We start from the raw sequence: 72089 nt of genomic DNA, 5'->3' as shown, positions 1-72089 counted from the left end.
CAAGAGATATTTGAGAGCAGTTATTCATCACTCACCTCTCCATTTCAGCTGCAGATGGATGAAACTTTATCCTTTCATAAAACATTTAGAAATAATCAGTTTTTCATTACATCCAAGGACAAGAATAAACGTCAGTTAATTTTGGCTCTATTTCCGTTTGATCAGCCATGGGTTGTTTCCGAACTCCACCGAGCCATTCCTGGATTTATCCCACCGTGATCCTCTGCTTATTTGGATTTTTCTCCATGATGAGACCCTCAGAACCCTTCCTTATCCCTTATTTATCTGGACCAGATAAAAACCTGACCAGCGCAGAGGTAAGTTAATATACATATGCATCTTGATGTGGTTTAATTTTACAGGACTTGATCAAGGACATGGAGTCAGGGTTTCGTTCAACTTGAAATAAGATTAACACACTGACTTCAATAAATCCCATTTTCATGGTATTTGTTATTTGATAGAACTGTTCAAACTACTCTTTCCTCCTCACACTTGCAAAAATGGGAAACCAAAACACACTACATGTGAAATAAATATTTTAACTTTTATAGAGTTCTACCATTAGTCTTACTACATGGGAACCTTTCAGGTCTCCACTGATTCTATTATACTAATCCTAAAATAAAATCACTTCCAGGCACAGGATTGAGTCCTAATAAATTTTCAGGCTGCTGAGGTATAAGCAGAATCTGATAAAGAATTGTAGCATTCTTTAGAACACTTACTCAGTTTTGAAAAACTGTATACCAGCAGGTGAGATGTTAGCAGCTTTATCTCTCAGCTTTATCTTCCCCAGAAGGCCAAATTCTCTTACTTAGAAGATCTACTGCTTTTTTAGACCAAATGCAACAAGAAAATGCACTGACCCAGCTGGAGAATTACCCTGGGCTGGTTTTATAATCTCCAGCCAGAGCTATGAAAACACTGCAGGGGGAAGCTTTACCTGGAAGGCTAATTGATGCTGGTTTATTTGGTGATGAGGTGGTAAGGACAGAAAAGCAAGCTTGTGCTGTGCTGTAACATCACTTAGCGAAACTCTGTTTCAAAGTTTCCCAGATGGAAGCATGTCATGATTAAGACAAAGGACACATATTAGGTCCAGAATCAGCCAATGAACCTACTGGGATCTGCTTCTGCCAACGCTATGGACTGCTTAATGTCCCCATCCTCAAAAGTGCAGCTCAGTAGCACTAGCCTTTCAAATCACTAACTTCCCCTCATCGTTGACCTTTGGACCCGCTGGAGGCTTCTGGAGAAAGCAGAGGGGCACAGACCCATCATGCCCCAAAGACCAACAACTTCTTCAGTCCTTTCTTTTTATGAATGAACATTGAAGTCTCATGCATTTCTGACTAAATCCATTGGATGACCCATATTAAACTGAGGCCAGAATTGAATAAGCAATATTGAATAAGATTGAGAGCCCAGCAGATCTGGCCAGGAAGGAAATTAAATGCATTACTTGTTCCCACTCCATAATTCTGCGAGGTAATTTACTCTTTGCTATCCTCATGTATGTGTTCATCCAGACTTTGGAAGTGCTGATATTTTTGACATAGTGATGGATCAGATAACGATAAATGTTTCTGGATTTGTCTAATGTTAATCTTTGAACAAGAAGGGAATGGTATTTTTTAAGAGCCTTAAAAACCCGGAAGTGTCTGTTGAATAATTTTTAACTAATTGACTCAAATGTACATAATATCTAAACTTAATATAGTTCAGATTGCGCATTAAGCCAATATAATCTACTGGGATGCACTTAAGTATATAAATTGGTTTTGTTGGGGGCAAGGGGCCTCTCTTCACCTAGTGGTTTCCTTGAAAATCAGTTTTCTATTGTGCTTTTCCACAATATGAAGAATATTCTATCCAATTGGATGCAGAATTCGATATTGGGAAACCCACACATACCTTAGTAATGTACGTATCAGAGAAAGGTAACCCTCTCACTTCCTGGTGCTTCGTGGTCACACGATCCATTTTTCAACTTTGCAGATCACAAATGAGATTTTTCCTGTGTGGACATACTCTTATCTGGTGCTGCTGCTCCCCGTGTTTATCCTCACCGATTATGTCCTCTACAAGCCGGTCATCATCTTACAAGGGATTAGCTTCATCATTACCTGGCTGCTGCTCTTGTTTGGCCAAGGAGTGAAGACCATGCAAGTTGTGGAGTTCTTCTATGGGATGGTCACCGCCACCGAGGTGGCCTACTATGCCTACATTTACAGCGTGGTCAGCCCAGAGCACTATCAGAAAGTGAGCGGTTACTGCAGGAGCATCACGCTGGTGGCCTACACGGCGGCCTCAGTGCTGGCCCAGCTCTTGGTATCTCTGGCCAGTCTATCCTACTTCTACCTCAACGTCATATCCTTGGTGTCTGTCTCCATAGCCTTCCTTTTCTCACTTTTTCTACCAATGCCCCAGAAAAGCATGTTTTTTCACGCAAAACCCAGCAAAGAAGTAGAGAAGCCATCGTACACGAATGCGGCATTGGATGAACCTCATGAGGGTGAAGCAGCAGGCTGCGGAGAGGAGAAACCCACTTCAGTAATACCTACCATGTCGAGGAACCTGGATGATGGCTGGTTGAGCAGCCCGAGGCCCAAAAATGTAGCTTTGAGAGTTTTTGTGCAGTGGTTCCAAGATTTGAAAGAGTGCTACTCCTCAAAGCGTCTTTTTTACTGGTCCCTGTGGTGGGCTTTTTCCACAGCAGGTTTTAACCAGATTTTGAACTATGTTCAACTCCTTTGGGATTACAAGGCACCATCCCAGAGTTCTTCTGTCTATAATGGGGCAGTAGAAGCTATCGCAACCTTTGGAGGTAAGTAAACATTGATTTATCTTCCTTGAAGGGCTACCCCCATCAAGATTGTTTCTCCAGTTGCTAAAGTTCTTCTGGTTATGTTCAGAAGACATATTAATGTTTTTCTGGAATGGAAGGCACTGGGGAAAAAAAAAAAAACAGGACCATGACACTTCTATTTAATGTATTATAGTTACAACAGGTAACTCAAGAGCTCATCCAAATTCTAGCCAAATTCCTAAGATTCCATTTCATCATGAGAAAAAGTGTTAATAATCTCCCCTGTTCTACCAGAATTGTTTTTAATATCAAAAGGAAAATACACATCTTGTATATCAGTAAAGAGTTTTTGTTATTTTAGAAAATGAACTATTAAGGCTTCCAGGTTATCCCTGGAAGAGTTTTTGTTAATAAAGGCTTAGCTGGAGCCCACCATTAGCAATTCTAGGCTGTACACCAAAAATTTTCACAAGCGGCTTTCTTATGAGATTTAAATGAGGGAAGATATGTGACAGTCAGGATTCTAATATGAGAGGGAAATCTGCCTTTGAAGTTTACTCTACAATAAATATTTATATCCTGGTAAGTAGAAACTTAAATTCAACTGAGACTTTGAAGATATTTTCTAGGAAGTTGGAAATTTCCACACCCTCATTTACAAAAATTTCAGAAAACTCATGTGATATCCGTTTTATTATTGTCTTCCTTTTGGGAGGCTTCACTTTAACTCCTAAAAACCAAGACTGTGCTGGAATTGGTTCATTGAAATTATTTCTCCTACATTCCAAATTCTGGGGGAAAAAATAGTTTTATTTCCTTTGTTGTAATGGTTCTTTCCTAGATCACATGTGGAAAAGTTAATTAATCAAATGTCAGTAATTTGAAACATAAATGTCTTTCATTTTGTTAAAGAGAACTATAATTAGTAACTCTAATTACTGGCAATTATTCAATCTCTTAAACTCTGTAAATCAATATAAGTCTGTTCATCAAAAGTCTCAAGTAAATTAGGCCAGATCTTGAAGACATTAAGATGGAGACTAGAGATAAGATTAAGATTAAGAAAGATTAATAATGAAGACTAAAACTTACCACCTAATGCAATACATTTGTTACCCATCATTGACGTTACCCATCAAAAGAACATATGATAAAAAAACATTAAAGAAAGGCAAATTTGGACAAGCCAGGTGTACTCCCAGAGCAATTGTTTCTTCCTTTTCTATCTCTGCCCTTAACATGTTGTATTAAGTGATTGAGTTTATGTATCATTTGTCCCCACTCTGCTGTGGTTAGGAACCTTTGTGGCCTCTCTCCATTGTACAGTGCTTGGCATGTATTTGATGCTATTTGAAAGTGTGAGGACTAAATGATTGAAAGAATAGGAAGTAAAAGGAGAAGCCAAAGGAAAACCTGGTTGAGAAATGATAAATCCACATTTAAGTGGATCACACTATTTTCACAAATTGTGAAAGCAATATATTCATCTTTTAGAATTTCTTCAGTTTCTAAGAGAGCATGTTGATACTTCCCATGCACCAAGTCAATATGTTTCATCTTCCTTAATGTTTCTTTTTCAGGGGCTGTGGCTGCCTTTGCAGTGGGTTATGTGAAAGTCAACTGGGACCTTCTGGGAGAGTTGGCTCTGGCCATCTTCTCAGTTGTCAATGCAGGCTCTCTCTTTCTCATGCATTACACAGCCAACATCTGGGCATGCTATGCTGGCTATTTGATATTCAAGTCCAGCTATATGCTTCTTATAACCATAGCAGTGTAGGTATTACCAACCGTTTCTTTCTACTCCTAAAACTAAACTATATTCTCTTTTCTGTTTTCCTGTAGTGTCTTTGAGAACTTCAGAAAGATTTTAATCAATTGCAATATTAAATGTTGACTACTTCATACTAAATTAGACAAAATTAAGCCATCTTTTCACTTAACTCTTTGCCCTCTGAATTTTACTAAGATTAGTCATCAAGGAAAGAAAGTTCTGTAGGTTCATAAATCAAAAGTAATGGTATGTTGTCAGGTTGTGATTTTTTATCTCAAGCAATCTGCCATAACAAAGGGTGGTTCAATCTGGTTTTGAGTGATTAGATTTCATCCTTAATTTCATTTAATTGCTTGAGTAATTCTGGGCATATGCTTTTGTGTGAAACAAAATATTCTCAACAAGTTATAAAAAGTAGGATACTGAAAAATATAGATGCGAAGGTTACAAGAAACTGGAAATCCCAGAGACCATTTTCTAAAAGCAGTTAAAACAGGGGCTGGCCTGGTGGCATAGTGGTTAAGTTCACGTGCTCCACTTCAGTGGCCTGGGATTCACGAATTTGGATCCGGGGCCTGGACCAGTGCACCGCTTATCAAGCTGTGCTGTGGCGGCGTCCCATATAAAGTGCAGGAAGATGGGCACAGATGTTAGCCCAGGGCCAATCTTCCTCAGCAAAACAAAAAAAAGAGGATTGGCAACAGATGTTAGCTCAGGGCTAATCTTCCTCCCAAAAAAAAGAAAAAACAGTTAAAACATTTGGTTCCAAATATAAGTGCATAGAAATCTGACTATAGGAAATGGCTTTGATATTAACCAAAAGAGGTAAGAAACATTTAAATTTCAAATCACGTGAAAGAAGTAGAGACAAAATTTTGACAAGTTTTGTTTTTTAATATGTGAAAAATGTTTGATAAGCAGTTGACAAAACACAGAACTATAAGCACCCTGGGCAAAGATCATGAAACAAAGGAGAGAGAAAACTTTTGACAAGTTTAATTTTTTTCCACGGAAATGTGTCAGTTTAATGAATCAAACTCATGTATCTTGAGTTTCTTTTTTAATGTTAGGATTTTGTTAAAGTAGGATGACATGATTTCTTTTCATTTTAACATTATTCAGAACCAAAAGCCTTTTACCTCAATTGCAAAGAACAACTCTAAATAACACAATTGCCAGTTATTCATAAATGTTTTGTGATAAGATTTCAAACTGTATAATTATTAAAAATAAATTAATTACAAATTCACTCAACTGTACAACCAGCCATAGTCTAGATCTTCCAAAGAATAATTCACCTACCAAATTTTGAAACTGTCAATGCAGATAATTGACAGTAAAATGAATAACTGCAAAAAATTCCTCGGATTGGGTATTTCTTGCATTTTCATAAAAATTCCCTGCAAAATCGTATCTAAAGTCAGATAGCATCTAATATTCTCAAGATATGAGAATTTAGAACATTTAGGTTTAATTTCTAGAAGCATTAAATTGCATAGGGGGAATTTTGCCATATTTCCTTTAACTATGTTTTAATTCAACCTTTAACTATATTTTTTAACTTGCTTTCTTTGCTCTTCCTAAAGGAGATTTAGACAAAAGGTGCTATTAACAAGACACTGCTTTCTCTTTTGTTTCTATCTTTTAAAGATAAGAATCCCATGTATGTTCTTGTTCAAAAACTTATTCGATGTTTAACGGTAGATTTCAGATCGCGGTTAATCTGAGCGTGGAACGCTATGCTCTGGTGTTTGGCATCAACACCTTCATCGCCCTGGTGATTCAGACCATTATAACTGTGATCGTAGTGGATCAGAGAGGGCTCAACCTGCCAATCAGCATTCAGGTGAGCTACGGTACTTCCGTTTTCCTCTCATGTAGTTGGTGGGAATATAGTAGGTAATATTACTCAAAGGTTTTTTTCAACCTTACCACTGCCAACATTCAAATTTCTTGAATTCTATAGCTATGCAAATTTTAAAATAAGCAATTCCTTAATTATTATAACACGCCAAGTATTTTTTGAGTAATAATCACAATAGGTCAGCATTTACCTTTGGCTCCTAAAATGGCATTGGGTAACACTGGTCGTTGTGTCCCCCATATGTCTCCTCTTCCTCCCACCATCCAGTTCCAAGGTTTACAGAGAGTCAACTGCAGAACTCAGTTCCCTCTTCCCTACTGCACTTAAAATTAGTCCAGTTTCACATTTTACATATGGATCTGAAAAAAGGGGAGATAGGACAGGTAGGAAGTAACCTCAATGTCTAAAATTAATTCTTGGAGACATTACATATAGCATTGCACCACCCTCAAATCACAGACACATAGATCAGTGGGATTCGGTGTTTTTTCACTATTGGTGACCTTAGCTAGGATCTGAACCCAAGCAACCCTGGCTTCAGAGCCCACACTTTCAGGTACTGCATTGCTTACATTTTCATACCTGGTTCTTCTAAGATGGGAGAAGAAAGTATTGTGCAAATCTAAATCACCCATATTAAGATCCTGGGTCTCAGTTACCCCATAATCCAAGCAAATCAACAGCATCACTATGTGTTACCAATGCCATACACAGACAGATTTTATATGTGTCTAATTAATTGTATTTATATTTCTCCAGTTTTTAGTTTATGGGAGTTATTTTGCAGTCATTGCTGGAATTTTCCTAATGAGAAGCATATACATTATCTATGCGGCCGAATGCCAAAAGAAGATGCAGAGCTCTGCTACAAGTCAGAATCCATATGTACCACACCCAGAGGAACCAGGGGATGTCATCATGGGAACAAAGCTCTAATCTTATGTCAACCGTTACAGCCTCTGAGTGAGGGCTCTGCTGGTCACAAAGCCACTAAGTGCCATAAATTGACATGCCTCACAAGTGTGGTTTCCAATGATCCTTTTCAAAACCAAAACAAAATGTCAGCTTTATACCAGATATCTATGTGCCCAGCTGAACTGGATGCAGTCAACAGGGCCCATCGTCTTGATGAAACAACCTATGTTGGGGACCCCAGTGAACAACAATGACTGGAAAATTCTGGTTCTGATCACTTGCAAAGACATGCAAATGGCATGGAAAGAAAACAGGAGAAAGCTCCAGCCATCCTAGAGTTGATGTTTCCCGTTTGTGAGCAGAAACACTAACTGGACTGACCCTATTGCTTGGCTTAGATATTTGTTTTATCTTACCAAAACAGCCAACGCATGGGGCATTTTTGTCATGTGCGCCATTTTTCTTCTTCTTCCATTAAGTATATTTCTGTATCACTTATGGTTCTCTGAGAGAATTACAAGCTTTGGTCCCATTTCTAAGGACTCCTCTTCAATCCTGATAACGTAGCATCAACTATTATTTGATAATATTGCCATTTAATTGTTTCATGATTATTTTTTATTTTGTGCTCAGCTGAGCTGTGTTGTTGAAACTCTACCTCAGGGATAGCTTCAGACACTCCTGTGTGTCCACAGAATGACATTCATGTCAATTCCCAGTGGCCCTACTAGAGTTAATGAGCTTTCTCTCTACCATGACCCCAGGGAGGTGTTTTAATGCTGTGTCAGTGTGGTGTCTGTCTAAAACAGAAAAACTGAAACAGAAATTTCCAGGGGTTTCTAGAAGTATTTGTAAATAAGAAAACACTGATGGGGGCACCCCTAATTTTTAAATGGCAGAGATTGCTAAATAAAATAATGAGTGTAAAAATATTAAAGAGCCTTTCTAATTTTTTGATGAATTGTGCTGAAAATTGTCTGCACTTGTCTGTCCTTTGAAACTTCAATAGAGGGTGCATTGAGCAGTCTGCCACTGGGAATAAAGAATGCTGATTCAAGATTTGTATTTAAAATATATTTTTCTCCAAATCCCAAAATTCAGTCACTGGACTGAAAATAAAATTCAGCCCAAAAGCCAACACACTCACTTAGCGGAGAAAACTAATAACATTCCTACACACATCAAAAGCAAGGAAAGGAGGACCAGTATTATCCTTCTTACTTAACTTGCTGTACTGAAGGCATTAACCAACACAATTAGACAAGCAAAAAAAATTAGAAGTCAGAAATTGGAAAGGAGGAGGCAAAATTATCACTATTCCTGAGGCTGGAAGCCTATACCCAAGAGACTCAACTAAAAACCAAGTTAGTCTTATAGGAAGTAAATATATCAAAACCAACAGCTTTCATGTTATAACTATTTAGAAGATACATGGGTGTAAAATACCCCGTTTCTAGTAGCACAAAAATAATATGATTTCTAAGATTACATTTAATTACTTAATAATAAATGTGTAAGACATATATGAATACACCTGAAAACACTTTTAAAGATGGAAGCTATTTTAAGTGCAAAAATGAGATTAAATTATTTGCAGAAAATAAAATCCTACTCTAAACTTTTGATTTCAATAACATAGGAGTGTGAAAAAACAGTCCAATGGGACAGAAGAGAAAGTTCTGAATTAGTCCCTATTTCAGAGGGGATTTAGGACTATGATAAAGATAGCATCTCATACGAGACGAAAAAAAATGGAATATTTAATAAGATTGGAACAATTTTTTTCCAAAGGAAAAATTAAGTTGGACTCAAGAGTGCTAGAATAACTCCATCAATATGTAATGTATATGAATCAATATGCAAATATAAAATATGAAACTACAAAAATACCAAAAGAAAACATGTAAGAATTATTTTATAACCACAAACCTTTTTAAAGAAACATAAAACCTAGAAATTGTGAAAAAATGAATTGATAGCATAAAACTAAACTATACATGGAATAAAAAACACTATAAGTTGGGCCGGCCCCATGGTCTAGTAGTTAAGTTCGGCATGCTCTGCTTCAGCAACCCAGGTTCGGTTCCCAGGCGCGGATCCACACCACTCATGAGCGGCAATGCTGTAGCGGCAGCTCACATACAACATAGAGGAAGATTGGCACAGATGTTAGCTCAGGGTGAATCTTCCTCAAGCAAAAAATAAAAAACCACTATAAGCAAAACCAAAAGACAAATGATAATCTGGGGAAAATATTGCAACTCATCAAAGCTACTTTCCCAAATTTATAAAGAACCAATACAAATTGATAAGGAAAAGATCAATAACCTGATAGAAAAATGGGCAAAGGATGTGAACAGAGAATTCAGAGAAAGGGAAATACAAATGGCTCAGACATGTAAAAACTGCTTAAATTAACTCATAAGAGAAATGTATATTAAAACTACAATGAGATACCATTGTTCATCTAGAAAATAATCCAAAAGTGTGACAGTACACTTTGTTCTCTGGGAATGAGTCAACAGGCAGTCTCAAGGATTGTTGATGGGAGTGTAAATTAGTTTCATTGCTACCAAGGAAAATTCTACATTCTCAAAATTACAAATGTATAGATCTTTCCAGCTATAGATTTCTCTGATGGCAATATACACTACTGTTATCTTTGCCTGCTGGGAACTGACTTGTATAAAAAGTTTTTCATTACAGTACTGTTTCTAAGAACAAAAGGTTGGAAACTATTCAAATGTCATTAAGTGAGGATAGGGAAAATGTATTATGGTACATCAATATATTCACTTGTGATAGTATTAGCTAGATAAAAAAATGAGGAAAATCTTTACATAGCAATAAAGGGCTCTAAAATTTAAGTGGAGAAAAGTCAATTGCCAAAATAATAATGAATGTGATACCTCATTATTTGTGTAAAAGTAAGAAGAAAAATATCTGTATTGGTTTATATACACATACAACTTTTCTGGAAGGACAAACAAAACTAATAACAGTGATCACCTGCTGTGGGGTAATGGGAAATGGGAGGGAGATGGCATCTTTCCCTGGCTTTTGAAGTTTGCACTCTGTAAATTACCCTCCCCAAATTAAAATGCTAATTTTAAAAAATTGTTTAACCTCTTGGGAAATAAATTAGCACTGAAGAATAAAGAGCTGGCGTTTTTTAATTTTTTTATATGTAACCATTCTGATGTTTTTACATTTTTTGCAATGTACGTGCATAAGTAAATGTGCATTTATAATTAAAAGGAACAAACAGAAGAAAAAAATAATTTTTAAATAAAAAATTTTATTTGGTATCTTATTAAAGAGAAAGATCATTATTTTTTTTTATTGATGTTTTAATAGTTTTTAACATTGTAAAATTTTGGGTTGTACATTTTTGTTTGTCCATCACCATATATATGACTCCCTTCACCCCTTGTGCCCACCCCCCAGCCCCCACCCCCATTGCCCCTGGTAACCACAATACAGTTTTCTCTGTCCATGTGTTGGCTTATATTCCACATATGAGTGAGATCATACAGTGTTTATCTTTCTCCTTCTGGCTTACTTCACTTAACACAATACCCTCCAGGCCCATCCATGTTGTTGCAAATGGGATGATTTTGTCCTTTTTTATGGCTGAGTAGTATTCCATTGTATATATATACCACATTTTCTTAATCTAGTTGTCATTAAAACATAGGTTTGCTTTATAAGGTGTAGAGTTCTGTGACTGGTAAGAACAACTTATGGAGAAATATCTTAAATGTTTTGTTTTGTACGTAGAATGACTCAGAAATGACAACAAAAACAGAATTCATAGACAAATAACAGAACTAAGGGAATAGAAATGGCAAGACAATAACCATTTCCGAGAAGAAATGAAAAGGTTCTGGTTCTAGCTTGTCTGGACTTGCCCTTTGCCAATAGTTAGGCCTTGACTTAGGTGAAATATTCAGATCTGGTTGGAGGGGGTTGTCGCTGAAGAGGCACGTGATGCACTTCTGACAAGGAAGCAGGGCCACAGGCCCTTCAGGAAGAGGCGCACACGGTAGTGGGTGCTGAAATATCTGAGGGAATTGCCCATCTCGCGAGATGGAAAAATGACAGGCAGCTGGGAGGCGCGGGCCCTGGAGGCCTGGCGGTGGCGTCGCTCTCACGGCACGCCTATCATTCAACTTGTTCTAGAAGGTAGAAACCTCTTGCGTGCACCCTGCTGCCCTAGCAAAATAAAAGCAGAATCACTTAGGGTTTTATGAGGAAATTTAGGCCACAGCTTTGTGGTGACTGGAAACAATAGCAACAGCAATAGAAAGGTAAGAGCAGTAGAAACCGTGTGCACACAGACACAGAGAGGGACAAGTACCAAGTCGGAAGGCTGCGTGAAGACCCGTCAAATAGAACACTCAGAGTCTTGATCCCTTTGGCTGGGCTCAGAGAAGTGACTGGTCTTCAAGTGTTGGACTGGGTTTACATCTTTGTAACGGCCATTTCCTGTTTGTTTGAAATTTTTATCAAATTAAAAGGTTTGAGACTATTAGGTTGAAAGAGAGGAGCGCAGAGTTCCAAAAGCAGAGATACTGTCCAAAAAAGGAAGTCCTAGGACACCCAGGTGACACGAAGCAGGAAGGTCTGGGAGAAGGAGCAGGCAGGATGGATGGAGGAAAGTCTCATTAATGAAGAGAACAAGTCTCAGCGTTTCTCACCCTAGAGGAGAGGCTGGGCCGCCTGCCTACTGGCAGCATTGCTTCTTGGAGCAGCCCTTCTGCTGGCAGCAGCCCTGCCCACAGCCACACGACTTGCAGCCACAGGAGCGGCGGCAACAGCAGACCACGGGGACACTGCAGCAGCCCCCACAGCAGCCGTAGCAGCAGGGGCAGCAGCTGGTGCAGCAGCCGAGCCGGTAGCTTCTACAGGTGGTGCGGCTGCCACAGCCACCACCACAGCCACCACCACCACAGCCACCACCACAGCCACCACCACAGCCACCACCACAGCCACCACCACAGACACCACAGCCACCACCACAGCCACCACCACAGCCACCACCACAGTCACCACCACAGCCACCACCACAGCCTCCACCACAGACACCACAGCCACCACCACAGCCACCACCACAGCCTCCACCACAGCCACCACAGCCTCCACCACAGCCACTGCAGCCACCACCTCAGCCACCACCACAGCCACCACAGCCACCACAGCCACCACCACAGCCTCCACCACAGCCACCACAGCCACCACCACAGCCTCCACCACAGCCACCACAGCCTCCACCACAGCCACTGCAGCCACCACCTCAGCCACCACCACAGCCACCACAGCCACCACCACAGCCTCCACCACAGACACCACAGCCACCACCACAGCCACCACCACAGCCTCCACCACAGACACCGCAGCCTCCACCACAGCCACCACAGCCACCACAGCCACCACAGCCACCACAGCCACCACCACAGCCTCCACCACAGACACCACAGCCACCACCACCACAGACACCACCACAACCACCACCACAACCTCCACCACAGCCACCACAGCCACCACCACAACCACCACCACAGCCTCCACCACAGCCTCCACCACAGACAACACAGCCCCCACCACAGCCACCACCACAGCCACTGCAGCCACCACCACAGCCACCACCACAGTCACCACCACAGCCACCACCACAGCCTCCACCACAGACACCACAGCCACCACCACAGCCACCACCACAGTCACCACCACAGCCACCACCACAGCCTCCACCACAGACACCACAGCCACCACCACAGCCACCACCACAGCCTCCACCACAGACACCACAGCCACCACCACAGCCACCACAGCCACCACAGCCACCACCACAACCACCACCACAGCCTCCACCACAGCCACCACGACAGCCACCACGACAGCCTCCACCACAGACACCACAGCCACCACCACAGCCTCCACCACAGCCACCACCACAACCACTGCAGCCACCACCACAGCCTCCACCACAGCCTCCACCACAGGCACCACAGCCACCACCACAGCCTCCACCACAGCCACCACCACAGCCACCACAGCCACCACAGGCACCACCAGAGCCTCCACCACAGCCACCGCAGCCACCACCACAGCCACTGCAGCCACCACCTCAGCCCCCACCACAGCCACCACCACAGCCACCACCGCAGCCACCACCACAGCCCCCACCACAGCCACCACCGCAGCCCCCACAGCTTCCACAGGCACAGCACCCCATGCTGTCAGTAGAGAGGACTCAGGTGGAGTGAGGAAGGAGACTCAGGAGGTGAGGAAGGTCTGATGCCGCCTCCTGCTGGTGGAGGCCCTTAAATGCCATCTTGAGGAGGATGGTGATGGAGTGACCCAGGACACATGACAAGTGGCTTCTTCTTTGTTATTATTTATTCCAGTATCCAGAAAAGAATTTAGAGTTCTTTCTCGTTTATATCCTTACTGGAAACATTTAGCTTAACAAAAGAGCTAAATTTTAGAGGGAAATTTTGTAAAATTTTAAAAATTCCATTTACATGTTAAGAACAGGCCTCATAGTCTTAAAAAACTCAGAAGATGTGACATACAAGAAAGGAGTATATGATTGCCTCTGGCTCAGTAGAATACGAGGAGAAGAAAAGAAATAAAAATAGAGATAGAAGGAATAAGTTGACATATACCTTATCCTCTTCCTGGGTTGGCCTGTTCAACTTGAGAGAGTGACCCCCAGATCCCATATGAGGTGGAAGAGACCCAGAATGTCTCCTTGCACTGTGGAGGTACAGAGAGGAGAGCTGATGGTGCTGGCCGTTGAGGTTGCCAAGGGTCCCTGTGGCAAGAGTAAAATGATCCAGGAATTAAGGATGTCAGGGTAGACAGCCAGGACTAGGATCAAACGGGAGACACAGCCCATCTTCCAGGCTATTGGAAGCACCAGAGAGAGCCAAGTTGGGGATGTGGCATCAAAGAAAGACCACTGAGTCTTGACTGGGGCCAGAGGACAAGTTCTACCCCTATGTGGGCCACTTAAGTTTACTCCATTCTCATAACCACAGATTATACTTAAATCTCCTTGTTGTCTTATACATCTACGCCATGGATGGGCAGGTTGACAGTGTTAAGGATCAACAAAATAGAATGACAGAAATTGTGAAAATAACTTGTGTAATTGAAATATGTTATATCATATCCCAACTAGGTTTTCCTTTAAGTCACCATCTCTCTGGTATCTCCCACTACAGTCCTAAAACTTAAAGACTTAATTCATATTACAGGGAAGTCTCCAGAAAAAGTGCTAGATGTTTGATTAGTTTCCAAAGATGGGTAAGACTATCTATGCCCTCAATATATCAAATGAAGAAGAAAAAATACTTCTCTACAGAGGGGTACTATAAGAACACTTGTCTGTCACAGAGAGAGCCTTTTATCTTTTTAGTAATACATAAATGAGTAATGTTTCTTATAATCAATGACATCTTAAGTTGAATGAAATATCGAAATTTTAAATGTTTAATATGTTTAAAGAAATAAAAGAAAGTAATGTAAATATAACAAAGGAACACAAGGCTATCAATAATTCCAAACAAATCTGCAAAGGAACCAAATTTCTAGAAATTCTAGAAGGAAAAAATGAACTAATTGAATTTAAAAACTCAATATAAAGATTAAACAGATTATTAGACACAGTTGAAGAGAAAATCAGTGACAGAAAACACAGCTTAATAAATTACTCAGGGGGCCGGCCTGGTAGCACAAGCAGTTAAGTGCGTGGGCTCCACTGCGGCAGCCCGGGGTTTGCCGGAGCGGATCCCGGGCACGCATGGATGCACCACTTGTTAAGCCATGCTGTGGCAGCGTTCCACATAAAGTAGAGGAAGATGGGCACAGATGTTAGCCCAGGGCCAGTCTTCCTCAGCAAAAAAAGAGGAGGATTGGCATCAGATGTAAGCTCATGGCTGGTCTTCCTCACAAATAAATAAATAAATAAATAAGTAAATAAATTACTCAGAGTTCAGCACAAAGAGGCATAGAGATTGAAAATATGAAAGATGAGAAGACATAGACGAAAGAAAGATTTATCACAGTGGTTCCCAAGCAGAGCTGTTATTGCGCATCTTAGGGGGGTTTTGGAAATGTATGAAGGCCATTTCATCACAATGACACAGTGTCTGGGAGCCAGGAATGTAAAATGTCCCATAATGCAAGGAAGAGTCCCACACAATAAAGAATTTTCCCGTCCAAATTTACAATAGTGCTTCTGTTGAGAAACATTAACTTAACAAATGTCTAATTGAAGTTGAAGAAGATAATACAGAGAATATAGAAGACAAAATATTCAAAACTAATGGTTGGTAATTTTCCATGGTGATATGACACCAATCCTCAAATTCAGGTATCTCAACAAATACCAGTTGGATAAAATCAAAGAAGTTCAAACTACACACATTGTAGTGAAACTGAAGAAAACAAAAGAAAAATAAAATCTAAAAATAGCCAGAAAAAAGGGAAAATTACCTACAAAGAAATGATCATCAAACCAAAGGCAGATGTTGCAACACAATGGAAGTCAGAAGACAATAGAATATAAATGTCAACCTAGAATTGTATCCAAAAGAGACTCTCTTTCAAGAGTCTTGGGAAAATGAAAATATTTTCAGACAAAAAAAATGATGGAGTGTTTACCACTAACAGATCCTGTCTAAAGGAACTTCCATGATAGGATGTGCTTCAGGAAGAAGGAAATGATCTCAGAAGGAAGGTTGAGATGCTGAGGAAGGAGCTGAGCAAAGCAAAAGGTAACCACATGGGTAATCTAAACAGTCAACGACCATATAAAACAACAATAATAATTTCTCATCCATGGGGTAAAAAAAATAGCCCTAAAACACTGACAACCACAGTATTTAAGTTGGACAATGATCTGAGTTAAAGCATTCTAAAATCTTTGAATTATTTGGGAGAAGAATAAGCACATCGTCTGACTTCAGACTTTGATAGTTAAGAATATTTGTTGTAATTACTCAAATGTCACCTAAAAGAATAGAAACATAATTCTTAACTTCTAGACTAGGAGAGAGATAAAAAAAAAAGAGAATGAGAAAAACAATAACAGCAACCACCAATATTATGTCTGAAAGAAGGCAAAAAGAAAGTATTATATAAGAAAAGCAAGAAAATAAAAGTAAAAATGTTAAGTATGAATGCAAATACATCAATATTTATAGTAAATGAAGTGGACGTTCTTTTCAAGTACACATAAAACATTTACAGAGATTGATTTTGTTCAGGACACAAAACGAGTCTTGAAATTTTTCAAAATTTCAGTATCATATAGGCTATATATTATGAGCACAATGCAATTAAATTAGAAATAAATAACCAAAAAAAATTATCAAATCCACATTTTTAGAAATTTGGAAACATTTATAAATAACTCATTGATTAAAAGATAAAATTTAGAATATTCAAGGATAATAAAATTGATATGTAAGACAATTTGTGTGATGTAACTATAGCAGTACTCAGAGGAAAATTTATAGATCCAAAATGTGTATACTGGATAAGAAGAAAGGCTAATTATTGTTAAACTACTTATTCAACGTAATAAGTTAGAAAAAATTAATAATCCAAGTAAAATAGGAAAGAAACAATAAGGCTAACAATAGAAATTACTGAAATAGAAAACAAACATACAGTGAAAAGAATCATCTAAACCAAAAGAAGATTCTTCAAAAATATTAATAAAATTTATAATCCTCTAGAACTATTGATCACAAAAAAAGAGGAAAAAAGGGCATCGCACCCCCTCCACACATTGCACTATGAGCTTTTAGAGATACATAACTCCAGATGCAGCAGAGATTAAAGGATGAGAATATTCTGAACTAATTTACACCAATAAATTTGAAAATAGACGAAATGGACATAGGGAAATATAACTTACTAAAACTGACCTAAAGAAAGAAAAAGTATGAATGAATGTTCATTAGCTATTAAAGAAATCAAATTAGAAGTTTAAAATCTTCCCACCAAAAAAAAAAAAAGAGAAAAAACAGACTCAGACACTTTGACAGGCAAATTCTACCAAACAACCAAGAAACACCTAATTTGAATCTTTCACAAAGTCTACCAGATAGATAGTAGCTAAGAAAGAAAGAACAGTCCTCAACTCTTTCCATGAGTCTGTTATAATTTTGAGAGTAAAATTAGGCAAGAGAAGTATAAGAAAGAAAAATATCTATGTCAATTCCACACATGAACATAAAAATTAGGGAAGATTGTATAATTAGACTGCACCCTCAAAAAGGTATTTCCTATTTTCATTCTTATTTGGCAGACAAAAAAAGCTTTATTTTGAACCTAGCTGTGGATTTTCTTTTTCTTTTTTTCTTCTTTTAATCCCCAAAGGTTTACCTAGAATTTAAAAAAAAAAAAAAGTGGTGATATAATTACCTCCTAACAGTATCTTGTGGCTTCCCCCAAATTAACAGAGTTGGATTAAAAAGGAGCAAATCCCTTCAGAGCAGCAAGACCTTGCGAGGAAGAGTGACAGATAGGGTTAAGGTTTGCCCAACTTTCAGAACTCATTCTCAAGGAAAGAAAAAGGAATTGAGCCTTTGTTGAAAGATAATTCTCTTGAAACAAACTTCCGATAATCCAGTAGGATTGCTGCCCTCAATTTACTATATTTCTAAACTTCTTTAAAAGTGGAAAATGAGAAAAATGGCATAATGTTTCAAATACAAATTACTAGTACCTATATCTGCACAGAAAAAATTAATAAAGGCATGAGTAATATCTAAAATATAACTTGATCAGTTAGACACCAAAATTAGGACCCTTGAAAGAATCTGACGGATTATGGACTTTATTTAAAAGTTTTTTGTGTTTTTTTCACTAGATAACATATTTCAAATAATCCTATACTTATCTAATTACCTAACTGTGTTTTTCCCCAAACTATCGCACCGAAACAGAAAATGCTAATTTACAGAGTAACAATGATTCAGAGGTAAATTGATCTGATCTATTCCTGGTAGCCTGAAACATTAATTATGTAATAATATCCAGACATTATTCTGAGATTTTTGTGTCTACATTGTCAGTTCTCACATCTGTTAATTACAGATGAGTTCAGGGTCATGTGGTCTGTCCCTGACCACGATTGGGAGAAAGTATTGGTGGCAGATACCAAATATCCCCGAGCACTTGGGATGTATTTGGAGCCAGACACCATCTTCAGAACAACTCTGAGTGGTAAATCTCTCATCTGCATTTTGCATAAGAATGGAAGGAGATTTAGAAGGGAGAAGGGAAGTAACATGTCCCAGGTCCCACAGTTAGTGACAGAGCCAGGAGATGGGTCTCAGCCTGTCCAACTCCAGTGCCCATGGGCTTTCACTCTTCTACGCTACGTATTGTAAACACCTACAAACGTGTGTAAAAGAAATGTGCAAGCCAAAGAGTAGAGTGTCTGCATCGACAAGTAGAATTAGTCAGCTGATTCCACACTGATGTATTTTAGGAAAACAAATTTTGGGATAATCGACATTTAAGTAAAACGGAATAGGTTGGCCATAGTGTGTACGGCTGGAGCCTCCAAGAATGGTGCGCAAACCCTGAGACCACTCACCCACAATGAATTTTAGGTGCTGGGAAACTAAGCTATCTTTCCACCTACACCATGCTTCACGGTCCTCTTTTTTCAGCCACATGTCACCCCTGACACTTAAATGAATCTAACTACAGATAAACAGAATAAGCAGTCTGTAAGTGAGTTCTTATTTCTGGACAGAATTCATCTGCAGGTCTATAGACAAGATTTATTTCATGTTGCTTTTAGTCATCTACAATGTACAGATCTGTAAAATAGCCCACCCAGCAATGAAAGGCTAGAATAGGTAACCAAGAAGAGTATGTTCTAGAGTCTAGACAATATCTAGTTCTCTGCTGATGCACAAATTCTTCCCTACATATCAAAACACCTCATAGTCAAGTGAAAAGTAGAAAAGCAAGATAAAAGTAACAACATTCTGACCCGGCCATTCAGTATCCCTTCACTCCTGGGGAGGCTGAAAAACATCACCTGGAGAGGATGGTATCCAGGTGGTATCTGCCCTGGGTGGGAGGCTGCACTGAAAGTCTTTTCTAAATCTGTGGTTCTAGGACTTTAAGACACTGAGCACAGAATTCTAAAGAAATTCTGAATTAGGTTCCTTTGATCATATCAGTCTGGGAAAAATCTTGGTTTAAGCTTTTTTCCCCAGCTACCCATAATTCCAAAAAGAACTAGCTCCAAGAATCAAGTTTTTGTGTGATTTAACAAAAGAAGCTGGCTTCAGCAGGGTGTATGCTTCAGTGTTTAGACTATACCCTGACAGTTTGGCAGTGGAGGGAGGTGGCTCAGAAGGACTCAGAAGCTGGGGAATCACAGATACTAGCAGCAGGAGAAGCAGAAATCAGAACTAGTCCAGAAAGGAATAAAAACGGACGTGAGAAGAGAAAGTAACTCGTTCAATTTACCAACCTCCCGTCTTTCTCAATGATGGAAGAGGGAATGGGATGGTTTGACACTGTATTTTGGCGGAGCCACAGGGGGAGTTGTTCTGTTTGTGCAACTTCTTCAAGAGGCACAGACAAGTGGTTAAGACATCAGACTTTCCAGTCAACCTGCCCAGTTTCAAATCCCTGTGCACTGCATGACTTGGGGAAAGTTACTTAACATGTTGTATCTCAATTTTCTCACCTATAAAATGGGGGCAAGAATGGTCTTACGTCATAGGATTGTTGCGAGGATTAAACGCATTAAGACATGCATGTCAAGTACCTAAAAAAGTGCCCAGCACACAGTAAGGGCTCAATAAGTCTTGGCTAATATAACTATTAATAATTATCTCTATTAATAATTATTACTATTAATAATTATTTCTCTAAATGTGAGATGTCTAGGCATGCATGTTTTCTTGAGCTGCCCTAGTTTTGATGCAGAGATCATGCTGTTAGCATTTTTCCAGGATGGTCCCAACTTCAAATATCTCATAATATTGTCTAATTACATAGCAGAGCACGTGTTGGGGTTTTGAAAACTATGGTCATTGCACTAATGGGAGAATTGGAGGTCTTGAGAAGAGACAGTCCACGTGAGGTTGAAAATACTGAATTGTCCTGGATGAGGTCCCATCTAAAGTAAGACCTCTTATTAATAATTAATTGAGTGCTTGATATGAACTAGGCATTCCTCTAGGTCTTGCAATTAGCTTATTTTTAATTAGAAGGCTTAGAAAAACCACTCTCCATTTTTTCTGTTTGCAGCAGAAAAATAGAAATGAAACTACTCTCTTCATTTCCCATAGCATCAGCTTCTGCTCCATCAAATCCTGGCCCAGATTAGAACATATAATGGCTTTATCCAAATTCATGGAGTTTTATTCCTGCTTTAACACTAAAGAGTAAATTATAAATTTACTTTATTTGAATGTATATGAAATTCAACTAAGTGCTTAATTTTCCATTTCAGGCATCCAGTTTAGAGGACCCTATTTCTAACCCCCAATCTGTAACTTTATGGTCAGAGTTTACCCTGGAGACACTGTAGGAAATGGTGGGTTATGAAGAAGGGTGTAAAACGTCGCCAAAATAATGTGGCATTTTTGGCATTGAGAATCAAATCATTTGCAAGAGCTTATCACCAGCTTATCTCTTCTAGACCTTCAGAATTGAAAAAATTCTGAAGGTCTAGGAAATTTGGCTATGTCCACTCCACAGACATTATTATTTTGACGTATTGCATTGGGTTTCTCTCCCACAGGCAGAAAGAAAAGAGATGAATCTTGAGGGGTAAGAAGAGGATAAAATTATCCAAAACAAATTCTTAGAGTATTTGGGGAGGTTAGGAGGCACATCCCATACTCTGTTCCCTTCTATTACCCACAAAATGAGAACCTTGGGCCACACTGTCATTTCTTTTTGAATCCTTCATGAACGTCATTTCCCTTTCTTATCTTTCAGAACAATTATAAGGACAACCGACCTCATCTAAGAATGTATGTGGGTTTCAGGGCCATTATATAAAATCCACAGTGCTGACGGGCAAATGCCTAGCATTGTAAGCTACACCCACATAGAGAGAGAAGAATGCTGGCCTGGAGCCAGCTGCAAAGGTCTTGAAGGAGATGGTTCAAGAACAGGTTGAAAGTGATGTAACAGGAAAAATGAAGTAGCACATTAATAATTGCAATAAAGGGAGACAGACATCTGAATCCTAACCCTAAGAGATCAAGTCACTTTTGAGACCCCGGACAGGGAGACTTTATCAAAGAAAATGATAGGGGGGGAAATGCAACAACTTTGGAGATAGAAATTAAGGCAAGATGTCACAGAGAAAAGGGCAAGTGTGTGGACTCTAGAAAATTCAACCCAATTAGATGTGCCAGGAAGAAAATTGTGATTTTGGAAAAGCCCTATGGCATGAGATTAAAATATGAAGCTAGTGAAATAGAAGGAATGTGACTAGTCTTCTGGTCACTAACAAAATTAGGTGCTAAGAAAATCCAAATACTTAGCTTCTCCAAGAAGTTGTTGATATAATATAAGTGATTTATTTTTAATACAAGGAAAAATCAATTCTCTCCCAAAGCAAAGGTGGAGTTTTCATGAACCTGTGGTAATGGAAGTCTGACTTGGTCCTTCCTGTCTGCTGAGGGTTGCAGCATGTCACAGAGTGCTTCATTGCTCAATCCAGACTTGTGGCAGGTGTTATCCGATCTGCCCTGTCTCAGTATATTGGCCAGTTGTTTTACTCACAAAACAAGTTTATTTGGGAATAGCCAAAGAATTGCAATTCAGGGTGTGCATGCTATGGAGGATCATAGGCAAATCCAACAAACAAGGGAGAGGAAAGTTATTTTACAGAGAAAAAGGAGGAAATTGGGAGGGGTTGTTTTGAACAAAAGTCCATTGGAGAAAAGCAAGAGTTCAAGGTGGTGATGGCTTCTCATTGGCTGAGTTGCTGGGGTAGTTGATTTCTACTTGGGATGCAATGCACATTTCTTCCTGTAACTGACAACTTCTTTCTGTTGAGGTCTATAATTGACTATCTTTCCTGTAATTGACCTGGTACTGCATAGGAGCTCCCCCTTCTGACTTCCTGGCTCCGTTTTAAATGAGGTTTGCCTTTATTAATTTTCACAGTCCTATAGACAGGAACTTTGAGATTGTGGCTGATTGTGGCTGGCCTTGTGTCCTGGCTGGGCAGAGTACAGAACTCCATGTTCAACTTGTTAATTCCATTCTTTGTTGGCTAACACCCTCCCCTTGTGTAAAGCCTCCTCTTCTCTCACTTTCAAGACCACAAAGGTAAGCCCAGACAAACAGTACTTATCTGCTGGAAGCAGCAGCTGATGAAAGACATATTTCTAGTTTTTGCTTTAGACATTGGTTTCACCAAATTTCTTGACCGATGCTGAATTGGGAGTCATGGTGCTCGGAGAATGTTCATTTTTCATAACTTATCAGTGTGCACTCTGATAAACCATCGTTTACTCTTTTTATATATTCTTAAATGTTTTATCAAAGAAAAGAAATCAAAGGAGATAGAAGGCCTTACAGGGAAAGGCAATGGTCCCCTGTCCTGCTGCGTTCCTCCTTAGCCCCAGATCTCTCTTAGGAGAACCACTGTTAACACTCTTAACAGTTTCTGCTCCTGGGTTTCACTTAGGAAATATTGCCCCATCTCTAGATGATGCACTCAGACCCTCTTTTCTTGATCTATCAATTTTCAACACTAGCCATTGATTTCTGGCTTTTATAGTTAAAGATTTAGTTAACTTAAATTGCAGGTCCCTAATAGAGGCATATCACTGTTTTGAGTTCGCCTATTCATCATCTCTTGTTGAATAATTCACTACCTCCTTTATTTCTCATACCACTCACTTATACACTATCTTTTTGCCTTCCCACCTTCTAAAATGAGGATATTAGATTCCTGGTTGTTCTTCCCTCCATCGTTTCCTTTTACAGCTTTCAACTTCCGTTGTCTTTCCTTTTGTTTTCATAATATCTGGGTTGATAACATTCTATTCCTTTCTATGACTATTGACAGGCCTTCCACGATTTGACCATAGAGCAATTCTAGAAGTTAAAAAGCAATAAATTATGTTTGCATAATTATTGATTATAAATACTATTTATCGACCCATCCAGGTATACTAGGATTGTATATTCTCTTGTACCGTTTCTTATGTTCATCTCACTCATTCTTAAAACTCTTCTTTGTTTCTCAGCAAAAAGATTAGTTCTACTGCCAACACACCTGGGCTTTTTTGGCATCTGTATATTGTCTCGGACTTATTGTATGTGGCTAGAATTCTATGCAGAGGCCTTCGTAAATGGGGTTTAGTGTACTGACATTTTGTGTGTGTTACCAACTGCTGTAGCAAAGATACACAGGATTGGTGTCTTATTTGGCCAGCCCAGAAAATAAAGGTGCAATGTAAAGAACTGTGTTTATGAGACTTCACCAGTTAGTTCTATTCATGTCGCAACACTTAGAGGAAAAGAAGGGATCTTACCCCTTGTTGGATTCCCAGTATGGAAAAGCATTCATTCCAGAGGAGAGAAAAATTTTTATATCAGAACAAAGAGGGCAATAGCAAAATAGTAATATGTATGGAATTCTTATTTCTACTCCTCATTGGGTCTGTTACGAAGAAGATCCTTTACACGAGTCAAATAATAATTAAAATGTCATTGATTTTTATAATTTTCCCCAGGTTGGAGAGGGCCTGCAACATTTATTCAAAATTATGCAATAGTAAAGGCAAAGCATCTTTGAAGCAATCTCCAAAACTCTGCTAATGGCCCCAGCAGCAGTCTGGAACAGGAGCTCCTGGAGGAAGAGAAAAGAAAGGGTCTTACTCTTTGTTGCATTCCCAGTCCTCACAGATAGAGCCGGCTCTCAAAGCAGATGTTCCTCCCCTTCCATCTGAACCTTTACAAATGGGAATTAAGCTCCCTGTCACTAAGAGCCTAACAACTCCAACTGCCCCCAGTAGATGTCACTAGCAGTAAATGGTACAGGATCACTCTGGCCTAAGGAACAGCATTTGGGGCTTAAACTATTTAGAAAAGTGCTTCTGTAAATGTCCATTGAACTGATTTCAAGAATGTGTGCTCCATTTACTATCAGTTGGGGTAACACTTGACCATCTAATGATACTTATCATTTTAGATAGCAACCTTAAGTCGTATACCACACAGGTTCAACCTTTGAGAATAGCCAGCAAGGACAGAGGAAGTAAACGAGACGGTGGAACAACTTGAAAGGAATGAGAGACAGGAACTGAGACTATCATGGCCCAACCCAGCAGGTAGAGGAAAAAGAGTTCAGGCTTTGCATCCTTACAGAACTGGATTCTAAACTCAACGACCCTAGACAAGTCATGTTATCACTCTCTGAATTTCTGCGTTCTCATATGCCAAGTGGAGACAATATCTACTTTGCAAACTTTTTAAGGGATTAGAAACAAGGCATGGAAAGCACGTAGTATAAATATCTGCCCAAGTAGGAAGTAAGTAAAAAATGGCAGCTACTGGCAGTATTATTTTTATGTGATTGTTAATATTATGTGTTAAGAAGAACTAATTTGGTTCTGATGGAGAATTGCACACTTGGAGTACAAGCTGAGCACTCAGAATCTCAGGAAATGTGGACAGACAGGTACAACCAGACTGAATTAGGTCACTGGAAGTCATATTTATAGCTGGTTATTCAAATTAAAGAGGTATTAGTAGAAGATGGGTTGTATTTTACTACCCAGGTATTTCCAAGGGGTACAGAGGTGGTAAAAGTCTTCTGTGGGCTGAAAAATTTCAGATATTTATGTGCATCTCTCTTAACTTGTGCCTTTTTGCAGCACTAAACTGGGCAGCATGCAGACCTGACACTCAGGCAGTCCATTTTTGGGAAAGCAATCTGGGTAGGGAGGCCAGAGTGTTCCCCAGCTTGGGGGTGGGGCACATCCAAATCAGGAGAATCACTGAGCAACAGCTGAAAATTGCACATGGGAGATTCTAGTACCTCCTCCTGGAAGGGTATCCCAGAATCTCCATGTAAGGGGAAGAAAGCCCTAAGCAGTTGTAATAAGCCTCACTTCTACCTTTGTGAATGGCCACTGTGGTGTATACCTCAGGAAGTTGTTTGTGGGAGAGCTGGGCCAATAGAAGGGACGAAATGCAGTGTCCCTCAGTCTGCTGCATCAAACTGTGACCACTCCATCACTAACACCAGCGCTTGTTAAATGTGCAGAATCTTGGGCTTCAAACCTGACCTATATAATCAGAAGCTGTAGAGATGAGACCAGGACATTTGTATTTTTACCAAGTTCCCCAGGTGAATCTGATGCTAAAAGCTATTCATTACAGTCTTGGTAAATGGCCTGTGTGAGAGAGGAGCGAAGGATGAGGCAAGCACATAAATGAATCAACTGGAATAAAGGTGGAGTTGGAGGAGTGCCCACAGCTGAGCATTTGAGAGGCAGGATCCCAGGCTCAGAAGCCTCTGCAGCAGCTCTCAGAGCTGAGGTTGAAGGTCAAAGCCAATAAGGGTGCCTCTTACCAAGGAGTCCTCTGATGATTGCCGAGAATCTCAACCCTTCTCTACAACCCCAGACTCTGGCTTCTCGGCCCGTCCTTCTAAGAACAAAGGTCTCTAGCTCAGTTCTGAGCAGATGGCCTTCTTGTCATTTCCCCCTAGCAAAAGCACCTGCTTTAGGCACAGTGAAAATGGGCAAGGGCCTGGAGAAATGCAGCCTAAGGGAGCCCCTGAGCACTCCACAGGTCAGAGATGAGCCCTTCATCCCTCCCCAGACCACCACTCATTGTTTTCATCTGCCAAGACCAGGGTTTGGACCACCGGACACCTACACACTTCCTGCTCATGAAGGCAAGTCAACAGTTGTCATTTATAAAATGGGAAGAAGAAAAAGAGAGAAGGAGGAAAAAAAGGAACTAAAACTATGTTGTGTAGTAACTATATGCCAGATACTGTCAGGTTCTTTTTTTGTGAGGAAGATTAGCCGTGGGCTAACATCTGTTGCCAATCCTCCTCTTTTTGCTGAGAAAGATTGGCCCTGGGCTAACATCCATGCCCATTTTCCTCTACTTTATATGGGACGCCGCCACAGCGTGGCTTGACAAGTGGTGCGTCAGTCTGCACCTGGGATCCAAACCTGGGAACCCCGGGCTGCCGAAGCGGAGCATGCGTACTTAACCACTGTGCCACCAGACCAGCCCCAGTGTCAGGTTCTTTATATGCACAGATCTCATTTAATCTTCACAGCATTCCTATGAAGCCTGTATTGTGATCCCTATTTTATAAAATGAGGCAATTGGGGCTCAGTAGATTTTCCATTCATTTAAAAAATATTTATTAAGCCCATACTCTGCCAGACTCTTTTCTAGACACTTTGGGGACATGATGTCATGGAGCTTACAGTCTAATGCAGAACTCAGCTATTAATCCAATAGGCACAATAATGAATGTAAAACCACCAACTAAGAAATGGGCTCTGTATAAACCCCAGATTTGGGGTTTTCCACACAAGTGTGATCAAAACATGGACAGGCTATGGAGTTTAGGGCATTGGTATGATTACCGTAGAGAAAAATAAGGGAAAGAAAGGAGAAGGCTGGAACATTGGAAGGAGAATAGAGGTATCCTGATGGAGCAGAAGAAGGTCCAGTGGAAGTAGCTGATCAAGCAAGAGGAGATAGTTGTAGACAGAGCCAGATGACTGAATTCCTTATTAGAGGGAGAATGGAGGTGGCCACGAGAATGGGTAGCTGAGGTAGAATGGAAAAAGGGGTCTTTGGAAATAAGAAGATTGAGGAACTGGAAAGACAAGATGCCTTTCATGTGGGTATTGAAGAACTGCAAGACAGCAGGACCTGGGATGACGAATTGATGTCAAAGAGTTTGATGACTGAGGACATGAGATCAGGAGGTGAGTAGATATCAGCAACCAGGAGAAAGTGGTCAAGTTAAATGACTTTCAAAGAAGTGAACATTTTAATTTTCTCCCAAGAGGTTGGGAATAATTGTGTGAAAGCAGCAATAAGGAGCAAGGTCAATATCAATGACCCCATGCACACGCCCAAAATCACAGCTAGAAGATGGTGAAGCTGGTATTTGAAGTCGAGAACCTGAAAAATACTAGTGGTGTGATTGCCCTTCTTATTAATTGGGGGAAATAACTTCCATCTCCCTTCTCTCTCAAGATCTTCCTCCTCCACTTCTATATTCTTACCTGATCCTGGTGTCTTTTTTTATTCATCCCCTCCTCTCTCCAAGGAGGCTGTGGTCCTCTCCCATCCCCATCAAGTGGGAGATTACATTTCTTCTAGTAGGATTTTTTTTCTGATTTTCTCAAGCCAAATTCAGAGGGCAGGAGTGCTAGAGCAGGCAAAAAGATGACAAAAAGCAGAGGAATTTCAGCATGTCCAGGACAGTAGAAATAGTCATAGGTCCATGAAAGAAATGGAGAAGAAAAGATGAGAAGTTCAGCTCAAAGTTCAACCTTGGAGTTGTGCAAACCATCCATGGTCAGACTAGACAGAAATATAAAGGAAGAAAGAAGAGAGTAGGTTCCCAGGAGCACAGAAAATAGATGACCCTCCAGTAAGGCTCACTGATGACTCAGCAGACAGTCATTTCATCGGTTACTTACACAAGAAAGACCTAGAAAACCCCAGAAGCATCCCACATAGAACAGCAAGTCCCTACTTCCAGTGAGGTACAAGAAGATAGAAAGCAGTCACCTCAACTTAACCACTGGCAAATTTTTTTCATTGTCATCCTTGCTCTTTATTGATAGTTCGGTTTCTGATTGTCATTGCCACCCACTCTATTTAATATATTGGACCAGTATTTACATTACCTCAAGGAAGAGGACAATTCATCTAATAGATCTACCATTCCCAACATTCCCAATTGTCTTAACTATTCCAGCATCAACTCTAAGTCTAAAAATCTCATCTAAATATCATCAATTTAAAGTTCCAAATTTCATCATCCAAATCATCTAAATCAGTCTGAGTGAGACTCAGGATATGATTCATTCTGGGGTAAAATTTCTCTCCATCTGTGAGCCTAAGAAACCAGAGAACAAATTATCTGCTTACAAAATACAATATCCAGACATGGGGTAGACATTCCCATTCTAAAGTGAAGAAATTGGAAGGAAAAAGTGGGCAATGAGTTCCAAGCAAGTCTTAAAAACTAGCAGGGCAGGTTCCGCTAGATTTCAAGGCCTCAGAATAATCCTGTCTTCTGGGCCTGATGGGATGGCAGCCCCACCCTCTCGGCCCCAGGAAGTCCCATCAGCTCAAGCTTCTGCATCCATGGCTCTGCCCTCAGTGCCAGTCTTCCTTCATTTCACGCTGTCTCTGTCACTTTTAGTCCAGGCTGGTAGTGTTTGTGCTGGTATAAAATTCTCAAAAACCTTATCAGTCTCCCAGGCAATTCACAGAGGTCTAAACCATCAGACAAGAGGGTCCTCCATGGAACTTTCCTGGATAACCCCGTACCTACTCCTGGCTTCTGCTGAGATGGTTGATTGGATCCACTAGCCACACACTAATCTTTAGCAAACGATTGTCCAGCCACACTCTTGGCCCTGCTTCTAAAGCACGCAATCTGGATAGTCTGAGAATCTTTCAAATCATCAAGTGCTGGTTACTTTTGGTTTTGCAGTTCCTGCCTCAATTTATCTCTTTCCTCTCACATTTTACTATAAGCAGCAAGGAGAAGCCAGGCTGTACCTTCCAAGCTGTTGGGAAATCTCCAAGTAAAATGTCCAAGTTCATTGTTTACCGGTTCTTCTTTCCTGCCAATAATAGAATATAATTCAACCATGTTCTCTGCCATTTTATAACAAAAATCACCTTTCCTCCAGTACCCAATAACATGTCCCTCCTTTCCATCTGAGACCTCACCAGAAGGACCTTTACCATTCATATTTCTAGCATCATTCTGTTCATGATGATACATGTATTCTCTAAGACAATAGAAGCTTTCTCTATAGCTCTTCTCTCTTCTTTCTGAGCCTTCACCAGAATTTCTTTTAATGTCCATATTTCTACCAACAATCTCTTCAAGGCAGTCTAAGTTTTTTCTATCAAGTACTTCAAAACTCTTCCAGCCTCTACTCATTCATTATCCAGTTCCAAAATCTCTTCCACAGTTTTAGATATTTGTTACAGCAGCACCCCACTTCCCAGTACCAGAATTGGTATCAACAATTCATTAATTCTTGTGGTTTCCTGGGTGAACGGGAAATATGTCATTGAAATGAGTCCCTAGTCCTGGGTCATCACATCAAATAGCAAGATGAGTGATGTGACTGTTGAAAGTGAACTAGGAAAAAATCTGTGCAATCATCATTAAAAATGATGAGGCTACAAGGTCAGTGTGTATTAACCAATACTGTGGGTTAGAAAGGGCAGGGGAAAGTTCAGATGGAAAATGTTGACATGGAATGCTGATTTAAGTAATCTGAATTAAAAAAAAATACTTTTAATACTGAGTCATGATGAGCTGGAGTATAGAGATCATTTCATTTCAATTTTTTAAAAAGTACATACAGTAAATGTCCACTAATTTAGGCTATTTAGAGAAGACTCTAAATGAATTAACAAAACATCTGAATGGAGAAATATGTGTGTGGACAGCACAGATTTTGAGCAGAACCTAACTAAACGGACTAGAGTTCCCTACAGTGGAAGACTGCAAAGATCTGATTACAGGACAGATAAGTATGGTTTATGATTTTTCTTATGTAGGTTAGTATTTATAAAGGGCTTTCAGACAATGTAATTCCTTAAAGAAATAGTTTTCCTTGTAACCTTACTTAAACTGTAAATTTACTCTTTCAGTCTCTCCTTATTCTCTTAAAATAACCTTGAAATTAACTGCACATTTTGTACCGATGATCAACAATCTAAATTAGCTGGGTCTGACATTATGAGCTTTTACTTTATCAGCAGTTCCTTGGTCCTTGTGATTTCCTGCGTCACTGGGACTAGACCAGATTCTCAAAGAAAGGCATAGGAAAGACACCGGTATTTATTGTGTTAGGCACAGCCCTGAGTCCTCTCCAATGACCTCATTTACTCCTCACAAACAATAAAGTAGATAATTTTTATCTTCTTTTAATCAGTGAGACTCAGAAAAGCTAAGCAATTTGAGTAAGGTCAGCCAGCTATGATTAAGTACAACAGAAAAAAATACATATATATATATATATATATCTGACGGCCCACATCACAGTAATAGCTGGGATACTTATTAAACGCCCACCCACTCACGGCAGCTTTGCTAACAGCCAGGGAGGGACCCCAGGCTGAGAGGACGCTCGGATAGACCAGTATTCTGAAACAGAAGCCCACTGCTTTCAATGCACCCAACTTGCTCGATAAGGCTAGAAATTTGCACCTTAACATAATTAGGGGTAAATCAGAGCATTTGTTTGGTAACATTTTAACTGATTTTCCACTGACCTTTGAAGCAAAGGGTTAAAAATTAACTAAATTACCACCTGCTTGAAATATTAAAAATTATACCGCTGGGATAACCTGGGATTGTAAATTCAATATTTTTCTCTTTTTACAGTTAAACTCCACCATTAATTTTAAAAAGAGAAAAATGCTTTGGAATTAGAAAGGAGCTCTAAGAAGGGCTGTTTTCATCTTTCATGTTGAGATCTTTGCTCCTTTCAATCTCAGCAGAGACCACATAATCAAGGAATGTTGTACTCCTTATGTTTTCAAAGTTCTCTCTAGGGAGCCATTAGGGTTCACAGGTCACAAGGAAAGCCATTCAACTCAGTGGGGCTGTGTAGGCAGAACACTGACAGATAAAATAAAAACACACCATCTTACTGCAATAAATGAAGATACCAGCAGGGGGCAAACTTGGAGCCCATCCTAACTGAGCAGCAGAAACCTCACATTCAAGAGACTTTATTGTAGCTATTTTTCAAGGTGATCACTGGTATGTGAGTCTTTTTGTTGTGGTGGTAATGGACTCCCTAATCTAGCCAAACCAACCAATCCATCCATTTTGCGTTCAACATGCTGCTTTTACAAACTGGCTGCCAACACTAGGAGTGGAATCAGAAGTTATGTCCAATATAAAAACCGGAAGCCATGGTCTCTTCGGAACTGAAGTGCCTGGTCTCAGAAATGGTGAGTGATATTTCATCCATGCTCACACCTGACACATGGATTCAGATGGCGGATTTGAGACTTCCTGGCTACAACATATGTTCAAAACTGTCTGCTTCTACTCTGCATTTTATTATTAGTATCCCAAGAACGACTACTCTCTAAAAAACACTTTCAAAAACTGCAATGGGACTGGCAGTGAGATATTATGAATTTTTATAAAGTATGCAATTATTTAACATATTACTCTCCAGGGAATTATTTCTGATGAATAGAAATCTCCCCTGGCTGTTCCCATTCATCACGACTGACCCATATAAACAACAGTCTCAATCACTAAGCTCACTTAAAACCTAACTGTCCCAGGTTCTAGAACCTACCAGCGGCTTAAGCACGTCACACTCCAAAAGAAACGAGCAGTGGTGGTAAATGCCAACACTGTCTGTAAAGCTGGTACTTCCCCAGTCCATTGCCATGGAAGCTAGATGTGGATTCTCCAGGTGGAGGCAGGTATCTAACCCATGTTAAGCACCCACAGCAGTGGCAGACACTATACCAGGAAATTTCATCACAATTACACTTGTGTGATGGGCATTACAATCTCCCTGCACAGGTGATGAAAACTGAGGCTCCAACACATGAAGAAACTTGTCCAGGGTCACACGACTTGAAAGGGTGCATTAGAGATTTTAATTCACTCATCTATAAAGTCCATGTTCTTCCCACCAGGATATCTTCTTTTCATTTTTCCAAAACAGCTTTAAGAGTAACCTACATATTCTTGAGACTCAAATGGTGGCCTGTAGTTCCCACTCCAGAGAACAACTTTAAATAAATAAGACACTTGGAAAACATCTTGTTCTTTTTTTTTTTTTTTTGTGAGGAAGATCAGCCCTGAGCTAACATCCATGCCAATCCTCCTCTTTTTGCTGAGGAAGACTGACCCTGAGCTAATATCCATGTGGATCTTCCTCCACTTTATATGGGACCCTGCCACAGCATGGCCTGACAAGCGGTGCCTTGAGGCGTGCTGGGATCCGAACCCAGGCCGCCAGCAGCGGAGCGTGCACATTTAATCGCTATGCCACAGGGCTGGCCCCAGACATCTTGTTCTTGTTATTTAAATTTTTCTGGTTAGAAAACCTTGTTTGGTCCAATAACTGTACTTTCAACAAATATTTCCAGGAGACCTTTGATGTGTAAGATACTGTGCTAGACTCTGGGTGACACAGATGAATCCATGCTCCCAAGGAGTTCCCAGGCTAATGAGCAGGTGTCCATGTCAAGACATCAGTACCTTTCAAAGCCATCAATACTACAGACTGTATGGCTTATGCTTACTGACTGGCACTGTTCTAACGTGTACTAATGCGTGTAATCCTCACAACATGAGGTAGGTATTACCATCCCCATTTTACAGATGAGGAATTCAAGGTACGAAGAGGTCCAGTAACTTGCCAAAGGTCACATGCTTGTGAGCAGCAGAGTAGGATTTGGACCTGCTTGACACCAGAGCCCTGCCCTTGACTGCTATGCCTTAATGTCTTGCCAGGACTATAATTAAATGAGGCATAGAGCAAGGAGGGAAAGGAGCTAGAGAGGGTGAGGAAACTTCAGGGGGGAAACGATCAATGACTGCATGAGTGAGATTTCTCATGGAGTGTTAATTGCCTTTCTAAAGGGTGTCCTTGTCTTCCCTTTAGTCCACCAACTTAAGGCCTATCATCCTGAACATAAGTTCTCCCTCTTCAGTATTAGCAACATAAATGGGAAAAAATAGGAATGGAGGGATGTGGAGGAGGCTTACTATCAACTCAAAAAAGTTGTTCTAAGTGTTGTGTTTAATTCCACCCATGACGTGATATTGTCTAGATGTCATGTAATTCTTCTTCTGAAAATAGGTATTGAAAACAAATCAGAGGCCAGCCCGGTGGCATAGCAGTTAAATTCACGCATTCCGCTTCGTTGGCCGGGGGTTGGCAGGTTTGGATCCCGGGCACGCACTGATGCACCATTTGTCAAGCCATGCTGTGGCGGAGTCCCATATAAAGTGGAGGAAGATGGGCACGGATGTTAGCCCAGGGCCAATCTTCCTCAGCAAAAAGAGGAGGATTGGCATCAGATGTTAGCTCAGGACTAATCTTCCTCACACACACACAAAAAAAAACAACAAATCAAATTACCTGGATGGATGACAGTTCAAATTAACTAAAGCTTCTTATGCTAAATCAATATTCACTTTGAGTTTGATACTTAGAAAAAGCAAGAATTTTATCTACTTTATAATCTTGACTCACCAAAGGCTATTTTATTAACTGTTTTTAAAATACACATTAAAATGGATTTCCACTTCGTCAATAGCTATAAGTTAATAGGCTCATGATGGAGGGCATGAAGCTGATGTTTGCTTAGTGATAAAGTCTGTTGGAGACTCTCTTTCCTATCTAAGTTCCGCTAATCTTATCTTCTGCCCAAGATTTCTGTCTCAGGAGAAATTCTCTGATTTTTTTCTACTGTAAAAGATTAAAGGCGAGCATGACTGACTTGCCTAAGCATGCTTGAGAGCAATTTTTCAAGCATGTGATCCCACCATTCTAGCTCAGATGAAACTTAATACCTTACTACCATGTTTCCAAGTAATCATTAGTTTTCTCTTTAGACCAAGAAACCCAAAGAAAAGACTCAGATTCCTGTGTTTTGACCTGTGATGTACTTTCACTGTCACAATGTTTTTTTCATTTTTAAGACTGAAGGACATAAGGAGCATGGGGAAGAGAATGCATGTTTTATGAAAAGAAATCAGTGGGATGGATGACCAGTCTTCTTACATGTTTTTCTCTTTTTTCTGCGTCAGTTTCAACATCTATGAATTGTTGCTGAACATCACCAAGCCATTGCTGGGTTTTTCCCACAGTAATTCTCTGCTTCTTTGGATTTTTCTCAATGATGAAACTGTCAGAGCCATTTGTTGTCCCTTATTTAGCAAGACCAGTTAAAAATATGAGCCTCATCGTGGTAAGTTAACTAACATACTTATCTTAGATTTAAGTCTTGTTAGAACCAATGTCTAAAGACTTGGTTAGGAGCAAAATACCAACACTTCTTACAATCTCAAATGGGAACAAATGGGCCTTAATGATTTCCATGTGTTTGTCATGTAAAAATATAAACTCTTGGGCCGGCCCCGTGGCTTAGTGGTTAAGTGTGCGCGCTCTGCTACTGGCGGCCCAGGTTCAGATGCGGGGCGCGCACTGACGCACCGCTTCTCCAGCCGTGCTGAGGCCGCGTCCCACATACAGCAACTAGAAGGATGTGCAACTATGACATACAACTATCTACTGGGGCTTCGGGGAAAAAAAGGAGGAGGATTGGCAATAGATTTTAGCTCAGAGACGGTCTTCCTCAACAAAAAGAGGAGCATTATCACGGATGTTAGCTCAGGGCTGATCTTCCTCACACACAAAAAAAGTATATATATATATATATATATAAACTCTTTAGCTACAACAAAAGCTGTTTGGGGTGGGTGCCAAACATTCTTACTTTAGTCTTTCAGTTGTACAAAAACAATATTCCAGGACATCATTTCTTATTATCATTAACCTAAAATAAAGTTATCCCTAGATATGAACATATTAGAGGATAATATAAGATTTGGAGGGGAAAAGTTACTGAAGAAGCATGTGAAAAATCCTCTGAAGATTTTTCCCCTCTTTATTTATAAATATGAAGGCTGTTTTTAACTGTTAGATCATGGGATTTAATCCCAAGAAGCCCATTAGTAAGTAGTTCTCAAAGTGTCCATAGTCCTTGGACAAGCATGTCAGCATCATCCTGGAACTTGTTAGAAATGCAAATTCTCGGGTCCCCTCCCAGATCTATGGAATCTGAATGCCTGTTTTTTAACAAACCCTCCAGGTGAATCTGATACATGCTAAAATTTGAGAACCACAGCTTTAAGCCATGGAACAATAACAAGATCAGTCAAGAAACTGTATCGGTTCACTTTCTTTCAGGAAAAAAAAACATGTTGCTAACATCAGTTTTACAGGCTGGTTATTCAGCAAGTGGGGCATAACAATTTTATCTCTCTTTGCCTCCCTTTCCCAGCCACCATCCACATTCCCCCAGCCCACACCAAGGAAACTTTACCCTCTAACCCAAGCCACCATTTTTCCTAGCAATAACACAAGTACATGCCAATCGTGAATGCCATTAGGTGCAAACTGGTTTAGCTGGGAGACATTCCTGGGCTGGATATAGACTCCAGAGACTATCACAAAAAGCAGATCTGGAATGCAGCTTTTCCTGGGTTAGTGAACTCCAGGGAGAGCAAGAATAAAGTTCTACCAAACTTTAAGAACACTTATGTAAAAGTCTACTTGGGAACTCAAGAAGTGAGGGCAGATATTAGGTCGAAACAAAGGACCATCTCAGGCTCAGTAAATCAGTGGGTGTATGTCAGTGGTCTGAGAGACGTTGGGATTTGAGAGGGTCCACCGCAACCTCCTGTATGTCATCTTCTGTTCACTATACATTCCTCTTATGGAAACTGAAATAATCACGTACTATTGATGGGTTCCAATAATTTGCTAATACAACCAGTGTTCCATGGGGGATTGTGGCTAAAACTGACTGAAGCAAGAGAGCTGCTAAGCAATTTCTCATGGCTCCTCCATAGCAGCCCAATAAAGTAAGGCCAAGAATATGGAGGAGCAGAAGATAGACTCTAACACATTTCTTTCTCTGATGCTCCATCTCAAACTGGTCATTTGTTCTCTATTTGCCTGATACCCAGATGGTGTCTCTATGATTGGCACATTCACATACTGATGTGGATCAAAGGCAAAGATAGTCAGCTTCTGCCCATTCTGAAACATCCTTTCCAACCTTCTGGTTCTGACTTTGAAGAAGAGTACCTATTTTAAATGCTCCCAGGCAACAGTCCCTGAGCAGCCCTGGATTGTCCTAGAAAGACTGTTAAGGTTGAAAGCATTATGACCTCTTTTTCCAACCTCAACAGCTTATGCAGATCAAATTACATTTTAAAAATGTAAGAAGCGGATGACTCAACTAAGCCCAACAGCTGCTCTTTCTTTCACCTGTAGGAATGAATCCACATGGTATGAATATCTGTCATCCTTGCAGTTTGTTTCCTTGAATTTCAGTTTCCCTTTGCTTTGCATCGTATTGTCGGAAATTTATGTGAAGTATCAAATTGGACTCACTTTGACACGGGCCAAGCAGTGCGTCCTGGGATTGGTACGTGTCACCTGGATAATGTAAATGTCAGAAACCCATGGCACATTTCACTTCCTGGTGTTTTTGTCCTCATGCCCTCCCTGTTTAATCTTACAGATCGCAAAAGACATCTTTCCACTTTGGACATGCTCTTAGCTGGTGCTGCTGCTCCCTGTGTTTATCCTGACTGATTACATCCTCTACAAGCTGGCCATCATCTTACCAAGGCTTCGGCATTACCTGGCTGCTGCTCATATTTGGTCAAGGATTAGGAGCCATGCAGGTTGTGGAGTTCTTCTATGGTTTGGTCTCTGCCACCGAGGTGGCCTACTATGCCTACATTTACAGCGTGGTCAGCCCAGAGCACTATTAGAAAGTGAGCAGCTTCTGCAGGAGCGTCACGCTGGTGGCCTACACCGCGGCCTCAGTATGGGCCCAGCTCTTGGTATCTCTGGCCAGTCTATCCTACTTCTACCTCAATGTCGTATCCTTGGCTTCTGTCTCCATGGCCTTCTTTCTCTCACTTTTTTTACCAATGCCTAAGACGAGTATGTCTTTTCATGCAAAATCCAGCCAAGAAGTTCCTCCAAAGCCACGAGGACAGGATGCTGTCTTTGAGGAACCTCAAAACGGTCACGAGCCAGTTTGTCAAGAACTAGTCATCGTTTCAGGAAACCCAGATGATGGCTTGTTGAGCAGCCCAAAGCCGAAAAATGTAGCTTTGAGAGTTTTTGTGCAGTGGTTCCAAGATTTGAAGGGATGCTACTCCTCAAGGCATCTTTTTTACTAGTCCCTGTGGTAGGCCTTCTCCATAGCAGATTTAACCAGGTTTTGAACTATATTCAAATCCTGTGCGATTACAAGGCACCATCCTAGAGTTCTACAACATATAAAGGAGTAGTAGAAGCCCTTGCAACCTCGGGGGCTAGGTATACGAGACTTTATCTTATCTATGTGCAGGAAATGTATTCTTTCAAATCTTATTCTTGGATAACCTTGTTGTAGTGATTTCAACACTGAATACCAAATACTTTGAAAAAGAAAAGAATTTTTGTCACAAAATTTTAAAACGGCCATGAATATGGAGCCAGCCCAGTGGCACAAGCAGTTAAGTGCGCGCGCTCTGCTACAGCGACCCGGGGTTCGCCAGTTCAGATCCCGGGCACGCACCGACGCTCTGCTTGTCAAGCCGTGCTGTGGCGGCGTCCCATATAAAGTGGAGGAAGATGGGCACGGATGTTAGCCCAGGGCCAGTCTTCCTCAGCAAAAAGAGGAGGATTGGCAGATGTTAGCACAGGGCTGATCTTCCTCACAAAAAAAAAAAAAAGGCAATGAATATAACAGAAGGTTGATAAAGCTATAAATGGAAGATAAAGTTTCACCCATGCCTAAAAACAGGGGCTGCAAATTGATGTCCCACTGGCCAGACATGGTTTGGCCATAGAGAGTTGGCTGGTTTAAGGTTAAACTATCAAAACTCTTTCCTTTTTCTAACTTTTCAGTAGCTCTAGTCTTTAAACTGTGGTTTGCAAACCATTAATGTGAGGTGGGCAAGTGATGGCCCATGGGCCACCATGGCGAATAGTTGTTATATTTTTAAAAGGTTGTAAGGGGAAAAGAATGCGTGACAAGAGTTATAAAAAAATACAAAAATAAATCCAACCAAACAAAAACAAAGAAAGATATGTGGCCCACAAGCCTAAAATATTTACTATCTGGCCGTTTATAGAATGTAGACCTTGAAATCAATTTAGAGATATCTGACCAGCATTTTAAAATCAAAGAATAGACTAGAACAGAACAGAGTAGAACAGAATAGAGTGAAGAGAATATCAGCTTGTAAGGTTAAGTTATATTTTGTGAAAATTCTTTTAACACTCACATATATATGTACTAGTTGACATATAAAATATCTTTCTCAGGCTGTGGTCAAAGAAGTTTGCAAGTTACTGCTGTAGGATCTACCTTATCATTTCAAGGGTTCCAAATTGAGACAACTTAAATAACATATTTGTATCTTTCCTTAACTCTACATGGGGGGTTTGCCAAAGCTTTCTGATTAAGAATATTTTCCACACCCAGCTTCCCCATTCCCTACCATATCCCGATATCTGCCAGAGTAATAGTTAATCCAGACTGGATTCTTACAACCTTCCACTCCATCTCCTCTCCACAGCCAAGTTATTGTATTATCCTGTATAATTGTCTCTCTGGTCTTTCATGCATGTTATACTTTCATTCAATTGTCATTGGTAAGACCCAGGGACGCAGTGGCCCTTAACAAATAGTAATCCTTGATTATGGAAGAAATGGCAAGAAAAGACAAAGAGCACCATGGAAAGGTGGAAGGCAAGATATGAGAAGGTGGGAGAGGCAGGCCCTCCAAGAGGATATGCTACACCTGAGTGTTATTGCTCTTCCTTGAGTTGCCTGGTAAGTGTCTGCTTTATCCTTATTTACCTACAGATGAATTGCTGATGTTGCATTTTGTCCAATAATAAAAAGGCAGGGAGACTGAGTGATGTAGAGAAGCCTTGAGAAAGTGTCTGGGAGATGTAAAGTTTCCAGCTTCTGCTACTGGATTCACCCTTCAATCTTCTCCCGGCCTTTCTGCTGTGGCAAAATTTCTCTCCCGGCTGAGAAGCTACGGTAGTTTGGGGATTTTTAGGTACTTGTCCACACACTCTTCCTTTTTCCCAGAACATATTTTGTGAAATTTGAAACACTTTTCCAAAGGGATTGAGGTGCGGAGAGGGAGCGAAGATGGCTGATGAAAGAGTTAATGTTCTAAAGTCAGAAGGGCAGAGCCCAGAGACATCTTTGAAGTTAGCCCAACAATGCACATGGATTTTCCTGACATAACAAAGCTTTCACATCAAATAAGACTTTGAAGATATTTATTTTTGAAGTTGGGGTATTCCACACCCACATATTTATTGAACATTTCAGGGTCCATTGTTGAGCTAATATTCTTATCATTTCCCTTTCTGGAAATTCCAATTTGACTCCTAAAAACCTGTTCTAGGATTTGGTTCACCTTAAATTCATTTCCTCTGTAAGTACTTGCTCCTGGGGAGAAGGGCAAAACAATCTTCTTCTTTTCAGATAATGTGCCCTGAGGGGCATGTGTAGAAAATGTAAAATTTTCATAAAATTCATTCTTTAAAAGCCCTTTAGACACAGATATTCTTTAGTCTTTTTGTGACAATACGATCTCTAATTAGTGTCAAATTTTTAGGCAAAACCTGGTGAATTATGATTGGTTTGCTTACTTAAGGCCTCACATAAATTAATCCATGTCTTTAAGAAAGAACGCTGAGGGTGGGAAGAAACCTGACAATTGACTACTTAGCTCACAGCACATTGGAGGAACACATTATAAATATGTCTATATAACACACATTGTAAAATGGATTTCTGCTGGTCATATGTCTTGTGGCTACATGTGCTCCCAAGCAGTTGGTTAGTTGGGTGAGGATTTCTCATCCTCAGCACTATTGACATTTTGGGCGGGGTAATTCCTTGTCGAGGGGGCTGTTCTGTGCATTGTAGGATGTTCAGCAGCATCCAGCCTCTAACCCTCTAGACTTCAGTAGCAACCCCGCCCGCCAGTCATGACAACCAAAAATGTCTTCCAGTATTGCCATCTGTCACCCAGATGGCAAAAACACCCCTGGTGAGAACCTTTCGGTTAGGGTTAGGTTAGATTTTGTCAGGGTCAGAGCTTTTACGATCCTTATCACACTATCTTAAAACAACAAATTTATCTAATTTCCCCAGGAGGCTGTTTTATTTTCAAGAGCAGGGATCCAAAGTTTATCACCATGTTTTCCCACAGAGAAGCTCAGAAATGCTTGATGGGTGAATGAGTGAACAGATACAGAAGAAACGATAAAACACACAAGTGGAGAAGTGTGTAGAGAGAATTCTTGAAAAGAAGTTTGGTATCAGTCAGGGATCTTGAGGAAATTTTTTAAATGATGTTACAGAGAAGATAGAGAAAACAGAGACAATGGCAAAGAGAGAGGCCATCCTTGCTAGAGCCTCAGTTAGACGGCACAGAGAAGGCATGGTAGAAAGAGCTGGCGTTCCGGTTGAAGAACTTGGCACCTCACTCAGTCACCAAGTGTCTACAATTGCCCATCTCTTACCCTCTGCTTTGTCTTGACCAAATTTTAGTCAGGTTCCTCTCTTTTCTATAGGCCCCTAAACCCTGCTTGCCCACAACCCTGAGCAAGCGCAAAAACATGTAGAATGTCCGTCCCCCTGTCCCCATAAGCCTCCCCTGGGAATTGGCTGACCACCACGGGACACTTTCCTGTCACATTCCACTGGTCACTTCCCCGTGCTTGTTCAGCTTCCCTTCCAAAGATCCTGCTTATCTCTGCCTGCCCTATAGCAAAATATTACCCTATAAAAGAAAACCCTTCTTCTGTTTGATTTTGAGACGCCTGCAAATTTCTGCAATCAGAGCATTCTCCCCATTGCAATAGTCTTTCTTCTAAATAAATCCTCTCCCTATGGACATCCAGATTTATTTTTATTTGACACCAGATTTCTGAACCTGAGTTTTATATTCTGCAAAGGGAAGAGGAAAGAAAAATGGCCTCTATGGGTCCTTTCCAGTCTCTGATTTATGGAAACCCAAACTCAGTTGGTCTGTTTCAAACTGTAAGAGAAAATGATATACACAGTTCAGAGAGCTGAATCAAATGACTTTTCATTCAATCAAAGTTCACAATAAGTCAACATTTTTTACCACAGCCTGGGAATGCTTCAATGCTTATACAATGTGGATTTTAACAAATATTATGCTACTTTATCATGCGTAGAATAACAAGATGTAATATGTGTTGATTCCTTTCTTTTCAGGGGCTCTGGCAGCATTCACAGTGGGCTACATGAAAGTCAACAGGGATCTTCCAGTAGAGTTGGCTTTGGGGATCTTCTCAGCAGCAGATGTAGGTTCTTTATTTCTTGTGCATTTCACAACTAGTACTTGGGTGTGCTATGCTGGTTTTTTGACACTCAAGTCAAGTTACATGCTTCTTATAACTGTAGCAGCGTATTTATCATTTCTTTCTTCAACTATCTAAATCTGAAGCAACAAAATATGTTTCTTTCTTTATTCTTCCAATTCCTCTGAATAGCATTTTGCAATGTTATATTTAACGCTTCATATAAGAGACAATGGAACTATATTTCTATTTTAACCAACTTTCTCTTGGGACTTGATTAAGATTATTAACCAGGTGAAAAAATTCAAAGTCCTCACAATTAATAAACGGTGATATATTTTTAGGTTTTGATTTTTTACCTTTTTATATTTTATTTATTTATTTAACAGAATAATTTTATTGATTTTTTTTCTTTCATATTCTCTTTTTTTTTATTTTGGTAAGAACACTTAATATGAGATCTACCCTCTTAATGGATTTTTAAGAGTACAATACGGTATTGTTACCTATAGGTACAGTGTTGTACATCAGATCTCTAGAACTTATTTATGTTGCATAACTGAAATATACACATTTACACAGGTTGATTAGCAACTCTTCATTCTCCCCCCCAAACCCATCCCCTGGAAACCACCACCCTATTCTTTGCTTCTATGAGTTTGGTTATTTTAGATTTTTTTAGATTTGTCGTTCTGTGATTGGCTTATTTCACTTAGCATAATGTCCTCAAGATTCATCCATGTTGTCCCATATTGCAGGATTTTCTTCTTTCTAAAGTCTGAATAATATTCCATTCTATGTATATATATACACCACATTTTCTTTATCCATTAATCCATAAATGGACATTTAGGCTGTTTTCACATCTTGGCTATTGTGAATAGCACTATAATGAACACGGGAGTGCTAGTATCTCTTCAAGATCCCGATTTCAATTATTTTGGATAAATACTCAGAAGTGGAAATTTCTGGATCATATGGTAGTTCTATTTTTAGTTTTTTGAGGAAGTGCCATACTGTTTTCCATAGTGGCTGCACCATTTTGCATTCCCACCAGTGGTGTACCAGCGTTTCAATTTCTCCACATTGATTTTGTTCTATTAGCAACATAACGTAATAAAATGTGATTATATCTAATTTTGACTAAGTTTAGTCTTCACTCCCAATTTTGCCTACCTGCTTGAATAATCATAGTACATCTATTTCTTTTTGAAACAACTTATCAAACTCGGAGCAGTTACAGAGGTGAAGCTGTTCCATTAAATTACATATAAAAATAATAAATGCTAAATCATGCAGGAGTTTAAACATATGAAACGTTTGATCTAGATTAATGAAAAAGGAAAGAAAATGAGCTAAGGAAGTGGTGGATGTTGCTTGGAGAACACTTGAAGGGTAGGTGTTGCTTCTCATCTCCTGTGAGGCAACGTGTTTAATTTTAATTAGGAAATTGAGCAGAGATAAAGCAAACATCTGAAAATATTTTCCTTGACCTAACATTATTGGCTACATGATCTTTGACATGTTCTTTGGCCTTAAAGTTTTCTCAGAGACCTAGGGAACACCATGAAGTATACCAACATATGCATTATGGAGTCTCACAAGGAGAGGAGATAGAGAAAGGGGAAGAAAGACTATTTAAGGAAATAGTAGCCAAAAACTTCCCAAATTTGATCAAAAGCATTAATTTACACATCCATGAAACTCATAAACATTAATTTAAGACATTAATTGACACATCTAAGAAGCTCATCTATGAACTACAAGTAACTTATGGTTGGGTTTAAGTCTCCCAGTTTGCTATTTGTCTACTATTTGGCCCATCTGTTCATTTGTCTTTATTCCTCTTTTTGAGTTATTTGAGCTTTTCTTTTTATTCTATTTTTATTTCCTCTATTGTTTTTTTTTCTTGTCTATAAGTCTTTGTTTTATGTTTTAAATTGGATTAGATTTTTTAACTCATTAGTTTACCTTGAATTAATATTATACCACTTCATGTATAAATACTCTACAGAAATATAATTCTATTTACTCTCTGTCCTTTGTGCTTTTTTGTATATTTTACTCTGATATCTGTTATAAACCCTACAATATATTATTATTATATTTGCTTTAAATAGAATATTTTTTAGTTAAGACAAAAAAATCTTTTATATTTACACATCTCTTTACCATTCCCACTACTTTTCATTTCTTTCTATACATCCAAGTTTCCATCTGATGTTGATTCCCTTCAGCTTGAAAACTTCTTTTAATGTTTCTTGTAGTGAAAGCCTCTTAGTGACAATTTCTCTCAAATTTTATTTATCTGAAAATGCATTTTATTATCATTTTTTAAGTATATTTTTGCTGGATTAGAATTCTAGGTTGATAGATTATTTTTCCTTTGGCACTTTAAATAGTTCTTATTCCATTGTCTTCTGGCTTGCATTAAGGGGTTAGCTGTCATTCTTATTGCTATTCCCCCAAATGTGAAGATATTTTCTCCTTTGGCTGCTTTTAAGATTTCCTGTTTTTATTTAATTTTCAGCAGTTTGACTATATTTATGTTTTCTTTATGGGAAAGTATGATTTTTAGCTCACTCTGTTTATTGTTATTGTTATCATGGTCTTCTCTATCTTTCAACATCCTAACAAGAAGTAGATCTCTATCTTCCCCCACTTTCATTGTAAACATTTTGTTTTCCCTTAGCAATATAACTCTTGATTAGGAAAAAGAACTCAAGCCAATCCTAAATCAGTTTAGTTTGATGCTCAATGTCTACACTTAGGAGGAGGGAAAACCTGAATGTTGGTAAAACAATTTTTCAGAGTTATTTGTATTGTCCCTGAACACAGCTTTTGCATAGTCAAAAGGTAAAATATATTATTCTTGAATATTTCAGAACAGATTGGTTCACAGCCATTTTGCATTTCTATTGCACACCATGAGGCAAGTCAATATCATTCTATTAAGGAAACAAATAGAAAAATTTGAAAAATAGAAAGAATTAAGAGTCAGAATGTGAGGTGGTTTAGGAAAAAACAAACGAAATTGTTTGATGTTCGAAAATTCTCAGAATGTTTTATTGTAGACAGGAAGGAGGTAAGGGGTAAGTCCCATGAATAGTGAGAATTCTGAGATTTGAGGATAGGCTCATAATCTGACTGTCAGGGTTTTCCCAGAGAGTATGTTGAGAGCTTTCTACCTAAGGCCCAACAATCATCTTTTATCTAATTTGTCAATTCAGTCAGATGATCAGTAAGTTTAGTGAAGAGAAGAATTATTTTAGACATAATTAATTTTGGTTACATTTTAAAAATTATCTAATTACTGGGCAGGACTGAACAAACCTAGTATTTTAATGTCAGGAGACACAGTGGGCAAAGAAGAGAACATGACCTCATTGGTGTGTGAAATTTGGTGTTAAATGAAATTATCACTCACATATCAAACTCAGAATACTGATAGAAAATCATTTTCTCTATTGGTGAATCCAATCTCTATAACTCCACTCATATCTAATTACTACTCTAATTTCTAGGCAAATTTTAAAGTAAATTTAGCAAGGATAGGATAAATTTATTTCTAATACAAAGTGTTAGTGTTCAGGTTTGGAAGAAATTCTAAGATTATTGACCATCCATGGTTTCAACCATCATGTGATACCAGAAGTTCACATAAAATAGTTTGTGATTCTTCTGTAAGAAGATATTTACTTCCTATTTCTTTTTAATGACATATTTTTTATTTTTTTTCCCCTAAAGCCCCAGTAGATAGTTGTATGTCATAGGTGCACATCCTTCTAGTTGCTGTATGTGGGACGCGGCCTCAGCATGGCTGGAGAAGCAGTGCATCGGTGCGCGCCCGGGATCCGAACCCGGGCCACCAGCAGCGGAGTGCGTGCACTTAACCACTAAGCCACGGGGCCAGCCCTTTTTAATGATATAAAAACTAATAAATTTAAATAAACATTAGTCAAAGCAGTTATCTAGTACCAATTAATTATTTCCTGATGGAGGGCAAGCTCTGTGAGGGTAGAGTCAAGCTTGTTGATTATGATGCCCCTTGTGTTTACCCTAATTCTTGCTCCATGGTGGCCACTTGATTAGCATTTCTTGAAAAAAAAAAATGAATGAATACTATATAAAAAACAAGAAAATTTGGGCTATCAAATTTTTTAAATTTAATCAGTCTATTTTTATATAGGTACAAGCTATGGTTTTTTGTTACTGCTTTAGACAATGTTCCTGTTACTGTTTTTCTTTTCTTTTTTTTTTTTTTTTTTTGTGAGGAAGATCAGCCCTGAGCTAACATCCATGCCAATCCTCCTCTTTTTGCTGAGGAAGACCGGCCCTGAGTTAACATCTATTGCCAATCCTCCTCCTTTTGTTTTCCCTTTTTCTCCCCAAAGCCCCAGTAAATAGTTGTATGTCATAGTTGCACATCCTGCTAGCTGCTGTATGTGGGACGCGGCCCCAGCATGGCCGGAGAAGCGGTGGGTGGGTGCGTGTCCGGGATCTGAACCCGGGCCGCCAGTAGCAGAGCACACACACTTAACTGCTAAGCCACGGGGCTGGCCCCCTGTTTTTCTAATTATAGGGTAAATTGGTAAGTGCCAATCCCATAATTCCATAATACATGGGACATAAATGATCAAATAAAATTTCAAGGTGGTTCTAACTTTTAAATTATAGACTATCCCAGTGGCTCATCTGTATTTAGTGCTAAATGCCTAATAGAAGAAAATGAATGTAATTATTTTTCCAAGAACTTACTAGCCTTGAGCAATATACTCTGCATGGTAGTGCTATGTCTCCACAGTGAGGGAGTGGATGTCATTGAGAAATGATCCAGTAAGAGCTTTGAAATAAGATTTTAGATAGTATGATTACATGTAATTCAGGTACTGGTCAAGTAATTTTGGGGTTTAGACTGAAAACTCTTAGGATTCAATGCCACTCTCAGCCTGCCATCAGAATTGTTTTTCCTCTGAATCCACCACATGTACAGGTCTTATCCAAAACCAAGTAATCACTGACAAGCTGTTTAAGCAACTGTACAATTAAATCAAGATTCCAGCCCGGAATAATTTGCATACTAAAAGGGAATCTGCCATTTGATTTAATCTAGTATTCAAAAGCATCAATCTAGTGTAACATTTGTTCAAGGGAAAAATTGTTAGCTGAACAAGTGGCTCCTGAAATTGCAAGGCCCATTTGGACCACCTGCTATATTCACTTCTTGGGACTTAGGGTTGTTTATGGGTCTTGTTATGTTTAGCTGGTAATTTTTTGCACTGAAATAATGCATTTTCATTGAATCACATAATTTTCAAATGCTTGCATTTGTTTTTTTTTTTTTTTTTTTTTTTTTGTGAGGAGATCAGCCCTGAGCTAACATCCGCCAATCCTCCTCTTTTTTTGCTGAGGAAGATGGCCCTGGGCTAACATCTGTGCCCATCTTCCTCCACTTTATATGGGACGCCGCCACAGCATGGCTTACCAAGCAGTGCGTCGGTGCGCGCCCGGGATCCGAACCAGCGAACCCCGGGCCGCCGCAGCGGAGCGCGCGCACCCAACCGCCTGCGCCACCGGGCCAGCCCCTGCATTTGTTTTTTAATGTGAAGATTTTTGGAGGTGACGTAAAAATAGTTAAAATCTTTCATTTGGTTTCATATTTTTAAGTAGATTCAAGTTACAAATGTTTTAGCTAAATTACATGGAAGAATTATTTTGCATATGTCAAACTTGCCTGACTAAATTTAAAAATGCAATACAATATTATTTAAAATGAATTAATTGCAGATTGAAGCAACTGTGAAAGGAAATAAATTTGTGGATTTTCCAGAGAAAAATTCACCTGTTAGAGTGAAACTGCTAATTTAGACAATGATCCAGTGGACAATCTCCAAATAAGTAAAAATATATCAAACCGGCCTGTGTTTTCACTCACTGATATGTTTAATTTAAAAAGTGACTGCTAAACCATATCTATATCAAATAATGTTCAATGCTTTTTCTCCGATGTTTGGAATATTTGGTTTAACTTTAGAAAAGGTTCACTAGTATTAAATTCTTATCATAATATATCACATCCCGTGGAATGTTAAAACACAACATTTCACTATTCTGTTTATCCTTCTTTCCTTTTTCTCTGCTGAGAGAGCTTTTAGCAAGAAACTGTCAACAAAAGCCTGAGCTTCCTGAGCAGAGCAGCCTTGGGAACAACACAATTTACTGTTCTGAATTTAAATATTCTTTTAAAACGTGTTCTTTCAAAACTCTTTCCATTTGTACAATGTTAGATTTCAGATTGCCCTTAATCTCAGCGTGCTCTGAATGCTGTGCTCTGGTGATTGGAATCAACACCTTCATTGCTATGGTGAGCCAGACCATCATGACTGTGGCTGTGATTGACAGCCAGGGACTGAGGCTTCTAGTCAACATTCAGGTAAGTGCATTGCTTCTGTGCTCCCAAAGACACAGGGGCATATCTTTAAAACTACGTATATACATACGTACATATATTTTTTATCAGATTTACTGAGATATAATTTATATAAAATAAATGCATACATTTTTATGTACAGTGCTATGAATTTGGGCAAACATACAGCTGTGTAACCGCCACCACAGTGAAGATAAAAAACAATTCCTTCACCCGAAACAGTGCCCCATGCCCCTTTGTAGTCAATCCCCTCTCTTCACTCCTATTCCCGTTCATAAGCAACCACTCATTGGTTTTCTGCCCCTATGGCTTTGTCATTTTAGAAAGTCGTATAAATAGAATCATTTTGTAGATAGCCTTTTGTTTGGGGCTCCTTTCATTTAGCATAATGTCTTAATGGAATAATTTTGTATTGAGGAATATAAATATGTTGTAGTTAAGATACATTCTATTTCTTAAGAAACACTTTCATTAAACAAGTGACCTTTTCACTATACAGGTGAAAGAATGAAAGAACTACCTAAAATAGAGCCATAAAGTCATTCCAGTTTAAGTGGTTCTCATTACTTACAGCTAAATGTTTTTCCTTACCCTAGCTAAAGTTCAATCTTATTAAAGCTTGGTTCACAAATTCCATAATCCTACTCAGTCTCATGGACAAAATGGTCAATTTTACATATCTCTATAAATATTCAGTACAAAACACTTAGAATATTGAGCTATCTTCTTTAAAAACAAAAAGATAAGAAGAAATCATTTCAGAAAACACAATTAAATGAATAACACCAGGACATTAAGAAAATCTATTTTAATCTCACACTTCTTCAATAGAGGGAAGGATAGCTTCACTCAATAAATATTAAAGCTAAGATTTGTATATATTCAATAACTTTTGAGATCCTAAAACAAGCAATTATTACTTTCTAAAACAAAATTTGAATTACTGATTTGTTATCCAGTTTGCCATTTGCTCTCCAGTTTTTCAGAAATTATTAAGTGTGTGATATGATGGAGAGAGTACAAGCTTGAAATCACCAAAATGTGGATTTGAATCTTGAACTTTATTAGTGAATTTTTAAAAACTTTTTATTTTGGAAAATTTCAAACACATCTTTAAAATAGGGAGAATAGTATAATGAAGGCTCGTGTACCGATCATCCAACAGTACGATCAGCATTTTATGGTCAATGTTGTTTTTTTTTTGTGTGTGTGTGTGAGGAAGATCAGCCCTGAGCTAACATCTATTGCCAATCCACCTCCTTTTTTTCCCTTTTTCTCCCCAAAGCCCCAGCAGATAGTTGTATGTCATAGCTGCACATCCTTCTAGTTACTGTATGTGGGACGCGGCCTCAGCATAGTTGGACAAGCTGTGCGTTGGTGCACGTCGGGGATCCGAACCGGGCCGCCAGTAGCGGAGCACGCACACTTAACCACTAAGCCACGGGGCTGGCCCCTCTATCTTGTATCTTGACCATTGTTTCCTGTTTTGTCTGTAGCCACCACACAATTCCTCACCCCTGCCCTAGAGACGTAAACCTTTTTTTTTTTTAATTTCTCAGTTTTCTCATCAATAAAATGGAAATTATAATACCTACTTCATGAATTCTTAGATTAAAACACACCATTCCTGACCCCTGGTGTCCTCAATACATAAGTGTGTTTCTCTCTTTTCCTAATTGAATAAATAACGTCTATTCACATTAATCGACACTGTTAGGACACATTTACCTTTTCTAAGGACTTCTACATTAATCGTTTCCAGATATTTCCTTTATTTTTACACAAATCCATTGTGTCTTAATTTGAAATTAATGAATCCTATAACTGAAATAGGCAAAACAGAACTTGAGATGAAAATTACCCATCAATCTGTCTATCCTCCTTTCTCCCACTCTTTGGTATAACCTGATTTAAATTTCTGCTTTGTTGGCAAATCAATACATTTTGACCTTTCCAGGGAGTTCACACAAATCAAAAACTGGGGAAAAAAGTAATTTTGGCAGAAAAAGTCAAGCTTCACCTTTGTTTCCCCTGATAATTCAAGATTTCCAAATCGTTTTTCCTTCTGAACCAAGGGGAAATTTAGATTTAAGTCACTCCTCCAAAGGCTTCGTATTTATTTTTGTCATAGCTTCTCTTTCAGTCTCTGCCAACATCCTCAATGCTAGAATGACTTTCATTGAGGCTTTTTCATGGAATTTATTTTAAAACTCAGCTCCTAAAGAAAGGACTAATTTACCCAGGTGCCAGAGCAGGGTAAGCAAAAAATATACAGTACAAAAGCATAACAGAAGACAAATCCTATTTCTATAAAATATTTCCCTAGATAAAAACGGGTAATTGCAGATCCCTGGTTTTGAAAAGCAAGCTTCTTAAAAATTGATTTTTGGCAGGAATCTAATTAAATATGCTTGAATTAAACTTCCAAGAGCCAAGAACGCAGAGGCATATTGATAAATAACTCCCAAATCGCAATCATAAATGTTCATTTATCATTGATTATGGGCCGGCCCCGTGGCTTGGCAGTTAGGTGTGCGCGCTCTGCTGCTGGAGGCCCAGGTTCGGATCCCGGGCGCGCACCGACGCACCGCTTCTCCAGCCATGCTGAGGCCGCGTCCCACATAAAGCAACTAGGAGGATGTGCAGCTATGACATACAACTATCTACTGGGGCTTTGGGGGGAAAATAAATAAATAAATAAAATCTTATCATCGATTATGCATTTATGATATTCATGAGCTCCTTAATATAATGCCAAATGCGATTTTAAAAGATTGGAATTAAAAAGTAGAAAGTCAGCATTTTCATATGACACTGGGATTCATCAGAGAAAAGGCTGCATTGAGACATCTTGAAGTAATTCTTCCATTTTCTCAGCATTTGTCAAACTGTTATCACAACATAGGCTATTGATGGATTTCCCAGTTTAAGAGGACCATGAAGATCTTAAAAAGAGATTATAATCGCATCTTCAAAGATTACTGAAAGGCTAGGGAAAAAAGGCCCATGAGAAAAGCTAAAAGAATCTTTTTCCCTCATCTAGAAAAAGCTAAACAATAATTTAGTAATAATCTTTAAGTATACAGCCAGTTACATAAGGATTGGTAACTATAGAAACTCTACCTTTACTGAAGGCATAAGAATATACTGATATACCGATGATATAAAATAATTTGGGGGGATTTATTTTTAAAAAATAGATGAAATTCATAAGTCTAAAGTATGAGGAGGTTTTGGAGGGAGTGAGTGAATAATCACACAACCTCTCAAAAAAGGTTAATTTTTAAAAATAATCCTTTAGTAAGGTAAGTGAAGTAATAACACTCCACAAATTTTACACCAAAACACCCAACTATTCACGAATTGGTGACCTGTTACAATATGTCTCCATACTGATTCCCCCCAACATCCATTTCCACCCTCCAATTTGCAGTGATACCCTTTGGAATGGGGAATAGATTTGGTAAACATCAATTTCTTCTCTGACGATAAGACCCCCTCCCATTCATGAATCTCATTGCCTTCACCCTCTTCCTCCCTGGGTGGTCTTGGGGCTTAAGATATAAAAATCAACTCTTGAACCAATAGGAGGGGGAAAATATTTTTTCCTCCTACTCTATTTGGTTCTCTGCTGAGTCTCTGTAACAAAAGACAGATTAATATGAGAAAAGCATACAAATTTATTTGATACAGGTTTTAGGTAACACAAGAGCCTTCATAAGGAAATGAAGACCCAATGAAATAGTTAGACCTGAGTGTTTTTATACTAGATTTGATGAAGAGTGGAGAGTTGTGGAAAAAATGTGATAGGACAAAAAGGATATGAGCTAAGAATGGTAAACTGGGGGGAAACTTCTTAGCATGGCCTGTTCATTCAGATTCCCTCCGTGTCCCTTTGTCTTTGAAGATAAGGCTGCTCCTTTCCTCTGGATTTAGAGAGGGCGCCTCTCACATGAGGGTCCCATGACCTGCTTTAGGGGAAGGTCAGAAAGTCTTTCCCGCACCTGCTGTGTCTCAAATTCCTTCAGCTAAAAGTATTCAGTATGCCAAGCTGCCATATTTTCGAGTAGCATGTCTGTACCTTGTCACCACCAAGTTTGGGAAGTACACATGAAAAAGAAGAGGGAAAGCCAGTGTGCAAAGTGGCCCCTTCATGTCACGAAAACCACAGCTACTGTGCTGCTCTGTCTTTCCTGTGTTCACTGGGGAATGGAAAGTGATCTTCCCTAGCTCCCTTGGCAGGAAGCCATTGCACTTAGCCAGTCTGGGACCAGACAGATGGACCTTGATTACACACTCCATTAGATTATCTAGCTAGGATAACTGGTACTTTTGTCTACCTTAAATTAAATAAAAATTAGAATCATGAAAATGGATTTTTAGTTGCAACCCCAAAGGGCTTTGTAAGGGAAGGGGCGTTGTAAGTAGAAAGATTACCTCACAAAAAGCAGAACAATGATGCTATTATTTTAAGTGCATGAAATGAGGATTCGTTCAGATTTGGGGCAGCCTCAGATACATCAAAATTGAAATTTTTCAGATGTGTTTAAAGCATGTAATATTTTCCAGTCCAGATAGCTCTGATGAGCTTTTTCATTTCATATTCATCAACTCGAACATGTGACATGTGGGGTCTGTCAACCTTAGGTTTCACTAGTTCATAAACTATTTTGTTATCTCAACTCAAATAGTTGAGGTTGAAAGCCAAATTTTCATTACCAAACATAGTAGCTGCTTATGTGGATTTTCAGTGAATTTGGGTCCTGCTCATTCAGACATTGTCTTATGTTCTTTATTTTCTGTTCTAATGGAGATGACCTCAGTGCAGTGACCTTCAGAGGCATGGGATTGAGGGATTGAGCTTAATGAAGGAGAAGGGGGGTTCTGGGTTGTTTGAAATTCAAACACATTTCAACAAGTGTTTTTAAAAATATTAAATTAAGAAAGACTTATTGCCATTAAAAGCAACAAACTTTTAAAAATGTTAAAATAAGAAAGGCTTACTTCCATTAAAGGGAAAACAGACTAGAAATCAGAAAAATTCTTACACTACAAAACACTTAAAACTCCTGGGTAACATTAAAACATTTTTTTTTAATAAATGGCTGAATTGATAAGAAATAAGAAAAATCCTCAGAGGCCAAAGCAGGAACAGGAAACCAGATAGATAAGGAAGCACTGAATCTGTCATGTGCTCAAGGCATCTGCTGATTCTCCCAGTGACCTGGAATTTTGGCTTTAGGGGCCACCCTAGAGGGCTATCTCCTCAGTGAGCAGTGAAACAGAACAAAATATGAAATTAGAGGGGAGAAAAATCTTAATAAAGAAGACTAATCTGGGCGGTGTCAAAGGAATTTACCCTAGGAATTTGTTTTCATAAGCTAGCTCTCAGATAATTCTGGGGCCTAATTCCTACAGGCTAAATTTTTTTTAAGTTGAGAATTTAGTTTAAAGTGCTCCTGATTGCCAGCAGCCCCAGACACATATATGTACCAAAGGCTAATGCTCTCTGGAAGAATGTCCCTCAATACAGCAATCAAAAAATTGCCACAGATAAAATTTGATCAAATACGAACTTATGATTAAAAAAATCCAAAATCATACAAGGACATGAAGTATCATGAGCAAGACAACTGAAATAATAGATGGCAGAATCAGACCAACAAAAGATTGAGATAGAAAAATTATCAGTATCGGAATATAAAATAAGATGTTTAATATGTTTATACACAGAGAAAAATAATAACATAAGAATGAAACAAGATACATCATGAATGATCAGGAATACTTGGGAAGAAATGGAACCAATCAGAATTAGAAACTTAATCAACATGTTAAGAGCAATTTAGACACATATATAGGAAAAATTATTGAACTGGAAGAAATCATCTAGAATGTAGTGCAGAGAGATAGAAATGGGAAAATTATTAACACACATGGAGATTAAAGTGAGAAAGTTCAACAATTATCTATTTGGAGCTCCTTGAGGAGACAATAGAGGTAGTAGAGAGAGGCAGATAAAGAAATATTCATGGGCCGGCCCCTTGGCTTAGTGGTTAAGTGCATGCGCTCTGCTGCTGGCGGCCCGGGTTCGGACCCCGGGTGCGCACCAAGGAACCACTTCTCTGGCCATGCTGAGGCCGTGTCCCACATACTTCAACTAGAAGGATGTGCAACCATGACATACAACTATCTACTGGGGCTTTGGGGGAAAAATTAATTAATTAATTAATTAATTAAAAAAAAAAAGAAGTTAAAAAAAAAAGAAATATTCACTAAGAATGTTCCAGAAGTAATAAAAGCCATGTATTCTCAGAATTAGAAAGCCCCCAAAATCTTAAAAACATAAGTGAAAAGAAATTCATATCTAAACACACCGGAGAAAACCAAAGAAAAAGAAATCTTAAAAACAGAGGAATAAAAGGAACAACAGTTACAGAGAAATGACAATTAGATTGACAACCGACTTCTCAGTAGCACACAATGGAAGGCAGAAAAACAATGGCTTCAATGTAGGGGAGAAAATAATTGCCAGCCTAGAATGATACACAAAGAGAAACTATGTTTCATCAGTGAGGGCAAGGTGAGCACATTTTCAGATAAACAGAAATGTAATGAGTGTGTTCTCACCAACAGATTCTTACGAAAGCAATTGCTAAAGAATGCACTTGAGGAAGAAGGAAAATTATTCCAAAAGAAGATACATGATGCAAGAAAGTACATGAGAAAAGAGGTAAACGTGTAAATCTAAACAAACACTGACCGTGTAAAAGAGTAATATTTATATATCTTGAGGAGTTTTTACAAAGATGAATAAAATACTGAACAACAATAGTATATAAATCAGTAGAAGAATGTTCCAAACTAAAAATTATTGATTAGACCCTGCTAGGGTAGCACACCAAGCAGAGAGTAGGGTAGCAGTCCATCTGGCAGGGAGGTCTGTTTTATCGCCATCCTTGTTTAGAATTGCTGGGGCATGGCAATAATAAAATGCAGACAGACTTCTAATCAGTTTTATTATTGTTTTTAAATTCTCTACAGATAATTCTCCCCCTTACAGCCTGTACCCAGAGCAGACAACTCCCACCACCGGCGCCGTTATACACCACGTTTTGTTTACTTCAGAGTTAACATTTCAAGTGTAACTACTAAAAATTTAGAAATAGATTACATAATTTCGGTACAGAAAAGAATAATAAAACATACTATATGGAAAAATATTAACAAAAATATTCAAGAAAGGAGGGGGAAATTAAAGAGCATGAAAATTAGGAAAAACACAATGGTAAAAAAGAAATATAAACATGTCAATTATCACTAAAATAATAAATGAGCTTCTAGACTGAACTACCAATTCACAGGAAGTAGAGGAGACAGAAGAAGTCATTAAATGACTTCTAGGTATATCACCAAAAAACACCAGAATCTGGGAAACTCTACAGTTTTTTCAATAAATAAAATTCGAGGGGAAAAGAAAGAAAGATTGATAATGTCTTAGGAGATCTATCAATCAGTTGCAATGTGTGAATCTTATTTGAAAATATATGAGAAAATATTATCATAAAAATATTATGAGACAGTCAGGGAAATTTGAACAGTGACTAGATGATATTAAAGAATTATTAATTTTTTTAGGTGTGAGAGTGGTTTCTGGTTACGCTTTCACGAGTCTTTATTTTTAAAGATACAAACTGAAATATTTATTAAATTATATGATACAAGATTCAAATTAATCTATGAGGGGAAAGGGCAAGTGGTTGGGGCATTGATGAAACAAGATTGGCTATGAGTTGGTAATTGATGAAACCAGGTGATGGATATAAGGGCATTTGTATACTATTCTGTCCACTTTTGTGAATGCTTATAGTCTTCCAAAAATAAAAATCAAGAAATTCTAAGCTAACCTACCCAGTAAAAAAATAAAAATAATATTGGCAGGCTGGATTTTAAAAGGGTCACAACTATATTCTATTTATAGGAAACACATGTAAAATATAAAGAGATATAAAGTAGGGGGGGAGAGGGAAAATTCATACCATGCAAAGAAAAATTTTAAAAATTTAATACAGCTAAATTTTTAAAAGATAAAATATAATTAAGACCTCTTGATACAGGTATATAAAGAGAGTCATTAAAAATGATTAAAGGTTCAATTTATTCATTAAGAATATATAATGAATTCTAAACTTCTATATATCTACTAATATAATTTCAACATTTTTGGGTAGAAATCCTGTGCAATTTTTTTCAAGTATATTACATTCTGGGGAAAAAAAATAAGCTCCCATTTCATATACCAAATGTGAATATGAAAAAAAGAAGAAAAACAAGAAAGAAGTTCATATATATACACTATATATATATGTATACATATATATATACACATATGTGTATATATATATGTATACATATATATATAGTGTATATATAGTATCTATATTTGGAGAGTTTCAGTTAAAATTTATTGAATTCTTACTATCTAGATACTCTTTTATATACTTTATATGTAATAATTCATTTAATCCTCACAATAAATGTGTGAATAGTTATTATTCTAATTTTACAAATGAGAAAACTGAGATAGAGAATCAGTGACCTGCTAAAGATTAGTGACACTTTTAGTGTCAAATATCCATTTTTATGTGATTCATTGATTTCTCTTTTTTAGTTTTTAGTTTATGGAAGTTATTTTTCTGTCATTGCTGGAATTTTCCTAATGAGAAGCATTTACATAATCTATTCAGCCAAACGTGGAAAGAAAAATGTAGTTCTACCACTAGTTGGAATCCAAATGAATCAGAGGACTCAATTCCTGATATGAGCACAATAACACAATTTTAGCCTGGTCTCTCCTACAATGAACTCAGAGGACGGGCTACCTGAATATTTATGGTGCTCAACAACATGGCATTTTAATGTTTTATCCTCAGTTAAGATACCATGAAAGACTGAATTGTCATAAACCTCATCAACATTACATCAAAACTTCAGCTATTGGCTGGTGAACTGGGTACAACCAAAAAATGGAGCTGATCAAATTAAAACAAACCATTTACCTGTCCTCAGTGAGCAACTGGGACCCCAAATACTGTTTCAATACTTTCAAGTCCACCCCCAAAACAACGTGGAAATCAGACAAGTGGGACCATCCAAGAGCAAAAACATGAAATATCCTAGACTGAATGATATATGTCAGCCTTCTGTGATCTATATCTTAAAGTGTGATGTGTTTTGATTTGGATAGTAGAAAAAGAAATGTATAGTGCAGACATGATACATACTAAGTGATCAATATATGATAATCATTTATTATGATACTAATATTGTAACTACCAACAAAATGTTGGAATGGGGGAAATATTTAATTTCCACAAACTGGGGCAAAAAAACTAAAGAAAAAATTTTAATTAAACTTTACCATGACCCCGCATGGACAGATGGAATATTGTCATGATTTCAGTTTTTCTCAAACTAATTCATAAGTTCATTGCAATTTGTGATGGTCAGTTTTATGTGTCAACTTGACTAGGCTACATTCCTTATTTATTCAGTCAGGTACAAATCTAGGTGTTGCTATGAGGTATTTTGCAGATGTGATTAAGGTCGATAATCAGTTGACTTTAAGTAAGGGCCATTATCTAGATAATCTGGATGTTATTATCTGAATCCTAATTCATACCAAGAAACTAAAAATGTTATGAGACAGGGTGTCTTGACATGAGTACAGCCATGTTTGGCCGCTCCATTGACCTACAGCCACCAGCACAAAAAGAAATACAAAGCTGCTTTCTGTGTGGTGGGAACTGGCCTTTTCCCGGGAACTGGCCTTTGTCCCACGGAGAGAGTTGCAAGTTGTAACATTTCAAGGCTCTTGGAGCGTCGTAGCCCGGAATGGACTGGCCATCTGTGCCAGGCTGAGACGATAACCAAAGAGAACAATGCACGTACACAACTACTGGGCTGGGACGTTAGCCAGGGGGCTCAGTGCACGTACGCCACTGATAACCATTTGTGCATGGAAACACTAAATGCTTGCTCTGCAAACTCTGTAATTGCTTACTCTGAAAATTACTGATGGTATAAAAACTGCTGGAAACTGAGCCCCGGTGAGAGTTCCACCTGTGGAAGGGACACCTTGCCCAGGACGTGTGATCCTTGCCCAGCCGCGTCGATTGACAGGGCTCTCCCGGCAGTGGGGCGTGGATGTTGTGAGTAACTGATTTGATGTGAAGTAATTGATTTGATATGAAGTAATTGATTTGATGTGTTCTCTTTTCGATCAACCTAGTGTTTCTCTTTCCGGTTGATTTGTGTCATTTTCTCTTCAGCCGATGTGGGTGTTTTCCCTTTCCAGTCGGGCTGATGTTTTTTCCCTTCTAATACTTGACCTATCTAGATCTGTTTGCAGACTATCACCTTTACTATCCTCTATATAATAAAATATACCTTCGGTCCATTTGTTTGGAGTGGAAAGTGTCTTTTACGTCTCCGATCGAATCCCCAAACCTCTCATAACACAGGGAAATATGAACACTGACTAGATGATATTAAAGAATTGTTAATTTTTTCAGGTGTGATAGTAGTTTGTGGTTATGCTTTTGTGAGTCCTTATTTTTAAAGATACAAACTGAAATATTTATTAAATTATATGATACAAGATTCAAATTCAAGTGCCAATTTCTTGAAATAAGTCTCTTAATATATATCTCCAACTGGTTCTGTTTCTCAGGTTGGCCCCTGCCTGATACAGATTTTGGTGTCAGGAGTAGTTGTAGAGGACAGAATCTTAAGGATGAATTTTCTGAGCTGTTTCTGGGTTTTCTGGACCTGGTTATCTAAGCTGGCTACATCTAAAGCCACTAATGAATCTATTTCCAGGTGTAAAGAGGGCACTAGAAGTCATGCCATAATGTGGCTATAGACACACAAAGTATCACCGTTGGATGCTCCTTATCAAAAACAATATTAATTTCCTAGGGCTCTTATAACAAATCACTACAAACTGTGTGGCTCAAAACAATAGAAACTTATTCTCTCACACTTCTGGAAGGTAGAAGTCTGAAATCAAAGTGTTGGCAGGGCCATACTCTCTGAAAGCTCACTCTAGGGGAGGATACTTCCTTGCCTCTTCCTGGTTGCCGGCAGTTGCTGGCAGTTCTCAGCATTCCTTGGCTTGTAGACGCATCACTCCAATTTCCTCCCTCATCATCACTTGGTGCCCTTATTACTGTGTCTGTGTCTCTATGTCTGAGTACCCCTTTTCTTATAAGGAGACCAATAATGTTGGATTTAGGACCTACCCTAATCCAATATGGCCTCATATTAACTTGATTTCATCTGCAAAGTCCCTATTTCCAAATAAAGTCACATTCACAGGTTCCAAGTGAAAATAATCTTTTGGTGGACAATATTCAGCCCAGTATAAATGCCTGTAGAAGATAAGGTTCTGGGTTGCCATGTATTTGTCACCTTAGAAAATTTATTTTAACTGGGGAGTATAACGGAATTGGCTGGTTGTTCCTAACAGTACCGGAAAAAACAGGGGGAAAAAAGGATGAGCTCAGGGCTTCAAATTTCCAGGTCAAGTGCTGCATTAATGCCTTGAAACTTCAGTATCTGCCCTGAAATAAATCCTTATATCCTACAGCCAAAGAGTTGAGCTTTCTGACAACCAAACCCAGAGCCTCATTCTATAAGTGGCTGAATTACAATGCACATTGAATTCCTAACCTTGCAGAATGTCTTCTGATACAGTGAGGGCATTCGTTGGGAAGGAATGGAATCCTGAAAATTGGAAAGGAGACATATGGTCAGATCCCAATGACGCTGGAGACATCTAACCCCTAGATCTGCCAAGTCTTCTTTGCTGGTAGAAGCAGCCCTTCCACCCCTTCCTAAGGAGGTAGTCCAGAAATGGCCTCTCCTGAGGTAGTGCCTCAGGAGAGGCATCGCTGAACCCATCTTTGCTTCTGGACCTATGACTACCCCTCTTTGCTTCTAGACTTCAGTCTCAGCAGGCCCCAAAAGGTGAGGCACAAACTGTGAGCCATGAGAAGATGCACTAGACTCCAAAAGAGCTGCACGCTTCTTCCGATTTTTTGGACAGAAATATGAAGGATATGTCTGGGAATGGATCTTAAGGGTGTGGGATCATGGTAGAAGGAACAGAAAGTTGGATCAAGCAGAATTTGTTGATATGGCTGACTAAATAGAGATTCTGGACTCAATGTTTTAGCATCAGGGGTTAGAAAGGGCTCTAGCAGTTTGGAGCTGAAACGTGGAGCCACAGGTGGCCTACACTAAATAAGTTGAAATACCAGAACTGCCTGAGTATATTCTGGAGGAAGGTATCCAAAGACTTAGGGAAATTATAATGTTAGAGTGGATTTATTATGTAAGATTTGCTCATCCATCTTGGGAGGGTCCAGAGGTCACACCTTTTACCATGACTGTGAGAAATATGTCTGTGAGGGGAGCCTCAGCATTCTCAAAGAATTCTATGGTTGCTTTTCTCTATAAGTCAGAAATTACAGTAGGAACTGTTACCATTGATAGTGCTGACACTTATGGAGTTCCTAGAAAAGAAATAGATGAGCAGCCTACTAAAGTCTTACTTGATCTGTATAAGTGGATGTGTTCTAGTTAATTTTAAGCGACTCAATATTCACTAACAGTCATAATGCAAAACTCTGATATAGCTGCTTTGTGATAATTTGGAGTCCAATGTTTCTAATAGAATAAAAGCTGCCTGAAATTTAATCCACTCAGGAGTATCTGGAATTTAAGTCCAAGGTGAACAAGTTTGAGCTTAGGGAAAGAAATGCTTGGGCATAGGGGGCAGCCCATTGGGAAAATCTTCAAAACATTTTTCTCAGATAAGATATCACATTGAGACAAATGATTTCAGTTTCTACTCTGGCCTCTGTCTCTCTCTGCTGCACGCTGAGTGAACACCTCATATCTATTTTGCAATGCACAAATTCTCTCTTTGATGGTGCTCTCATTTATTTTGTTGCTTGAGTTTTTATTTCAATTCCCAGTTTTTTATTTCCAAGATTTCAAATTGATTGTTTTGATGTCAACCTATTCTTATTTCACTTTTATTTGTTTGTACCCTATAAATCTTTGTTCTTTTCTATTGAAGTCTTTCTTTTATTTATCACTTTAAGGATCCAAACATCTTACTTAAAAGACATTGTCAGTTCTATAACGTCAATTTCATCTGAAATGGATTCATGTTCCAAGCTTTATTTTGTTGTCTTTTCTTAACATGAGATGTTTTCAAATGTGTATTTGTTATTTATTACTACATAACAAATTACCCCAACACTTAGTGGCTTAGAACAACACAAACTTATTATCTCATAGTTTCTGAGTAGGGAATCTGGGCATGGTTTAGCTGGGTCCTCTACCATAGGGTCTCTTACAACTACAGTCAAGGTTTTGACTGGGCTGTGGTCATCTCAAGGCCCGACTGGGGCAGGATCCATGTCCAAGTTCATGTGATTGTTGGCAGGATTCAGTTCCTCATGAGCTATTGAGCCGAGGGCTTCAATTCCTTGCTGGCTATTGACTGGAGACCACCCTCAGTTCCTTGCCATGTGAACCTCTCCATCATGGCAGCCTGCTTCATCAAAGTGTACAAGCCAAGAAATCAAGAGTCTGCTTGAAGATGGAAGCTACAGATTTTTGTAACCTAATCAAGGAAGAGATATCCTATCACTTTTGTGGTATTCTCTTCATTGGACACTAGATCCAGCCAATACTCAAGAGAAGTTGATTACACAAGGCTGTGAACACCAGGAGGCAGGGATCACTGGGGGCCATCTTAGGGGCTTCGTACTATATGGAGTTTTGAAACCTTGTTTGTTGACTCACTTTAAGTGTGAGGTGTTTTGTTGTTGTTTTCATTACCTCTTGCCCTCTCTTCTCATGCAACCCCACTTTGCTTCATCTTGTCTAGAAGTTTTACAGGTATCTTTTCCTGCCCCACCCCTCGGTCCCAAGCCATAGTGGTCATTGGATATCATAGATTATTCTCAAGCCCACAGATGATTTCAGTCAATTTGTGGTCTCAGGGCTGTGCATATATCCTCTCTGGTGGACAGAAGTTTATAAGTCATAGCCCCAGGCAGCAAAGAGCAGTAGATTTTTTTTCAAGACCAAAGGGCCCCCACCCTGGCATCTCACCTCAACAGTGAGGCTGGCTCCAGTCCCCTATCTCCCATGGGATATCTAGTCTCTATTATCATATCCCCAGTCTCCTCGTAGCCTGCTTTCAGGCCCAGAACCCAACAAGAGCATGGCTACAGCTTTGCATTCTGCATTTCCATTCTGTATCTGGTCCACAGAGATATTTATCTTCTTTTTTGAGCTCAGCTATGCTGGTAATCTATTTTATTTTTGTATGTCATTCACCATAGCTTTTTCCTCCCCTTTTTGAACAGAGATCTGAAAATATTGAACCATTGTGATCCAAAATCTCAGCCTACAGTCTCTACTGCTAATAAAACAGCAGAATCTCAACAGTTGGGAAAATCTGTAGAAAATAAGCAGAAAAAAGTAAAACAGGAAAGGGAAGAAGAAGGAGAAGAAGAAGGAAAAAGAAAGAAGTTACTTTGTTGATTTAATTAAATTGAAGTAGTGAAAGAAAAGACTTCCTCCTTTAAAGAAGCATTAAAAACCCCCTTTCCCCTGGGCTTCCTTTAATCAGGCCCTAATTTCATTTATTCCTTTTGCTAAAGATAGCTGAGAAGACACAGGCATTGGGACAGTTTATGGCAATTTAATGTGTTTTATTTAAAAAATGTTTCAAATGTCTTTTATTGACTGTTTCAATATATGGAAAAAATTGAAAAGAAGAAACCTCATACACAAAGAACGGAAAGAGGAGAAGAAAAAGATTGGACATATCAATAAAAGTAGCACATCAAAAGCCCAAATGGTGGTCCCATCACTGAATTCTATATTTGGGTCCTGTTGGGAATGTCCATCTTTGGCTTCTGGGGCAGCTGCTGAAAGGCCGTGTCGTGTTACATCAATACAGGGATTGTATCTGCTGAGGAGACTACACCCTGGGGTGTCAGAGAGGGAAGAGCCTTTGAGACAAAGTGATGTTTCACTGAGGGGAGAAGTTGGTTCACCGGAGACCTGGCCAGAACATCTTATCCAACCTTTGCTTGCAATGATACCATCGCAAGTGTTTTAAAGGCTTTGTTCAAAGATAAATTCTCAAGTTTGAGAACAGATGAACCAGGATTCAGTGCACTCGAACACAACAAAGGCAAAGAGAATGCTTTTTTATGGGCATCTACTTTTTATTTTATTAGGAAATGTGGACAATATCATTTGATAACTAAGAACACAAAAGAAAAAAGAAACCATGCATGTGGACAGGGAAAAGTGGAACAAAGATGAAGCTGACAGGCAGTTAACGTATCCATCAAACCAAATGTTAGGAATCCGGATTTCACTTAGCTGAGTTTAGTGATTTGCACAATTACTCAGGTACTGGGCTGCACTCACATCTTTTCCCTGAGATGTTCCTGTTAGTTTGGAAACTGTTCAGAGGGATGACTTGAGGCACCAAAGAAAGATAGGAAGACAGTCCAGGACCATTGGGTGAGGGAAGAACAGACAGAACGGGAAGGAAGGAAGTCTCACCAACAGAATGGGTGCCAGCAGCACCTGCAGACCAGCCACCTAGCAGCAGCATTGCTTCTGGAAGCAGCTCTTCTGCTGGCAGCAGCCCTGCCCACAGCCACACGAGCCACAGCCACAGGAGCGGCGGCAGCAGCAGACCACGGGGACACTGCAGCAGCCCCCACAGCAGCCATAGCAGCAGGGGCAGCAGCTGGTGCAGCAGCCGACCCGGTAGCTTCTACAGGTGGTGCAGCTGCCACAGCCGCCACCACAGCCACCACGGCCACCACCACAGCCTCCACCACAGCCACCACCACAGACACCACCACAGCCACCACAGCCACCACAACTTCCACAGTCGCAGCACCCCATGCTGTCAGTAGAGAGGAGTCAGGTGAAGTGAGGAGGGAGACTCAGGAGGTGAGGGAGGTCTGATGCTGCCTCCTGCTGTGGGAGGCCCTTATATACCACCTTGGGAAGAGGGAGAGAGAGTGACCTGGGACGCATGACCAGTGGTCACTTCCTCAGGGTTGCGCTTGCAGTTTCCAAATCGAGTTCTCTAAGGCTATTCCTCGTTTACATTCTTATGGGCTATATTTGACCCAATACATTTGCTAATTTTAGCTTTTCTTTTTAAAGTCATTTTAGAAGCAAACCAAGAGATGCTGACATTTTGGAGGAGAGCTTCATTTTCACAGAAACACAGTTTGAATCTTGGAGATTTTGAATGAAGACGACCCTCGATGGCTGCCAGCTCCTTTTCCACTTCTCCTCAATGGTTTTCTCTCCGTCTGTTCAGTTGAAATCATCCTGCTTTAACAGAAACTTCCCAGATGCAGAAGAGCAAATATGAATATCCAAAGTGAACAAGTCAGTTTCTTTCAAAAATGTTCACACCTACTACTTTTGGGGACCTTACAGCTCATTAAATGGGCCATTTTAGTTCTTGTGAGGTTACAAGTTCACAGCTACGTTTCCAAAGAGATTTGGACTATTTGGATTTTTTTTTTTTTTTTAGCTGAGGAAGATTCGGCCCTGAGCTAACATCTCTTGCCAATCTTCCTCTATTTTGTATGTGAGCCACCATCACAGCACGGCCACTGACAGAAGAGTGGTGTAGGTCCATGCCTGGGAACCGAACCTGGGCCACTGAAGCAAAGTGCGCCAAACTCAACCAGTAGGCCACTGGGGCTGGCCCAATTTGCACAGTTTTAAACTAAATGACCCTCTTTTCTTTTTTTTGACCCCAAACATTGTCTATTAAAGGCCATGATCCAGTGCTCCCTTCTCTCACTCTGCTCTCTCTCTCCCTTAGTGCCAACATCCATCCCACAGTTCCAATTTCCACATGTATTTTCCCGAATTAGTTCCCTGAATGTGCGCCTCCAGCTTAGAATCTTCTCCAGACTCCAAATCCGTAGATAGCCAACTTGTGACTCCATCTTCTCCCCGCGGATGTCTCAGGGGCACCTCCAATGTCACAGGCCCCAGACCCAAGTCATATTCTTCCTTCCCCAACCACCAACCACCACCCAAAAAAGCAAATTTTTTTCTCCACGGTTGCTTATCCATCATGTTGGAATCCTTTATAAAAAGGTTATCTCTGGGCCGGCCCGGTGGCTTAGCGGTTAAGTGTGTGTGCTCCGCTGCTGGCGGCCCGGGTTCGGATCCCAGGCGCGCACCAATGCACCGCTTCTCCGGCCATGCTGAGGCCGCGTCCCACATACAGCAACTAGAAGGATGTGCAGCTATGACATACAACTATCTACTGGGGCTTTGGGGAAAAAAATAAATAAATAAATAAAATTATAAAAAATAAATAAATAAATAAAAAGGTCATCTCTGAATCCTTCCTTTCTCTCAGCCCCCTATCTAGTCTTTCACCAAATTCTGTTGATTTTGCCTCCTTAAAAGCTCTCAAACCTATTCACATATCTCGAGATCCACTAAACCCCTCGCCCCAGCTCAAGCACCATCCTGAGCAGTTGAAATGCTCTCTTTGGTCCACTTATCACAGAAATGGTTTGAGATCATTGATAACAATGCCAATCAGCTCTAGGGACATTACAGTATTTCCTCTCACTCAAATTCCTGAAGAACAGTCCTACCAGATTGGGAAAATGGGCTCTGAGCAGCAAGCTTTACAAAATAAAGCTTGGGGGATCTGGGGGTCACCAAATATCCCCATCAAGGTCCTCTGAACTCTCAGTGATGACCAGAGATGCTCCTACATCAGCACATGTGATGGAGAGCCTGCCTGCACTCTCATTTTTCTTGTGTTTTTACAGCCTCCTTGTTGGCCACCAGCCCTCAAATCCCACCAGGATCCACAGCTACGTGATTCTCCTCGTAGCGACGAGCTACTTTTCCCCCCACCTCAGCCCCTCCCTACTTCTCTGGCCTCTGAACCTGCACTCCTCTCCTCGAGGGACCCACCCTGCTCTCAAAATCGCCTCGGTCAGGCTACTCAACACAGCAGTGTTTCAGACACCAATTGGCATCATTTACTCAAGCACAAACGTTAGTTCCTCATCCAAAGCAAAATATACCAAGAATTACATCATCAAATGCAGACTCTCAAGTTATTTTTGTTTTTAACGTAATCATGACAGCCTGGGTGTGAGAAGACAAATCACAAAGGTATGCTTCAAATGCAGGGAGTTAACATCTCCAGCCTCAGCAGTTTCTACTGGTCAACAAACATAAAGATGGCATCTGGCCTTGGCAGTGGCCTCTGGATCTGTTGCCATTTTCACATCTCCAACTCCCAATGTTATGTCTATTGCAAGCTCTTTGAGGTCACTGTCCCCACCCCCTCGGAGCTCACAGATCACCCAGCCCAGCAGCTGCCTGATGATGTGTGTGTCTGCGAGTCCTGCCAACAGCTCACACACAGCCATGCTCCCCGGGCATCGTGGGAAGACAGCGAAGTCTCCCCCTTCCTGTTGACAGCCTGGTTCCCAGAATGCTTCCCTAAAACTTTTAGGCCTTTTTTATTCACATTGGAATACAGTTTTTTGAAAAAAATAAACAAAACTGAAAATGTGAGGAAGACATCTGAAAGGGAAGTAAATGAGAGATGATGGGATTCTCCCATGACCACTGAGCCAAATAGCAACAGGGAAGTGGTCACGTGTCTTCCCCCCCATCCCCAGAGTTGGTATATAAGGGCCTCCCCCAGCAGAAGGCGGCATCTGACCTCCCTTACCTCCTGAGTCTCCCTCCTCACTTCCCCTGAGTCCTCTCTACTGACACCATGGGGTGCTGTGGCTGTGGAAGCTCTGGGGGCTGCGGTCGTGGCTATGGTGGTGGTGGTGGTGGCTGTGGTGGTGGCTGCGGTGGCTGTGGTGGTGGCTGCGGTGGTGGCTGCGGTGGTGGCTGTGGCAGCTGCACCACCTGTAGAAGCTACCGGCTCGGCTGCTGCACCAGCTGCTGCCCCTGCTGCTATGGCTGCTGTGGGGGCTGCTGCAGTGTCCCCGTGGTCTGCTGCTGCCGCCGCTCCTGTGGCTGTGGCTCGTGTGGCTGTGGGCAGGGCTGTTGCCAGCAGAAGGGCTGCTGCCAACAGAAGGGCTGCTGCCAGAAGCAACGCTGCCACTAGGCGGCCTGGCCTCTGGGCAGATGCTGCAGGTAACCGTGCTGTAGGTAACACTTCCCCCTCCCCTTCTGTCTGCTCCTCTCTGACTTGTAAGTCAAGTCACAAGCACAACTTGAGCCTTTTCACTAGCCCATGGAAATCTCACATTTCTGTAACTTCTGTGATCCTGCCTGCATTTAATAAACACCAACGAAAGTAATAAATGTGCAGTCTTCTCTGTCAATTACCGTTCGAAACATGTCCTCTACAAAATAGAGTCAAGATAATTAATGTTCCACTTTCTTAAAATGTCTCTAACTTTGTGTTTATGTCCTGTTTTTATAACTGCATTGTCATCTCTGTATACACAAAGCAACTATCTTAATAAATTACACTAAATCAGCTTCAGAGAGTCATGTCTTTTTCTCTTTCCAGTTTCTAAACTGTCTGTCCATGGGGGAAAAAAATGCGTTTTGATCCCAACAGAGGAGGCAGACGTTATATATGCAAAGGCAAAAATGAATCAAAAACTAGATAAATTGTTTGCGATAGATGTAGGTGGACTAATGAGTGATTAATCCATTGTGGGTTTATCAAGAAGTGAAGGACTTAGGGGCACCTCCTCAATCTTAGCACTCAATGTCACGAACTAAACTTTCCCCAAATCTCTCCCTTAATACAATCCGAGCAACAGAAGTCTGAATGTGTGAATATTTGTTCAGACCCTGCATGGTCATGGGATCACTTAGGAGCATGGTCACTTTTGAGGCACATTGTTTATGATGGTCGCTTTTTGTCTACTCCTAGAGTCATTTTCTTTGCATGTTGATCTTGATTGTCATGGCCCCATTGCTGAGAATTACTTCAAAGTGCAACAAAAACACATAGGTCTCATCCCATTTCTTTGCCCATTAGCTCTACAGTCCATGTGTGCCTTCCGTTCAGCCATCACCCCTCACTAAGCATCTATATCCTCCAAATCAGCTCTCGTGGAGCCAGGCAACACAGTTCAGCTCTAGCCATAGCAGGCAGCATGGAAGTCTGAGTATCAGCCACTCCAACCTACAATATCAGCTTTCAGTTGTAACATAAGAAGATGAGCATTAGATTCAAAATAATCATAACGGGCAACTTTCATCCCATCCCTTCAGCATTCTCTGAAGGATTCCACAATCACGATAAAATGTGTCCCCAAACACGCCTCCTGTTAATTTCCCATAGTGCTCCCTGGCCCTCTTCTGTGTAGATTCCAGATGCTTCATCCATGGTGGTTGGTTTAGCAGCAAAGTAAGAGGGGAAGGAAGCAGGGGCTCCCAGCTGGGTTGGGCGGTGGGAAGCAGAGCACCTTGGGTGTGTCTCCCAGGAGAAGGACATTCTTGCACCAACCCGGTAAGGCCCTCATGGTGTGTTTCCTTGTCACTCTAAGCAGAACCCGACATAAGATAGATGCTTAAACAGGTTGAACTAACCAAATGGAGTGAAATAGCCAAAGGAAATGTGAGTTGAGTAACCATTTCAGATAAGACTTCCAATAGGGGTCTTCCTTCCCTCTTGGAATTCAGAAGCTAGTGTTTGAGGAAGAGGGTGTGAAATGAGCCTCCCCACATTCTAAGTGGACAAGGTAGGTTTGGGCACCCACCTGACTCTGTTTCTATTTCTTTTTCCACCTCCAAGAGCCCTGAGCCTCTAGTGCCTTCTGGCTACTCAGCACCCCTTAGTTACCCTCAGCCTCTAGGATTTATCCTTGGGGCCCCCACCCTCTGACTCATCCTCTCCCTCCCAGACCCCACCCTTAGAACCACCTCTGGTCCCATGGCTGTTCTCAGCGTGGAGGGAGGGGTCAGGAGAGACGCCCAGGTCCGTCTCTCACCCAGCTTTTCCTCACTGACAACTCCTTGAGGCAGTTTCCCCACAAAGTAAGATTGACTGGCACAGTTCTGGGACATGCAGCCCCTCCCAGCAATGAAGATGTAACACTTCTTAGGCTCCTGCTCTCCCTGTCCCGCTCACTGGAAATATGAGTTTGTTTTCAGTCAGTGTGAGTAGAAAACATGGGGCTGTCTGAATTTGCTGAGGCGTCATTACTGAATGTTCACATTGATTTGTGAGAAAAGGACCCAGGCAGCAGGGTGAACCAGTGACAGTTACTGAACGTTTATTTCGCAGGTTCCAGAGGGAGACACAAAGTCACAATTCCTCCAGTTAAATGGGTAACAATTTGACATGTAAAAGAAGACAAGTGTAAATCCATAAGAGCTACTGAAAAAAAAAAAAGTAAGGGCATGTTATACGGAACATAGATCACTAGCAAAATCACGTGAATGAAGGACAAAGCATGTGACATCTCTGTGTTTTGTTAGTCTTTTGTTATGGACTGAATTGCGTCCCCCTAAAATCCACATGTTGAAGTCCTAACCCCCAGTACCTCAGAGTGTGACTATATTGGGAGGTAGGATCCTTAAAGAGGTAATTAAGTTAAAAGAAGGTAATTAAGGTGGGTCCTAAACAAATATGACTGGTGTCCTTATAAGAAAAGGAAATTAGGACACAGACACGCACAGAGGGAAGACCATGTGAGGACACAGTAAGAAAGTGGCCATCCGCAAGCCAAGGACAGAGGCTGCAGAAGAAACCAAACCTGCTGACACCATTATTTTGGACCTCCAGCCAAGGAACTTGGACTTGATCTTGGACTCCCAGCCTCCAGAATTGTGAGAAAATAAATTCCTGCTGTTTAAGCCCCCCAGTCTTTGGTATTTTGTTATGGTGCCCCCGGCAAACGAATAAACTCTTTTGGTCACATGCGATGAATGTCAATGATACAAATGTGTTTGCGTGGGAGCTGAACTGTGGGCCTAAAGAGAAGCTGTGGCTTAGGTGAATCTGTGTAATGAATCATCCTTGATGTTTAAATGAAAGAAACGTGCTGCTGTTGTATCCACAATGTGGCACGTGGCTGCAGTGTGGTTCCTGGCTCTCCTTGACACACTCAGCTCTTTCTTCCTCCTCTTGAGCATGGCCCACACTAATTCCCACCACTTGAAGCTACTGTGAAATTCACAAGGAAATCAGACAGGTTCTACACATGGGGCTTTGTGATGGAGGTTGGCCAGCATAAGAAGAGCACTCTGCCTGCACACATCTGCTTCTCACCTTAGTTGGTGAACGGTTGTAGGTTCCTCTCTGTCATCTGATTGAGAATTTGGGTCCTTGTTTAGGCTATCTGAATAATTAGCATAAATATGGTCTGTGTCCCTTACTATGAGAAATTTATAGGTAAGGCCTATAAGGATTTGAAAACTAAGAGAATACTATCAGATTGAAAAATGAAAATATTTGCTGAGCTCAATTGAACTACAGAAATATTCTCTTTAAATTGTGATCCATCATTTTCTTGCAGTACTTGGTCCATCTGAGAAGCTCGTGCCTGTGGCAAAGGGATGAGGAAAATTATTGCAAAGACAATGATGGCTGACCTTCACCTTGCAGTGACAAGAGCCTCTGCCACTCTCTGGCTCTGGTCCAAAATAGACCAAATGTGACGGAGAGACGATACACTGAGAAGTCTGTAGGGAACAAGACGCCACAAGATTCAGTGCTATGAAGCCATTCTGGATGTTTCCAAGAAATATCTTCCCACCTCTTATGGAAATACCCACAGCAAGTGTCACACTTGTCCTCAGATACAATTCTTTGTGCACAACCCATCCCACCCAAAGACACCCCAAGGCAGGATCTGCTCCATCTTTGAACTGGCCTCGGCACTTCAGACCTGCATTTATATCTAGGAGTTTCTCAACAAACATTTGTCAACAGAAAGCAGACTCTTCTAAAATATTTAAATCCTTCTAAATACTATTCATGATATGAATCATAAAATATCATTTATATTTTAATTTGTGTCTTCAAAGTGAATGATGGTTATTGAGGATTAACTATGGTCTAGTTTTCTCTAGGTATAAAAGAAATAGATCCTACCCATATAATGGTTTTCTTATCAGGAATGGACTACCACAGTCTGGCCAAAGGACGCAGCTTAGCTGACTACTCAAGGCCCCTCTAGGCTTATGAGTCTGAAAAATGGAAAGAAATCAACAGAAACATAAATCATGGTTTAAGTTATTAAGTAAGATCTGAAATGAATTTGGAAGAAACCCCAAGCCTTAACAATACCCCAATTGAGGTTAAATTAATTTAGACAGAAAAGCAAAAAGCAATTCACTTGAAAAGAACCAGTGAGGCCCGAGGCTGGTGCAAGACAACCAAGATAAATCCCACATCCACCAATGCTAACTCATTTTTCACAACCTGATGGCATTATTTTTTGTAATTAGGGAGATAGAAAAGCTAACCTAATAACACTAAAGTTCTAAATGTGCAGTGCTGGCTGAATTTATAGAGAAAAAAAATTAAAAGGCCTGCACTGCATGGGTGGAGCTCTGCCCTCCAAGCAAAGAGTAAATGGCGCTAGTAGGTGGAAATCTAAAGCAATTCAGTCATCTGCATTTTGATTGTAGGTATGTTTCTGAAAATTTGTTGAAATTGGTTCTTTGTGAATAAAACAGGGTTTTTTTTAATGAATTAGGGAAACTTGTCTATCTGCAAACAAAGCTGTCACCTCAATATAAAATCCAAATTGTAGATAAAGCCACACTCTCAAGTGTTCTGT

General features: G+C 39.8%; 4 protein-coding genes and 1 pseudogene across 5 annotated transcripts in view; 3 read left to right on the top strand and 2 right to left on the bottom strand.

Annotated features, from left to right (window-relative positions):
• SLC19A3 (solute carrier family 19 member 3) overlaps positions 1 to 8324 on the top strand; it is a 20828-nt gene extending 12504 nt beyond the window's left edge. For both annotated transcript variants that reach the window (XM_058533138.1, XM_058533139.1), the window contains 5 exons: positions 166 to 317; positions 2002 to 2830; positions 4393 to 4585; positions 6288 to 6429; positions 7207 to 8324. In XM_058533138.1, coding sequence (XP_058389121.1) covers positions 168 to 317; positions 2002 to 2830; positions 4393 to 4585; positions 6288 to 6429; positions 7207 to 7383 — 1491 coding nt within the window. In that variant the 5' untranslated portion in view covers positions 166 to 167 and the 3' untranslated portion in view covers positions 7384 to 8324. The remainder of the gene's footprint in view (positions 1 to 165; positions 318 to 2001; positions 2831 to 4392; positions 4586 to 6287; positions 6430 to 7206) is intronic.
• Positions 8325 to 12088: 3764 nt separating this feature from the next.
• LOC131399257 (small cysteine and glycine repeat-containing protein 8-like) lies at positions 12089 to 12370 on the bottom strand (the record flags this gene model as incomplete). Its single annotated transcript, XM_058533428.1, has 1 exon — positions 12089 to 12370. A coding segment is annotated over one exon (282 nt), but the record flags the coding sequence as incomplete, so codon positions are not given.
• A 159-nt stretch (positions 12371 to 12529) lies between these two features.
• Positions 12530 to 21340, bottom strand: LOC131399256 (loricrin-like). Its single transcript, XM_058533427.1, is given in 3 exon segments — positions 12530 to 12927; positions 13033 to 13491; positions 21280 to 21340. Coding segments are annotated over 3 exon segments (918 nt in total).
• Positions 21341 to 34437: 13097 nt separating this feature from the next.
• On the top strand, positions 34438 to 57025 carry LOC131399254 (thiamine transporter 2-like; annotated as a pseudogene).
• A 10077-nt stretch (positions 57026 to 67102) lies between these two features.
• On the top strand, positions 67103 to 67444 carry LOC131399253 (small cysteine and glycine repeat-containing protein 7-like). The gene has a single exon (XM_058533426.1). The coding sequence runs from the start codon at positions 67103 to 67105 to the stop codon at positions 67442 to 67444; it is 342 nt and encodes a 113-aa protein (XP_058389409.1).
• Positions 67445 to 72089: the final 4645 nt, after the last annotated feature.

This window comes from Diceros bicornis, chromosome 37, assembly GCF_020826845.1.
Source record: "Diceros bicornis minor isolate mBicDic1 chromosome 37, mDicBic1.mat.cur, whole genome shotgun sequence".
NCBI lineage: Eukaryota > Metazoa > Chordata > Mammalia > Perissodactyla > Rhinocerotidae > Diceros > Diceros bicornis.
The sequence above is the reverse complement of the archived record's forward strand: the minus strand, read 5'-3'. Positions and strand labels throughout refer to the sequence as shown.

What these genes read in the sequence shown, in the direction of transcription:
- LOC131399253 (XM_058533426.1), top strand. Translation starts at nt 67,103, where the DNA reads ATGGGGTGCTGTGGCTGTGGAAGCTCTGGGGGCTGCGGTCGTGGCTAT.